General features: G+C 49.3%; 2 protein-coding genes across 6 annotated transcripts; one reads left to right on the plus strand and one right to left on the minus strand.

Annotated features, from left to right (window-relative positions):
* Positions 1-305: 305 nt before the first annotated feature.
* On the minus strand, positions 306-21,363 carry WDR4 (WD repeat domain 4). Of its 4 annotated transcripts, none has more exons than XM_001916644.5 (11): positions 21,181-21,363; positions 19,396-19,461; positions 18,043-18,186; positions 13,418-13,574; positions 12,671-12,783; positions 10,463-10,523; positions 7,185-7,283; positions 5,567-5,631; positions 4,469-4,652; positions 3,478-3,547; positions 306-1,370 (listed from the first exon to the last, which is right to left on the minus strand). In XM_001916644.5, the coding sequence occupies exons 1-11, from the start codon at positions 21,267-21,269 to the stop codon at positions 1,189-1,191; spliced, it is 1,230 nt and encodes a 409-aa protein (XP_001916679.2). In that variant the 5' UTR covers positions 21,270-21,363; the 3' UTR covers positions 306-1,188. The 4 variants fall into 4 exon arrangements, with proteins under 4 accessions (XP_001916679.2, XP_070108228.1, XP_005606224.2 ...); XM_070252127.1 differs by having other exon boundaries at positions 18,095-18,186; positions 21,181-21,358; XM_005606167.4 differs by having other exon boundaries at positions 18,095-18,186; positions 19,268-19,461; positions 21,181-21,330.
* A 12,475-nt stretch (positions 21,364-33,838) lies between these two features.
* NDUFV3 (NADH:ubiquinone oxidoreductase subunit V3) lies at positions 33,839-45,192 on the plus strand. 2 transcript variants are annotated; one of them, XM_005606169.4, is made up of 4 exons: positions 33,839-34,510; positions 35,875-35,995; positions 41,508-42,599; positions 44,953-45,192. In XM_005606169.4, the coding sequence occupies exons 1-4, from the start codon at positions 34,463-34,465 to the stop codon at positions 45,114-45,116; spliced, it is 1,425 nt and encodes a 474-aa protein (XP_005606226.1). In that variant the 5' UTR covers positions 33,839-34,462; the 3' UTR covers positions 45,117-45,192. The 2 variants fall into 2 exon arrangements, with proteins under 2 accessions (XP_005606226.1, XP_003364253.1); XM_003364205.5 differs by lacking the exon at positions 41,508-42,599 and having other exon boundaries at positions 34,332-34,510.
* Positions 45,193-53,225: the final 8,033 nt, after the last annotated feature.

The raw sequence follows: 53,225 nt of genomic DNA on the forward strand, positions 1-53,225 counted from the left end.
CACCCCCATTCCGTCCCGGGCTCGCCCCCTCTGCTCTTGAACTACTTTTGCCCAACCCAACCCCCAGCCTGGGGCGTGCGGGTATCCCTGCTGGGAGGCGAGCCTGAACAGTTCACAAACAGCACTGTTTTCAGATCAACGCTTACAGTGACACCAGGCACTTCGGGAAAAGCTGCAGCATTCCAGCTTTTGATACAGAAACCGATTTGTTTCCAAGGGCCCCCCAAAACGCCCACACCAAAAATTTCTTTTTCTTCAATTCAAAAAGTGAACATTTCAGTCACAGACAGTACACTCATCAAAAATGGTTTTGCTCAATATATTCTGAAACATGTTGCTGCTGAACATTTCTAGAAGCTGCAAAAAGCTCATCTTTATTGATAGGTGATTAGAACTCAGCTGACACCCCTGCTCTTTGCAGCGTGGGCACAAAGTTCAAATTGAAATAATAAATACACATGATGTCATCAATCGCTTCCCTGCAGAACTCGGTCTGCAGCCAGGGCCCCAGGGCCTCGCACACCCTGAAGCAAGTCCGCTTCCAGCACCAGCACGGTCCCACCGAGCTCACCACTCCCCTCACAGGGGCAGCCCACCACGTGGGGCGTGGGCACGTGCGCTGCAGCTCATGCTGATGGAGGACTGCCACTCGGGTTTCAAGAGCCCACGTGACGAGTGGCTGCCTGCTGGGAGCGCAGCATTCCACCCAGAAGGACGACACGACAGGAACAAAACGAAAATGTGGATCAGGCCGCCACAACAATGTTCGCTATCGGATTTCCCCTGGAGGAAATGCATCCAGCGTTGGGGGCATCTCGGGAAGAACAGAAAAGTCAAAACTGCCTCTCCTGCAGGGCGAGGCTCGTCCGACAGGGAGACAGAGCACCCCAGGTCCTCACCCCTCACCTGCAGCACCGCCAGGCGAGCGGACACACGGGACGGCTTCCCTGCAATCCAGACGGAGGAGCCTCTGCTCGGCGACAGAATGTTCTAGAGCCCAGGACGCCGGCCAGTATCTGGGACAGCCCCAGGGGCCCGCTGAGCTGGTCTGGACCTAACTGCTGCCAAGTGTGCATGGGGAAAGACGCCCCCTTTTCTTCCTAAAGAGCTGCGGCAGGGAGGGGCCGAGGACAATCCGCTTCTGCCAGTCCGAGGTGGAGAGAGCCGTCACACCACCAGGATGAGCGCTCAAGGGCCCGCCCCTGACTTCATCTTCTTGGTCTGTCCGTTGGGCCCAGGAGGAGGGTCCTTCCGGCGCTTCTTCTCCAGCTGCTGCTGCAGCCTCTCCTCCTTCTTCTTGAGGTAGGTGCTCATGTTGTCGAAGGTGGCCTTGTAGAGACTGCTGAAGCCGTCGGTCATGCCAGCAGAGCCTGAGCGGGAAGAAGAGAACGGGCCAGGTGGGACAGTGACTTGGGACTCTGCCTCTAGCGGGGAGATCAGGGGGGCTGACAAGGTCCTCCTGCAACAGGGATTAACCCAGTGACCACCCAGCATTCTCCGTGGACCTGTGGTGCCTTCTCCAAGACGGCCCCCACAATGCCCACCTGCTGGTAGCCATGGCCTGACTGGACCCAGGACTTACTTCCAACAGAACACACAAGTCAGGTCATCACAGGAGACCAGGGACAAAGGTTGTGGGCTGCATCCAGTTGGCACTTGTCCCCACGCTCACTCGTGAAACCGCCAGGCCATGAGCTGCCCTATGGAGAGGCCTGTGTGCAGGGCACTGAGGATGGCCTCCAGCCAACAGCCAGCAAGGAAGAGAGGCCCTCAGTCCACCGGCCCACAGGGAGCTGGATCTGCCAATGGCCCCTGGCAGGCCTGGAAGTGGATCCTGCCCCGTGGAACTCGGGACCACTGCGGTCCCCGCTGACACCCCGACTGCAGCCTGGGGGAAGCGCTGAGATAAGCAGCGTGTGTTGTTCTCACCTGCTAAGCGCAGGATAATGTTTCACAGCCACAGGTAACAGGTGCAGGCTGATACAAGTGTCAAGGCTTGAGGGGCACAATGGGCCTCAGACCAGCCCCACTGAGAGCGCCTCGCCCTAGTCCTCTCAAAACTCCACAGGCCCCGTGAGTAGTGTGCACGCCTGTGTCCTGCCCGCGTGACCTCCACCTGCCCTCGAGCTCGTGCCAGCTCTCCCCCGCTCTGTGCTTCTCAAGGTCCGCTCGCCTTCCTCCCCCGGGCTCTCTCCCTTCCTCCCCCGGGCTCTCTCCCTTCCGCCCCGGGGCTCTCTCCCTTCCTCCCCCGGGCTCTCTCCCTTCCTCCCCTGGGCTCTCTCCCCACACCTGTGCTATAAACAGGCTGTTTTATCTGCAGAATCTCTTAGGGAAACTAAGCACAACCTGCCGTGGCCTGCGTGAGGTGATGCTTAGCAGGACGAGCAGGCCCTGGGCCCCCGTGGCGAGGTGGCATGTGCCAGGCTGGGAGCGTCACCCCCTGTTCCCCGATAGAGTCCCGCCACAGTTCCACTTTGACGGTGCTGCTAAAGCACATCCAAACAGAGCTGGAGAGGACACAGACCTGTCACTGCCCCAGTCCTTCAATCCTACAAGGAAGGAGGGACGGACGAGAACTCTAGGACACAGAGACAACAAGTCACCCGAGCACGCTTTGTGTGAAACGATTACGTCACTGCTGGCGGAAACGGAAACTGAGTCTCCGTTTGACTCTCTGTAGAGCTCCGGGGAACCTGACTTCCACCTGGAAGGTAGTTCGGCTGTGCAAGATGTCTTCTGAGCAAGAATTTCTTTATTCCAATGAAGGCACCTGGATTCTAATGCCGCGAATTGCCACAAATGACCCTTCAGACACTGACGCTTCCAGTCTCTGCCCAAAAGCAGCGTGTCGGAAACAGACAGAAACTGCGTACCTGGGAGTCTGCCTTCTGCTCCCGACGTGAACGAGCAGGGTTGCGTTGTGTTTGTGCTCTAACAGGACTAACAGTGCTGCACTCGGTGCCACCATGGGTCCTTCAACTGACCGGGACCCCAGGTTCTGACAGGCTCCTGCCCTCCTCACTGAACATGGCGGCATGGGGTGGGTGAAATGGTTTCTGGCTCCCCCTCTGGCCTCAGCCTGGTGCTCCTATTAGGGCACTAAAGCCCTCCACCCGCCCTGGGCCGTGAGGATGCTCTGGCCGCCCCACGGACTGTGAGTCACTCCTGCTCCATCTGGGGCCACACCAGGTGCCGGCCCGGCCCTGCCCTAGGGACTTCCAAGGCCCAACTCTCTGCTCCAGCCCTGACCCCAGCTAACACCCAGCTCGGTGACCCCAACTCAGATGCACACCGAGCCTTCCTGCTGTGCGTGAGTTACCTCCACAGGGCCCTGGCCAGCCCCCAGCCTTGTGGATGGGGACAACCCTCCCACACACAGCCTATATTCTCACGGAGCAACAGGTTCCTACTATCCACCATGTTCTGTAATCTGCTTCAGAACCCCACCCTGCAAAGCAGCCACGCTTGCGTCCTCACCTTCCAGCATGGCCCAATTCCCGCGGAGATGAGCGGAGACTTTCTTTAACACAGCATTTTCAGGAACAGACTGAGAAGACACACAGAAGACCTTCGTGAGAAAGAGGAAGGGCTGAAAACCCCCGGTGCTGCCAGCACAGTAATGGGCAGAGCTGCTGATGGGGCGTGGGCTGCCGGGCCCAGGGAAAGACCCCCTCTCTGGACCTAATAAACGTCCCCACTAATCTTTATGCTAAGACCAGGCGGAGCTGGTGAGCCATTCTGGCTCCCCAAACCCGGCAGCAACCACACCCCACCACGATCAACACCGTGACGCCAGGGCTGCGGTGCTCCCCGTGCTGGCTCATGTCGTGTGACGCTATCGAAGGCGCCTGCCAGACCTGACAGGTGCCAGCTGGTGGCATTCTGTCCACCTCAACTTTTCAGATAAGAATACCTGAGTGGTCAGGGGCATCTTGAGGGCACTCAGTCGCATGAGCATCTGTAAAGGATGTGGAAGTCTAGAAAGGGCTGTGGGAGCCACATCAGTCCTGCGAGATGCAGGACGGGCCAGAGGAGCCAACTCAGAGAGAGTGTAACGTTCACCCATGACACCCAGCAAGGAGGCGCTTGCTTAGCCCACAGCCTGCATGCATTCCTCTGCACCTGCGGCCTCCTGAGTCCAGTGGGACCACTGTCCCAGGAGCAAGGCTGTGCTAAGCCTGCAAACCAGGCTTAAGGACACAACCAAGTGTCAGCTCCTCTGCTGAAAAGACGTGACAGGAACAGTCACAGGAAAAAAACACCAATGATGGTGATCCTGCAAAACCCACTGCAAGCATCACAACATGGGACAAGAAGGCTAGTCACCCCAGCTCCCTTCTCCCGTCACAAGCTCTATGGCCATTGCCCCCCCAAGGACACACCCTCCAGCACTGAGATGTGATCAAGCTGAAAGGGGTCACAGTTGCCCCCCCAGGCTTAGGGGACAGAGGGGCCCAGCACGCCTCACCTGCCACTGGCCGCCCACAGGCGCCCAGAGCACAAGGGGGTCTTCCCGGCAGTCTTGCAGGACCCACAGCCCCTGGCTCTCCTCAAAAGCAATGTCCCACACTCTGTGCTGGAAAGTCAGCTGCTGTCTGTACACCAACTGCCATCGGGGGGCATCCAGCTGGAAGATGTAGACCACAGGGATACTTCCCACGAAGAAAGAGAGGAAGAGTCTTACAACTCCCACAGGCCCGTGTCAGCGTCATCCAGCACAGACAGGGGCTCAGCACCCAGCCCAGCCTCCCCAAACAGAAGAGCCCTCGCCAACATCGTGGCCACAACCTCCGGAGAGATCTGAGCTGAAGCCCCAGCAGAGCCACCCCCAAAATCCCTGAGCCACAGAAACCGTGAGATGACGAATGTTTAAGTCACCAAGTTCTGGGGCAACTTGTTATGCAGCAAAGATAACCAACAAAGGACAAAAGGAAACCGTGGGGAGAAGATGCTGCACGTGCAGCGCAGCAGACACCAGGCCTGTGCTCAGGCAGGGCCCAGAGAGCACCTTCCCCTCCTCACCCTGCCTTCCATTTCTAAAGCAGGCTACGACGCCCTCCCGTGACTCCTCATACAGACAAAGGAGAAGCGCGGAAAGCACCGACGCCTTTCCTGGCACAAAGATGCTCAGGAGGACACGGCCAAAAGGCACGTGCTACCCAGATCCAATCAACACCCCCAGCCCACCTGGGGGGGATCCACCGTGACCAGCCCTCCCAGGGGGATCCACTGTGACCAGCCCTCCCAGGGGGATCCACCATGACCAGCCCTCGGGTCAGACTGATTGAAGCAGACTCTCCCAGTCAACCCTTAGGTGGGATTCTATCATGCGCAAAGACCAGTGAGAGGCCACTGCTCCCCACTCTACTGGTGGATGGAAAGAGCCAGTAAAAGGGTGCCAACACAATGCAAGGAGCCCACGCCCCTCACACAACAGCAGTCCTCCAGAAGTGAATTCCCTGCAGGGTGATGCTACACCAGTGACACCACCTAGCCCTCCCTAGCCGGGAGACAGACGGTGGGGCAACAGAACAATGCGGCCACCCCCTGCAGGTCTGCAGCTCACCCATCACCCAGGAGCGCCACGCAGTTCTCCCGGTGCCAATACACCATCCTGGCCGCAGCAAATCTCTGAAAGGGAAAGCGGCAGTTTAGCGGCCTATCAGGGACCCAACCCTGGATCCTTCTGTCCCCGCTGCACAGAGTCACTGCACAACTCTGACAGTTCCCTCATACGGTCAAGAACGAGAAAGAGGACACTGCGGGAATGCTCTGGAATGCAGCAAGGGGAGACAGAAAATGCTGACTGCCTATTTCACAAGTGATCGTGCACGCCTGCCTCCCTGGGGCCTTGGCCCGCCCTCTAGAGCCCGGGGAGCATTGCCAAAGCCAAGAGAGCTGGTCCAAGGCAAGGAGCGGGCACAGAGACTCGGGGACCATTAACGCCATACCTGCACCCGCATACCGCAGAGGAGAGGCTGATGTGGGGAGGAAGAGAGGGACGGTGGGCACTCGGCAAGGGTGCCCCTCACCTGCCGGGGCCCCGGGGCGGGAAGCGAGGGGCCCATGAGTCCAGGGCCCTGCTCGCAGCCACAGGTGCCAGCCCGTCGGAGCCCTGCCTGTTCCCTTCCTCTCTGCCCTGAGCTCTCCTCGCCCTGAGAAAGGGACTCACAGCAACCTCGCCACCCAGGGATCAGGATACATGAGGGCCCGGATATGAAGAAGTTTCCAGAACAGATCAGCCTTCGTTTGCCAGGCTTCCAAGGGTGGGCCCCGTGACTGCAGAAACCAAAGCAGGAGGCACCCACAATGGGTGGCTGAGCAGCTGGAGTTTGCTGACCCGGGTCTCCGGGGCCCTGGCCTGAAACAAGCCTGGCTGCAGAGCGGGCTCAGGGTGGACAAGAGAAACACAGAGCCAGCCCGGGGACAAGGCAGATGAGCCACTCACTCACACCAGGCCTCGTCAGACAGGCAAGAGAGCTGAGTTCCTGTGGGCTGGCAGGGTCACAAGAGCAAGTGCAAAGCTGCCCTGAGGACAGGCAGAGGGCACCCTGGCCACCAGAGACCAACCTACATGAGCAGAGCCCTCCCCCATGACCAGGCCCAGGGGGCCTCTGGGAAGCCGGCAGGGCCGTCCACGTGTGACCAGCCTGGACCCCGGCCGTGAAGGGCACAGCTCAGAAGCATCAGAGCTGGGGGCCCACGAGCAGGATCCGGAGCACCCCAAAAGGCAGCCCACACCTCTTCCCCTGAAAATCTCCTTGGCAAAGGAAGGCCCGGGGGACCTGCTCTGGGGACAGGCTGGCCTGTGTGTCGTCCTGGGGGGATCACGAGATTAACTCATGAGGGACAAGAGAGAATGCTGGGGGGTGCTCGGCCCGCTGCCCGGCTAATAAGCCCACGGTGAGGCAATTTGCTCAGCACCACCACTTTTCCCATGTCTGAGCGGAACTAGAGGCTTTTCTGTAAATGAGTTGTTCGAAGGCAAACACGGGGAGACGTAAATCATTTCCCTCCTATTGACTCGGTGCCTTTGGAATTTGAAATACATGATTCCTCACAGCTAGAAGCCTGCCTTGACAGCAAAGAAACATTTCCAATGTAAAACGACTTTTTCCACACCACCCCAGTGAGTGGAGAGGCGCCCGCCAGCCCCAACAAACCCGAGATAAACTTGGGGTTACCTTGTCACCCCAAGGCTCCGCCGGCTCCTGCGGGGTGTCCAGGTGACAGCAGTGCAGTTCTCGGCCGCTTCTGTACTCCCAGAGCCTCAGGGTGCGGTCCTGCACACGCCAAGGACAGGTCAGCACACACTCTCAGGGAACACGGCACCCCCATAGCGTCCGGGCTCCAGCAGGTCACGGGAAGGTAACAGCGACAGCCAGTGTGCCTTCAACTAACGCTCTTTGCTCTCAGTGACTGCTGCACAAAGAGCTCATGCAAATCATGAAGACAAACACAGGGGACCCACACAGCAAAATGGGCAGAGGACATAAGACAATCTAATTGTCAAGTGGCCGGAGGCCAAAGACGTCGGCTATGCTCAGGCTAAGTATGCACACGCTCACACACACGGATGCACACACAGGCACATCAATGATCATGCATTCACACAGGGAGAGCACAGGGGGCTCACGAGCATGTGCCGGCTGAACGGGTGAGAAGGGGCATCCACTGTAGGAAACTGATGAATGTACCAAGCTTTAGTACTCCAAAGATAAATATAAATGCAGAAGAAGGGGATTTAAATGAACAAACATTTGTACAGCACTCATCAGAAAGGAGGGAGAAGCCGGCCCCCAGGCCCAGTGGTTAAGTCGGGTGCGCTCCACTTCAGCAGCCTGGCTTCCACTCCCAGGTGCGCACCGACACCCCTCCTCTGTCACTGCCCATGCTGTGGTGGCTCACGTACAAAAAGAGGAAGATTGGCAGTAGATGTTAGCTCAGGACGAATCTTCCTCAGCCAAAAAAAAAAAGAGGGAAATAGAAGGAACTGCACACGTAAGGAGAACGACGAGACACTGAGTGACATGCAACCTAGTCCACTTGGGCCTCAGCCACAGGAGGACCCCTCCGTGCAGCGTGATTCCGTTACCAAAGCAGATAGACCCGCCCAGGCTGCACACAACTGAATGCTAAGTCTAAGGAGACAGCGTCCCTGTGCCACATGTGCAAAGTTTTCAGTGACCAAAAGAAGAAAAGTCACTTCCCCCAGACTGTGAAGAGCAGGTGTCTCTGGGTTAATCGCAGGACACGAGCACAAATATCTTTCTGCAAATATGACAGATAAACACGGAGACGAACACACAGGTGTGTCTACAGGTGTCCCCACTCACCCCAAAAGTCCCTCTAGAGTGGCGAGAAAAGCATGTTTTAAAACACAAGCCCTTGGGACAGAGATGAGAGACAAGAAGAATGGAAGACAATCACAAGAGGTCAATGAAGGCTGTGACGCTGGGATGGACGAGGGACGGACCGGCCGTGGGAGGCAAGCCCGGGACGCGCCTGTGCACCAGACTCAGGCCGGCCCAATGGGCCTGCAGCAGGGTGGCAGCGAGGGGGACCCATCAGAGCAATCAGACGCCCTGCCCCCGCCACCGACTTCCCAAAAGAAAAATGGGGAGAAAACCGAGCAAATTAAAAACCAAACAGGGAAAACACTGGAGCAACACCTTCAAAAATCTGTGGGAAAAATTACACCAAGATTTCTAACCACCGAGTGCTGGGGCATTTCCACAGGCAGTCTCGTAACACTTCCCCCTGCACCTTCAGAAAGCTGCTGGACGACGCCATCCCCAAAGGAAAGGAGTGAATCCAGAGACAGACAGACAGACAGGGAGGGGTGGAGGAGGGGCGGGCCTCAGGAGATAAGGAGCCACCAGCAAGGTGCCACCAGAGGGATGAAGGGCAAGAAATTGTTCTCCCCACGCAGAAGGAGCAGACAGCAGAACACTGCTCCTACCTCTGCTTCTCGAGCGCCCTGTTCTCTGGAAACACGGGCTGACGGGAAGAGGGCGCAGCTGAGGGAGTTCCAAGGACTTGCCTTGGAGGGGTGGTGGGAGGGATTCGATTCTTCATTATAAGTCCTACAGCAGTATCTGACTTTTTTTTTTTTTTTTTTAAAGATTTTATTTTTTTTCCTTTTTCTCCCCAAAGCCCCCTGGTACTTAGTTGTATATTCTTCGTTGTGGGTCCTTCTAGTTGTGGCATGTGGGACGCTGCCTCAGCGTGGTCTGATGAGCAGTGCCATGTCCGCACCCAGGATTCGAACCAACGAAACACTGGGCTGCCTGCAGCGGAGCGCGCGAACTTAACCACTCGGCCACGGGGCCAGCCCCAGTATCTGACTTTTTAAATACGTGCTTTTAATAAAAGTAACTGTCCTTTCCAATGTGCAGGGGGACCACGCCAACGACAATAGGACAAGGGCAGGGCACACAGAGACCGCCAGCACACCAGCCCTGCTTCACTTCTGTAAAAAGGACTGGAGACAGAGTGCTGGAGCTGACAAAGCTAAGCGGTGAGATCACAGGTGTTCATTTTACCTTTCTGTGTGCCTGAGTGTTTCCTTTTTTATTACAAAAAAGACTGGAAGGCTGACAGCAAAATTCACAAAACTGGCTGTGTCTGGGAACTCTGGCCACATTCATTTTCTTTTTATTTTCGTATGACCACACATGGTTTTGAAGAGCAGGACAAGAAAACAGGAAATTAACAACCGGTGAGAAAACAAGCGTGATGCAGGAAAGAACAGCAGTCAGACACCCACAGGACCCAGGGCCGAAATGTCGTCAGCATGTCGACAAGCCCTCCCCGGCAGCCACCCAGGCAGCCACGTCCGAAAAGAAGGGAAGAATCAAACGCCACCGGTAATTCAGACCTGCACTTTGGCAAAACTGCTGCTTAACGGTCCTTCCAGAGATCATTCCTCAGCAGAGACGTGCCTCTACTCACTCAGCTGTTAAGGCTTCAGGCCCAACTTCCGGGACAGAGGCTGCACCTGCTGATTGAGCATCCACCAAGGCCAGGGGCCTCGGCCCGTCTACACCTGTGCACAGGAGACTGGCCCTGGACAGCGTGACAGCCACGGTGACGGAACCCAGGTCCCTCCAGGACTCAAAGATCACGATGCTATTACAGATGTAACGGCAGCCCTCAGAATGGACTCCGTGCACACCCATTCTAGCTCAACATGCACACGGGTGCGCGCGTGCGCGCGCACACACACACAGCCCTGAATAAACAGCTGTAAGCGAGGAGTGAGCCACGGCCAGCTCTGAAATTCAGAAACAACAAGCACCATCTAGTGGACAGCCACCGACGAGAAGGAACACGCTGACTTCCGACCACAGCCAGGAACAGAAGACAAGCCCATCACGGGGGGACCCCGCCCCCAAGCATGGCTCGGCCCATCACTGCTGAGTGGAACCCAGGGACACACGTGCTGGCGCGAAGCACTTACCCCGGAGGAGGATAAAAGCAGCTCGGGCTGGTCAGGCACCACGAAGATGCGGCTCACGAACCTGCAGGGGAGAGCGGCAGAGCGTGAGCCGGGGCCCCAGATCGGCTGTGGCACCCGCATAGCACATCTGTCAGCTCAAGGAGGAGCCTTCTCCCCCCAGACCCGACCCCGGGCCCTGGCGGAACTGAGAAGAGAAACACGTGTGAGCCGACAGCAGTGAGAGCTGGCGGAGCGCCATGCCATTCTTGGGGCCTCAGGATGACAGGCTCCAGCAAGGGTGGCCCCCAGGTCCACAGGCTCCCCTGCCATGCCTGCTGGAAAGATCCACGAGTGTCTGTGCTGCTCTGGAGCTGCCCTGCACACAGCACTGCACCTGCTCCCACGAGACCCTCATCCACAGTCCCTGATGACGAGGACCCCTGGGAGGCTCCCAGGGTGAGACTCACAGGACAGAGCATGGATGGAGAAGGGCAGCAAGACTGACCAGCAGCCAGAACCAGGCCTCCTGTCCCCCACACCAAGGGCCTGAGCAGCCCGGCACCCCCAGCACCCATCTCCGCCGGGGGACAGGCTCCCCGTTCTGCTCCCAGCTCAATCACAAATGCAGCGCTCCCGGGGACCCTGCGAAGGGGGCTGGCGTGGCTCCCTTGCTCCACTATCCCCCCTGGCCTGGGCCCCGCCCTGGCCCAGCCGCCCCCGACCAGGGCTGCCTTCCACACAGGCGCCTGGGGTTCTAACTTCAGGTGCTTGAAAAGGAAAAAGGACACGCTGTGGGACCAATACAGCCTGCGTCCACCATGAGAGCATGGCACGTCCACTAGAGGGTGCAGTCCCCTCCTTGTCCCCACTGGAAAGGGGCGGAAACCACAGTTTCCATAGGACCTTAAACGAGATTCTTACAAATCAACCGTCACTCACTCACTGTGCTGTCTGCCGAGCCCCTAGAGGGCCAGACGTGGGAGTGCTGGAGGCAGCAACGAGCTAGTGCACCCAGGCCTCTGATTGGGGCCTGGGGGGAGGCAGACAACAGGACGAGCCACCACGTGAGCCATGGACGGCATTTTACGTTTGCTACAACCACGTTAACAAAAGTAAACAGATGCAGGTGAGATGCTACGTTTTGACTTAATATATCCAAAATATTATCATTTCTACCTGCAATCAATATAGCGAATTAATAATGAGCTGTTTCTACATTCTTTTTCACACAAAGCCTTCAAAATCAGGTGTTTTATGCTAACAGCACATCTCACTTCAGATCCATTGCCGTAGCTCGTGGCTCCTGTCCTGGGCAGCATGGCTAAGAAGAAAGGCACAGTGTGGAGGGGGCCGAGGGGGGGTGCTCCTCAAGAGAGGGTGGGAGGCCTTCCTGAGAAGGTAAGAGGTGTTGAGCAGAAAGCTGAGGAAGTGAAGGAGGGCGCAGAGCCGTTGGGAAGGGCATGCCCGTGAGCAGGAACAGCACGTGCAAAGGCCCTGAGACAGGAGTGTACCAGGCTGGGGTGGGGAGCCGCAGACCCCAGTGAGACACAGAACGGGGCGAGTGCTGGAGGGCATGCAGGTCATGAAAACTCTGGGTGCTGGATTACCAAGGACTGGGATAAAGTCAAAACGAGCTGCCAGGAGGTACCAACTGAGGGCTCACGGACCTCCAGAAAGGTCAATTCTTACACTCCTTTCCAAACCAAGGGGACAGGAGCAACCTCAGAACCGAAATAATCCCTCTGACGTCGTCCACTGCCCCTGACAACACCGTCTACAGCATCCGGCCGAGGAAGCCAGGTGCTTCTCCGTGGAGCACTGGCCACCAGCCCTCCACCCAAGGACGGCGGCACGGTCCTCAGGAATGCCTCCCGTCTGCGATCTCAAAACGCACTCCTGAGAGCGCACTCACCAGGACACGGATACAGTGAGGAGGCCACTCACTTCTCGGACAGTTCAAAGCACTCAAGCTCGTTCCTGTCCCCAGTACCTGCTTAGTGATGCCAACGACGGCCAGGTACCAGTGGGTGTCTACACCAAGAGTTTTCCAGAAGCAAGCCCTGAGCTGCTGTGGACCCATGGTGAGGACAGGAGAGCAGAAGCACCGGCCAGGCGTTACACAGGCTCCCTCAGGGAGCACAACACACGCCGTGCTCAGGACCACGGCCGAACCGTCAAGGCCAACAGGAAAGCTCTCCTGGGACCTGGGGTGGGGGGGGCGGTGCTCACTCCGTGTGCCCCAGGCAGAAGGCCTCGATGCTGTGCGGCGCCGCGGCCCAGCTGACCCGGATCTTCTCGTCCCGGTCGGCGGTGAGGATGAAGAGGTCGTCGGGACTCACGGCCTGTGTGCAAGGGGTGAGAAACAACAGATCAGACGTCCTCCGCCCACCCCTACAGGCCCCGTCTCCAGGCCCCGTTCCTCGGCTCTACACCAGGCTGTACCCACTCCACCTCCAGCACCCTAGGTCACCTTCTTCTTTCACGTGTCCCCGTGTCCAGCCAGTCACCAAGTCCTGGTGGTCTTCTCTTCCCCTGTTGTTCTCATGGGGACCCACCCCAGCTCCACTGCTCCCTGGCTGCAGCCTGGCCCTCACTGGGCCTCTGGGTGCCTCTTGGGGGGGCAGTCCCTGGCTCGGGGGTTGGGAGGACCGCAAGGTAATGCCCGTAAAGCACGGAAGATGAGCTCATGCCCCTCCGCCTTGTCACCCCAACCTGGGCTGTCCCTCACTTCTGGAACCATGGGCCACCTCCCGACCCACCCATCTTCTTTCACCCTGCTGTCAGCTTCACCCTTCTAAATTCCATTCCTACGGCTCTCCTGCCCACAAATCTGCAGAGCGCTATGCCTGCCACAGGGGAACCCAGACCCCCAACTCAGCGCGCAGACCCAGCCTCGGCCCCCTTGCCAGACCCTCCCACCTCGGCCCCACCTGCGCCTGACCACAGCAGCGTCCATTAGGCACATCGCCCACATACCACATCCAGCAACATCGACAGGTGTCCGAGTTCCAGCTTGCCGCATCCGTGTGGCTCTAGCACCGAAAAGGAATAAACGTCCCCAGACTTATCTGCCACCAGAACCTTCTCCTCGGAGGCTGTGAAAGTCAGGGCTGTGCACCTCCTCACCACCATCCTGGAAGGCCAGAGATGCCGACAGTCGGCTCACACAGGTCAGCCCAGGAGCCTCCCACAAACCCACAAGCCATGCATCCTGCCAGCATGCGTCAGCTCCTTGCCGTGTGCCTCCTTTTTTAGTTACCAAAGACGGTGCCAACGAAACAAATCAATTAAGAGAACAGAAACAAAGCCAATGCCTTAAACAAATTTTGCTTTTATAATACTTTCTTTACAAACATCTGCTTCTAATGCCAGAACCTGGGTGGTGGGTATCTAGGTATTCAACATGAAACCCACTTTACTGGATGTTTGAAAACCGTCATCACGAAATGTTGGGGGAAGCTGCTCCTGGACCCCAGCACCCCTGTGGTGCATTCGGCATGACGCAATGGTCAGTCTCACAAAACACCAAACGTGCTCTGGGGCGCCGTCAAACCTGAAGGCACACTACACCACGGGGGGCCCTGCCGCCCCTGCAGCTTCCCATCCAGGACCCCCGAGCCCACACTCCAACCCCGTGGCTCTCGTGACAACCCACTGCTTGTTCTGCTGCGCTGGACCAGGAATCCCAGTGTGCTGCTCACTCACGACATCCCTGAAATGGGGGCTGTCACCAATACCCTGAGGGCTGGGGCGGAACACAACACGGGGCCACAGTGATAACAGCACTCGTCATCGTTGGGGCAACTCTGGAGGCACAGCCGCCAGGGAGTCTGAGTTCCAGCCCAGTCTGTATTAAAATCAGCACGCTCACTAATTCAAACCTTTGATCCGGATTCATGGGATGTGTCATGTTTGTGAGCTGGTTCAGTAACAGTGACAGCATAAGAAACTGTTACAGCCCACACCCCGTTTGTACTGTCACAGGCCCCACAGCCACACCTACCCACCCAGGGGACGGGGCTGCCACTGTTTCCTTCTGTTGTTTTTCATTTCTACTGGGATCTCTTCCAAGTAGCAAAACCCACCCCCCACAAGGCAAGGCATCTGTATTTTTATCCTATATTAGACAGAAGCTGTGCCACTGCCTTACACACAGACGTTACATTGTCTAGGTTTACAACCTCTCCACAGAAGAGCGGCTGTCCCTGTTCTCCTTTGTCACCCAGGGGGTGGAAATGGACCCACCTCCCCGGCAAAGAGCTAATGTCCCTGCAGACGTTGCCCGGCTCACTGCAGCTGGAACTCCAGATGTTAGCTTAAAATGGAAACCGAAGCTTCAAGGAATTATGTTCCCAACACAAGGACCAAACAGGACCCCGGCACTTCTCAGGAGTGGAGGGACAAAGGGATAGAAAAACCAAGGGAGGAGGCCTCGGGCTGTGTCCCAGGCGTCTGCCACCAGGCCCCCGGCAGCGCTAAACCTCCTCCGCTCATTGGTGCCAGTGGAGCTGCAGGAGGGAGGCGTAATGTGATAAATACAGAGAAAACAATGACAAAAGAAAGATAATGAGGCTCCAGGGCCAGATTAATCAAAATTCTGAGAGTAGCTGTAATTTAAACCAACGGCCCACGCTGAGCCAGCAGCACAGCCGCCCGTCCTAAAGGGCTAATGAAGCAGCTGCCAGGAGCTCGGCCACGGCGTCAGCTCTGGAGGAACAGCCACGGTCAGTCCTCCAGGACTGAGGGGCCCAGATTCCAATGGGCTCGCCCACCCCGGGGGGGAACGAGCACCCCCCACGGTGCCGGCCCTCGCACCAGGCTGGGCACAGAAATGTCTCCACTCCGTATACTGTCCCTTTAGTCTTGTGCCAGCTGGGGGCTTTCAGCTCCTCAGGCGAAATTCGTCCTGGCCATGATTCCAGGATGCGGCTCAGCTGTACGGAGCAGGTTTGGGGTTAGGGTCCTAGACAGTCAGGTCGCAGATGGGGGGACAGGTCATCGGACAGGACAGTCGGTGGGCGGGCCTTGCTGCCCCAGTGGAAGTAGCCTCGGGGGCAGAGGCAGCCACCCCATCAACTCCAGCCCCAGAAGAGTCTCGGGTCTCCGCACCTTCCCCCTCCGCCAGATTCGCTGGGTTTGCGGCCTCGCACTCGTCTCCTCAGGCCCCCCAGGGCCAGCGCGGCCCTCTCCTCTGTGCCAGTGACAAATGAAGCGGCCACTGGAGAGCACTGAGCTGTGAGCGAGTCCCACGGTGGCGTGGGGCCTCAGTCGGTCAAATGTGGATCAACGGCCAGGCCTGGAAACCCCTGACAATGAACTGACCATTAGATGTGTCATGGATGGGCATTTTCCTCAGGAGGGGGTCCATCAGACCCAGAAGGGGCCTGTGCGCCAAAAGTAAAGAGCCGCCAGGTTGGCGGAACGCTCCGTCCGCCCTCAGCGTAACGTCCGCCGGACAGCACAGGGCGACACCACCTGCTGCACATCCTCCCGGTCACCTCTGTTCGCGGCACAAGCTCTCCTCCTCCTTCCCCACTCTCACAAAACCTTCTCCACCAGAAAAATCTCCGAATGCCCATTAGCGAGAAAGGGGAAAGATTTCATTCGACACAACTCTAAAAAGTTCACAAAGCCAAAATTCTAAAGGCATAAAAAACAGCACTGAAGAATTCGTCCAGGGCACTGGGTGCGGGGGGCGTCAGTAACTACACATCTGGCTAGGACCAGGGGCCTCCAAAAGCTCAACACAGAGAACGACGAGGTGCTGAGTTCAGGGCCAGCTACAGGGAAAGGCCACGTGAGAAATGCCACCCCTAGACCTGAGACACCGTCTGGCCCCACCCCTTTATTCGATGGCTGACAGGCGAGGGCGGGAATAATATGGGGGGCAGGCACACCTGTGGAGCTGGGCACACGTGTGGGGCAGGCACACCTGTGGGGCGGGCACACGTGTGGGGCAGGCACACCTGTGGGGCGGGCACACGGGGTCCGTATGACTCCCAGGCCTGCAGTGTTTGCAGCATAAGACGTGCCTCCTATGAGCAACACTGTGGACACTCTGGACTTTGTCATCTGCTCCCTTAATTTCATCCAATCACATTATTTGTCTTCTATGCCACCCAGTGCAAATGTTTCCTACACAAAGTTACTTTGTTGATATCAATTTAAAAACCAACAAACACACAATTAAAGGGAAAAGTGCCAGATACCAACGACTGTGCGCCCACCCTCTGAGGGTTACTGGGAATCACCAACATACTACCTTGAAGACAGGACAAGAGCACAGCACCTGCCCAGCCCCACAACATAGAGCACCGTGTGGACACCCATCCTGCGCCTTGCACTCAAGAGGCCCCGCCCTAAATTCTCTTACTGAAAAGCCGGGCAGCACACCGACCCGCGTGAGAGTCGGGGACACTCTAGCTTCCTCCCTTATCAGACCCCGCACAGGGCCGTGTTCCCTTCTAGAACAATCAGAGCCCCCAGGAGTCCTGGGCACTTGCCCTTCCATCGAGCGCAAGCTCCACTGTTAGGACCCAGGAGTGCAGGCAGGCCGTGTGGACGCCCTGTTCCCAAGTTCAAAGTGAAGTGCTACCTGTGAGCAGGGCACCTGTATGGATGTAACGTGACCTTTCACTCCTTTGTCCAGGTTCTAGCAACTTGCGAACTTCCACCTCTAAAGCGAGGGCAAGCTCTCTGCCGACTCACAAGGCCACCAGCTGGGCCCAGCGCGTGCACCCACACCTTCAACAGAAAATGGTCCCTGTCCCAGCGGGGGGGCCCCAGGGGTCAGAAGCCCCAACAGTACACACACCCACTGTGTACAGGCATGTGTCTGACTGACGAGGTACATGCTGAGAAAGGCGTCGTCAGGCGATTTCGCCATCGTGCAATCACAGAGTGCACTTACACAAACCTAGCGGTACAGCCCACTACACATCTTGGCTACAGGCACTAATCTTTCGGGAGCACCATCCTATCTGCAGTCTGTTGTTGACTGAAACATGGTTATGCGCTGCATGACTGTAGCAAAGGATATCTAGGCCCCGTGACATCTATGTTCTGGCCGAGCTGCTGACGTCTTTCCCCACCAACACTGAGCTCCCACCTGTCCTTCAGATACGTAGAAATAAGTGCACTAATTTAAAAACCTACTGAATTAAAACTGTGGCAGAGATGCCCTAACTGAAACAAAAGCCCTGACACTCAGGGTGCATGCTGACATGCTTTATTTCTGCTGCTGCAAGGCTGGAGGAACACTGTTTGGAAAGCAGGGTGGCACAGTGCCAGGGGCACTGACTCCAGAGCCAGAGGGACCAGGTTCAAGGGGTGGCTCTGCCCTTCTGAGCTGACTGCCTGGGGTCAGCTTCCAGACTTCTGGCCAGTGGGGTGGGCGAGAACGATGCCCCTGCTCCCATCACGGGGTTGTTACAAGGATTCAATCAGTTAACACGAGTACAGTGCCAAAAAACAGTGCCTGGCCCAGAAGTGGTGCTACGGGTTAGTTACTTATTCCTACTGTCACTGTCACTATCGTTAGTGGCATGCAAGTGTAAGCTGTGAGTTTGACATCATAATTATTCAACGTTAGCATTTCATACCTGACACTCAGACATTGCCATGGTTTTGTACGGAAAAGAATCAGACGCTTACTGTCATCTGTTAAAGCAAAATAGCTGCCAGACGTGGAGAAGGTGGAGGCCAGGATCGTGTCACTCCCCTGATCCACGGGTGGTCCGTCCTCCCTGGGAGAGAGGAGGAAAGCGGTTAGGCCTTTCCTGAGTACATGCGGCTGCGTTCCTCCGCCAGCCTTGTTAGTTTACACTGCGAGCAGGGGTAGAAAATGTTGTGAGGCTCGTGTAGCCAGAATATAAGACATATTAAGGGGACATGGGGAGGTTCAAAACAGCTCTTTTTTTTTTTTTTTTTGAGGAAGATTAGCCCTGAGCTAACATCTATTGCCAATCCTCCTCTTTTTGCTCAGGAAGACTGGCCCTGAGCTAACATTCATGCCTATCTTCCTCTACTTTATATGTGGGACGCCTACCACAGCATGGCGTGCCAAGTGGTACCATGTCCGCACCTGGGATCCGAACCAGCAAACCCGGGCCGTGAAAGCTGAACGTGTGCACTTAACGGCTGCATCACCAGGCCACCCCCAAAACAGCTCTAATTTTTTTTTTTTTAAAGATTTTATTTTTTCCTTTTTCTCCCCAAAGCCCCCCCGGTACATAGTTGTGTATTCTTCGTTGTGGGTTCTTCTAGTTGTGGCATGTGGGACGCTGCCTCAGCATGGTCTGATGAGCAGTGCCATGTCCGCGCCCAGGATTCGAACTAACGAAACACTGGGCCGCCTGCTGCGGAGTGCGCGAACTTAACCACTCGGCCACGGGGCCAGCCCCAAAACAGCTCTAATTTTTAAGGAGTGAAACCTAATTAAACAGAAAATCTCTCAGCATACTTGCCAGAATGCAAAGAGCTGAGCTGGAAAGACCCTGAGAGATCACAGGGCCCCTTCCCTCATGGACATGAACTAATCCAAGACTGGAGGTGGGGATTAAATCACTAAGTAAACTGGGCCACGAGACCAACTCTACTAAAGAAAGCCACCACACAAAATTATCACTCTGCCATTCTTACCTTTCAAGTAGCTAAAGTTAATTTCATACACTTGCCTTCAACGCATTTAAAATTGCACTGTCATTTTAAGATGCCAATAAAATAATTACTGACAAAAACTAAATTTGTGAAATTATTTTGGAAAGTCCTAATATTCTTAACGCATAATTTGAAAGTTAGTTACACATTTCTTTCCTGAGGTGGTACCTGGTTTATCCACGCAGCATGGTAACAGAAATGAATTCAGCAAGAAACGGCAATTTACTTCTTAGGCTATCTGGTCCCATTATTCAAACCATGAATCAGGCCCCGAAGAGGTTTCCCCATCATCTCACCCTTTATTTTCTGGTGACTTCTTTTCGGCAGTACTGCAATCATATGTGAAGAGGCTGTCATCATCACTAAAGAAAAATAACAGATTTTAAAAGGAGGACTTTGTTAATAAAAATTCTCATTTTTTTTTCCTGGAACAAAAAATATTCACATATTCATTAAATTAAGGGTCTTAGCCACAACAGGAAATTGTCTAGGTACGCTATTTCAGGGAACAGTCAAGCAGCTTTATTTGCCTAATCTCCTATTTAGATTTGCCATACACGACTGGCATGGTTCTGTCCAAAAAAATCAGTTAAGTAAAATAAATGAGGACAAAAACTCAACAGGAAGTAATACACTATTCTTTCAGGCACTAGAAAATCAATGCAAGATGGTTATGATAGAAGAAATTGTGCTCTGATATTGTTGAGTTTTCAGGGAGTTTTTTGCACCCGAATTTAAAACTATTTCTTTAGAAAAATGTCTCACCTCCCCAAAAGAGTTCCCATCGCTGCCAAGCACTTAGCAATAATAGAAGCCACCCATCTTCCCTACCAGACCCTAAGCTCTCCTCGGTTTATCCCGCCCCGCCTCCAGCGCCTGGCACAGGCAATGCATCTTGTACAAACATACAGACTTTAAAGTGACTGCCCCCAAACTCTCCTCACATGGAACACTGTAGCGTAGAAACAGTAGTAGTCCTCCAAGTCAGAAACATTGCCGGCCACTGGATTTCCTCAAAATGCATAGACTGAATAAGCAGATCAAGTGTAATATACCCATGTCACCTTGTGGCATGTTAGATACTATGAGTCTCTGAAACAAAATAATCTGAGCAACACAACAGGTTTGTGAGCAAATTTTCTGTGAAATCTAAATTTAACATCGAATTGGATTTCTGAAACCAAAGGGTGAACAAAGAGCAGAGTGCATTGACATTTGATAGCCACATCATCTGTTTCAAGTACGAGAGAACCAAAACTACCCTAGGAAAGGAACCAAGGGGCCGAAACTGACCACTACTACTATCCATGAGGGTCCTGGGTCAAGACTATTCGATCAACAAACATTTACTGATTTAAAAATCCCGGGCGTTGTGTAAGCACTGTGGAACGATAAGGAAGGAGCATGAAATTAGGGAAAGCAAAAGTAGAACCGAGCAAAGGGCCACTATGAAGGTGTGCACTGCGGGCTCTTGGGTGCGGCCTTGAGTAAGGAGGTGTGGAATAAGACCCCCGAATCCTGAAGCTTAAGCAGGGCGGGGTCGACGGATGGGGATGAGGATGAGGAAGCAGGCACCACTGCAAGGAGAGGGAGTGTCCCACGGCTCAGTCTGTCCGAACGCGTTCCCTGAGAGTAAACCCCTCTCACCAGGGAAGCCGGGGCCGCCTTCCTCCTTACGCCCCAGAGCGAGTCTGGCCGGCGTCCCGGGGACCTCGCACTGACCTAAGCCTGGCCTGCGTCGCCCCACGTGACCCGGCCCCGCCTGGCCCCCGCAGAGTCCCTAAGTGTCCGGTGCTGCCCGGTCAGATCGCCGCAGACCGGCCACCGAAGGAGCAGGGCACTGGGCAGGCAGCAAGGGGCGCGTCGGGGGCAGGTCTTGGGAGAAGGGAGCGGAGCGCAACGTTTCACGGCGCGGGCACGCCGTCCGGCCGGGGCGGCGGCAGAGGGCCTGCAGGCAGTACCGGGGCTCCCCTGAGATCACCCCAGAGCGGGCGCAGCCCCGGTGGCGCGGGGAATCGAGGTCTCCAAGCCCGGACGCGCGCCCGCTGCCTGGGCTCCCGCTCTAAGCCCAGACCCCTCACCTGCTCGAAGTGGAGGTGGCCAGGAACCGACTGCCGCCCCGGACCACCACCACCTGCCCGCAGAGCGACAGCCCCACGGAACTCGCCATATGCCTTCCTGCTGAGCTGCCACCCACGTGCGCCCGCCAGGCGCCTCTTCCTGCAGGCACCAGACAGTGACGTCACGCGCAGGCGCTGCGAGGTGACGTAGCACCTGCCCGTAGCCATCCAAGCGGGGCCCTGGGCATGCGCAGAAGGTGCTCTCTGCTTTCCACCTTCAGACTTCTGTGCCTATGGGTGGTTCATGATGATCCCTGACTAAGTTCGTCTGGGTGATATATATGCCACACGTGATAACACTTGTTTGCTTAGTGTTCTTTTCCTTCCAACTGGGTAGGGCCAGTTCTGGATCTTTGTCCGCTGTAGCTTGGTATTGTAGGGGAGGAAGACATTTCCTCTTCCCAAATGTGGGTTCATCTGGCCGGAGAACGAATTAAATTCACATGAGACAGAATAGCAAGAGAAAATTAAACAAAGCTTTATGAGGAACCATGGCCCGGGGTCTTTCTTCCCGAAGGAAGAAAGGACACCGAAGAATTGGGGTGTACAGAGTGGTTATAAACCCCCAAACAGGATATTTCACCTATGATTGAAATGTCCCTCCCACAATAGTCACAAGATTGCCCTGTCAGCACAGCGCTTGATGGACACAGCAGGTAGTGGTCTGCTGTCTCAGAGGGCGCAGCAGGAGGCAAGTCTATCGTCTGGAGCTGGGTGGTCACAGGTGAGCGCAGCAATCAGTTCCCAGCCTAAGGAAAGATGCTTAATCCTTAAAGAAATGCCAATGTTGGGAGGGGGAGGGAAGTCAGTTACAGGAGGTTACCAGACAAGCACAATAAAATGCAGATTTAAGTCCTTGCCTTTGGCATTGATTAAGAGTTTCTAGAGAGAAGGTCATCTCCTTTCTTCTTCCTGGTACAGAGAGGGAGACACCTTTTACAGATAGAGATTTACCTTACAAATGTAAATGTGTCCTAACAAAGGGCAAGTTCCATTCCTCAGATCCTCCTTCCCTGTCCCAGTTTATCCAAAGCAATCAGCCTCAAATAATCCTGATGCCAAAGAGACATATCTTGGGGTGGCCAATTCCAGTCCCCCACAGTATGGTACCTATGAGGTCCTTAGCAAATATCCCTTGAAGAAATGGGTGAGTTTTGGAGAAAAGAAAGTCTGTTCAATAAATGGTGCTGGGAAAACTGGACAGCCACGTGCAAAAGAATGAAAGTAGACCGCTATCTTACACCACACACAAAAATTAACTCAAAATGGATCAAAGACTTGAATCTAAGACCTGAAACTATAAAACTCATAGAAGAAAATATAGGTAATACACTCTTTGACATTAGTCTTAGCAGGATCTTTTCCAATACCATGTCTACTCAGGCAAGGAAAACAAAAGAAAGAATAAACAAACAGCACTTCATCGGACTAAGAGCTTCTGCAAGGCAAAGGAAACCAGGAACGAAACGAAAAGACACCTCACCTGATGAGGATTTTTAGGCTGCTTAATTTTAAAATGGTTTATGATGAGGATTTTAGGCTGGTTACTTTTAAAACTGCAGATGAGAAGCAGGCTCCGAGGACTGGAATTTTGCTTGCCCTTTTGAGACATTTGCGTTTGTGAAGGAAGGGGGGATGACCTTGTAGGGACCTGAAATTGGCCACCCCAGGATATGTCTCTTTGGCATCAGGATTGTTTTGGGCTGATTGCTTTTGATGGGCTGGGACAGGGAAGGAAGCTCTGGGGAATGGAATTTGCCCTTGTTGGGACACATTTACATTTGTAAGGTAAATCTCTACCTGTAAAACGTGCTTCCCTCTCTGTACCAGGAAGAAGAGGAGAGATGACCTTGTCCCTAGAAACTCTTAATGGGGAAGGCAAGAACTTAAGTTGGTTGCTGTCTGGCAATCTCATGTAACTGGTTTAGGGTGGTGGCGTCTAACCTTTCTAACCTTTACTTAATCCGATTTGATTCTTGTCTAAAAGTCATGGGATCACCGAATGACCAGACCCCACCTGCACTGATACCATTTTAACTTTTTTTCATGTTCTTTCCTTTGTCTTGTAAAGAGATGAATCATATACCTATACCTTAAATTTAGCCCTAACCCTCAACTCGGGGCAGCAGCAGGAGCTCTGACTGCCCGTGGGTCCTGTCCCCACACACCAGCTCTGCCTGCCCATGGGTCCTGTCCCCATGCCAGCGGGGGCAGCAGAAGCGGCAGCAGCAGAAGCTCTGACTGCCCATGGGTCCTGTCCCCATGCTACACTATTCTCTAAATAAAAGAGCACTACTGCCAGATCTTGAGAGTCTAAGAAATCTTTCTTTCAACTCCTCGGCTCACCGACCCTGCATCACCACCAACTGAGAGAAAATATTTGCAAATCACGTATCAGACAAGGGGTTAATTTCCAAAATATATAAAGAACTCATACAACTCAACAACAAAAAAATGAACAACCTGATCCAAAAATAGGCAGAGGATATAAACAGACATTCTTCCAAAGAAGACATACAGATGGACAACAGGCACATGAAAAGATGTTCAACATCACTAATCCTCAGAGAAATGCAAATCAAAAGTACACTAAGATACCACCTTACACCTGTCATAATAGTTATAATTAGCAAGATGGGAAATAATAAGTGTTGGTGAGGATATGGAGAAAAAGGAACCCTCGTACTCTGCTGGTGGGAATGCATACTGGTGCAACCACTATAGAAAACAGTACGGAGATTTTTTAAAACATTAAAAATAGAACTACCATATGATCCAGCTATCCCACTACTGGGTATTTATCCAAAGAACATGAAATCAACAATTCAAAGAGATTTATGCACCCCTGTGTCCATTGTAGCATTATTCACAATAGCCAAGATGTGGAAGCAACCCAAGTGCCTGACTGATGGTAGGTTAAAGATGTGGTGTATATATACAATGCAATACTACTCAGCCAGAAAAAGAAGACAAAGTCGTGCCATTTGTGACAACATGGATGGACCTTGAGGATATTATGCTAAGCAAAATAAGCCAGACAAAGACAAATACCATATGATTTCACTCTTACGTGGAAGATAAACACATAAAGAGAACAGATTAGTATTTACCAGTAGGGGAGGGGGGAAGGGGTAAAGGGGCACATGCGTATGGTGAGGAATAAAAACTAGACCATTGGTGGTGAGCACGATGCAGTCTATACAGAAACTGAAATATAATCATGTACACCTGAGATTTATATAATGTTAGAAATCAATATGACCTCAATAAAATAATGTTTTTTAAAAAAAGAAGTAGGTGGGTCTGAGTTGACATCGAGGTCCAGGATGTGTGTCGGTGTGCGTGCCTGAGGTGGGCTCAAAGCTGAGGTCACTGGAAGTAAACTCTACACTTAGATAAGCTAAAAGCCCCTGAAGGGCTGTTTTTTAACCCAAGATAAGGCTCCTTTTCAATGTTCTTTTGCTCCAGGAGTGGCATCACCAATCACCAGCTGCACAAGATTATTTCTTAGGACTTGCGCCCCCATATTGCACACTATTCATCTAATTACTTAACTCCTCTTCTGGATGCTCCCCCTCGCCGTCTCTATGGCCTCTGGCTCAATCCAAACCACAACAATCCCACTGCTTGCTGATCTCCACATCTGCCCTTGTTCCCTGAAGATCCACTTTACACACTAAAGCCAGGGAGATCTTTTCAGAACACAAATCCAATCATTTCATCCCCCTACTTAAAACCAACAGGGGGCTTCTCATTGCTCTCATGACAAAGACCAAATCCCAATGGTGCACTACGAAGCTGCATGTGGTCTGCCTCCCACATACTCTGAAACCTCATTCCCTACCAGGCCTGCTTCATCCTCTGTCTAGCCATGACTGCCCTTCCCCTTCATTGGCACAATGCTCTTACTAACCACAGGGCCTTAGCACATGCTATTCTTTCTGCCTGAAATTTTCTCCCCACCACCCCATCTCTTTACTGTGCCTAGTTAATTCCAATCACCCAATGCATCCCAGTGGAGTCATCACTTAATCAGGGAAGCCTTCCCTGCCTGTCCATTCTTTGCATTCATAGCACCATGGTTATTTGTTTAATGTCTGCCTCCAGACCACAAATGCTAGGAGGGCAAGGACTGACACCTAATTTTGCAGGTCACTATTACCCTAGCCTGCAGCACAATTCCTGGATGAAGTCAGTGCTCAATCAATATTTTCTGAGTAAACAGATGGAACAAAGAATTGACTGTCTTAAAGGAGCCGCCATTTCTACACGAGAGTGAAGTAATAATGACAGGCAGCAGCATAGGAAACTAGGAGAATGCTGACCCAAACCCCACCTCCTCTATGCATTAAGGATGAATTTACACTCAAACTTAAAAGAGGCTGCTGCTGGCAAAGCAGAATGCTTGAGGGAAAGGCAAGCATTCCTTAAAGGCAGTGAGGTAAAGGGGCTTTCGTGGAGGCAGAAGATGGAAGAGAGTTTGTGTATCACAGAGCAAAGGACCCAGAGAGTTGGGAGAGAAGAGTGGAAGAAGGGGCAGAAGCATTGCAGGGGAGTATCAATGGAGGGGTTGACGCTGGGCAGTAACCACAGCGGAAGCGGGAAACCAGTTTCTGAAAACGAGACTGCTATAAACATCATTTCTATTCAATTAACCTAGCTGGCACAGTGAAAGTCCATACTCATGGTCTGGGATGTTTTTCCGACATGCCAGTGGATTTACACAGTTTTTATTCTGGGCAGGAGAGCCATACCAAGCCCACGGAGATTCCAGAGAGCGGCCAGTCATCACCAGGCTCATGAGCAGATTCAACTTCCTTTACGATTGTTGTTTACAGCCTATAAAATGTTATATAACACACATTCTAACAGATACAATTAAATATAATATGCATATTTAAACTGACCTTGAAGTTTCATTGCCTTTATGTTATAGGTGACAACCCTGAAAAATAATTACATTTTTTTAAAAACTCTGTACAGACTAATAAAGACTTAAGAGGAATCATGCATTATATTACAAGAGCTGTTAATGCATGTCTACAAAGATATTGTCTAAGCCACTTTTATCATCATTACTGTTACATATAAGTAAACTGTAAATTTCAGCATTAATATGATGCCTGATATTTTACTAATTTTTTTAGCATATTACCCAAAACCCAGAACTCAAATTTCAGTTCTGTATAATTTGGCTGTTTTTTTTTTTTTTTTTTAATTTCTTAATGTGGCAAGTTAAATTACAACCAGGGTTTCACTTCTCTGAAATTTAGAAAACAATGAGGGCATATTAATCCTTTACAGCTTAGATAAAATGGAGAGCCATTTGGCTTTGTAACATCTCTCTTGTTAATTCCCTCAAAGGAGTTAGCTGTGTTAGTAACTGTATCCGTTATCCATTGCCATAGTAATGCATAACAAACACAAAATTTTGTGGCCTAAAATAATAAGCATTTACTTAGCTCACGATTCTGTGGGTTGACCATTTGGGCTGCTCTCGGTTGGGTGGTTCTTCTGGTGCTGGCTGGCCTTTGCTCCCATGTCTGTGGCCTGCCGCCTGGTTGGAAGAGAAGTAGCTGGTTTGGATGGTCTGGGATGGCTCCTCTCTACTCCATCTGGCCTCTCATCTTGCAAGAGGCTGCTAGGGCTTATCTACGTGACAGACATGACCAAGAGAAAGCCCACAAGACCTCTTGAGGTCCAGGTGTGGAACTAACGCATCGTCACTTCACACACATTCTATTTGCCAAAGCAAATCGTGAGAGCAAGAAGATCCAAGGGGAGTGGGGGAGTAAACCCCTTCCTGAGGAGAGGAGCTGCAACGCCACATTACAAAGAGCCCGAATAAAGGGAGGGGTGGAGAACTGGGGCCACTTTTGCAGTCAAATCTACCACAGCCCATCCTTTGGCCCCAAGTATTCATGTCTCTCCACCAGATAAACACCACTGCTCCCAAGATCTCATCCAATCATCCCAAAAGTCTCATCCAATCTCAGCATCAGGCTCAAGGCCAGGGTCTCATGAGCTACACTAGATTGCATGTGGCTCCTCAGGTGCAGCTCCTCTTGACCCAGAGACCTACAAACCAAAACGAGGAGTTGTCTGCCCCACACACACAACATACAAATGGTGAAGGAGGCAAGGAGAGCCACGGGAAATGCTCCCATTTGACAAGGGGAAGAATGGGAGGCGCACGGCAATCGCCAGCCCGTAGCAATTTTGAAACCCACTGGGAAAATGTTTTCAGGGCTCACAGGAGTAGGAAGTGTTCTTTGATTAGGTGAGTTCCATTTGCTGGGAGCGTCTCCCCAGGCCATATTCCAGCATGACTCTTGCCTCTGCCGTCTGGGATATCCTTCCTCTTCCAGCACCTTCTTGGTCATTTTGAAAATGTTCCCTTTGAGCAACTCTCTTAACCTACTTCCTGCTTAGAGCAAGTTAGGGGACCAGAGGCCTTTCTGCACTTTAAGCTGTCCAGTCCCCTTAGGTCAGCAGGCTGTGCTTCGTGCAATACAACTCCCATAAAAACTTTGAGGGGATGTCAGCATCATGGCTGAATAAGTTATCATCATCACGTCCCCCTACTCATCCACCCAACAACAACAATTCAGCATCCGTCCACGGACAAAAGTGCCTCTGTGAGAGCTGTGGCATCCAGCACCGTACGCCAAGACACCCAGGCAGAGTCTCACCTACCCATGTGTCTGGTAACAGGTCCCAGCTGTGGACCCTGCAAGTGGCTTGTGAACCAGCTCCAGCCCCTCTTGGCCATGGTCCAGAAACCCCTAGAAAACACTGTCTTAGACAATCACCCACGGACACACAGCTTTTGTGGAAGTTTAGGATTCCAGCGGAGAAGTTCCAGCACATCATTGGACCCCAAAATTGCAAGTTTGGATGCTTTGGAGAGGGTAAGAGGAACAGTTTGACTTTACCTGCATCACTCTTTCCTCAAGGAGGCACAGCTCAGAGCCAAGAGAGACATTCTCAGCCCACGATTTCTCCCACGGGGAAAATGAGAGCATGTGAGTGAGCGCCAAGCTTACCCAGCTGTGTGGGGCATTGCCAAAGAGGCTCATTTTTCTCACCCCAACCACAGTACTGAATAGTGAGCTGCATGAATGGGGGGCGGGAAGAGACTGGGAGAGCAGTGGAGTCTTGGAAGAACTCTTGGAAGGCATTAAAGAGATGCAGATCCTTATAACTGCATCACAGATTCCATCAAGATGTCTGCCAATGAGCCACTGGGGATGCCCTGCCTGTGGATCTCAACTGGCCCACAGGCACCCCCTGTGCTCCACATGCCTCAGCCACACACACCCACCCTGTGGCTGTCTTCTTGTGCACATTCCCAATGGTGGTGAAAGCAAGCTTTGGCTGACAGCTACTTAGCAGGCACAGAAAGCTGGCCCAAATCTGCAAGCCAGGGAGAGACAAAAAACTTGAGCTTTAGCACCACATTTGGGAGAACAAAAGAGAGGCTGTCAGCACCCAGCGTGGTGCATTGCAGGATCAAGAGAAGGCGTACAAGTTTAAGACTTCTACCATGAGAAGGAGAAAGGAGAGTGGAGCAGGTTTATCCATAGAAGGTCTGGGATAGCCTCAGAATCCCTAGCAGGGTTGATGGAAGTTATTTCTCTCCTGAAGGCAGTTAGTAAAGATGAAGGAGGTGACTGCTACTTCACCTGCAAAGACAGCAACACAAGACTTCAAGGAACATGAAAAAATCAAGGATCACCACCAAAGGATCACAACAATCTTTTAGTAATGAATCCCCAAGACATGGAGATCTGTGACTTACCTGACAAAGAATTCAAAATAGCTGTTTTAAGGAAGCTCAAAGAGCTACAAGAAAACAAAGAAAGACAGTTCAATCAAATTAGGAAAACAATACATGAACAAAATCAATTTAACAAAGAGAGATCATAAAAAAAGAAGCAAACAAAAATTCTGGGGGTGAAGACTACAGTGAATGAAATGAAAATTGCAATAGAGAGCATCAACAACAGAATGGACCCAGCAGGAGAAAGAATCTGTGAGTTAGAAGAAGGGAAGTTTGAAATATTGCAGTCAGAGAACAAAGAGAGAAGAATGAAAAAGAGTGAAGAAAGCCTATGTGGTCTATGGAATACCAGGAGAAGAAAAATTTGTGAATTATTGGAGGTCCAGGAGGAGAAGACAGGGAGAAGGAGGCAGAAAGCTTATTTAAAGAAATAATGGCTGAGAACTTCCCCAATCACCGGAGAAATTCAGGCATCCAAGTGCATGGAGTTCATAGGTCATCAAACAAACTCAACTTAAAGAGATCCTCTCCAAGACACATTAAAATCAAACTATCAAAAATCAAAGACAACGAGAGAATCTTAAAAACAGCAAGAGAAAAGAAGCTTGTGACTTATAAGCTATCCCTAATATGCAATCAGCAGATTTCTCAGCAGATATCTTACGGGTCAGGACAGAGTGGGACAAAATATTCAAAGTGATGAAAGAAAAAAAATGCCAACCAAGAATGCCCTTCCAACAAAGTTGTCTTTCAGACACGAAGGAGAAATAAAGACTTTCCCAAACGAAGAAAAACTAAGGGAGTATATCCCCACTAGACCAGCCTTGCAAGAAATGCCAAAAGGAGTTCTTCCAGCTGAAATGAAAGGACACTGACTAGTAACATGAAAACATAGGAAAATATAGAACACAAGGGAAAAGGTAAGATTACAGTCAGATTCGGAATACTCTAGTGCTGTGATATGGTGGGGGGTTAATCACTTAACTCTAGCATAAAGGTTAAAGGACAAGAGTACTAAAAATATCTGTAGCTATAGCAATTTGTTAATAAATATACAATATAAAAAGAGGTAAATTGTGACATCAAAAACATAAAGGGGAGGGAGTAAAAGAGCACAGTTTTTGTATGCAATAGAAGTTAAGTTGTAATCAGCATAAAACAGACTCTTACATCTATATGAAGTGTTACGTAAGCCTCACGGTAACCACAAAGCAAAACCTACAGCAGATCCACAAAAGAGAAAGAGAAAGGAATCAGAAGATAGCAGTAAGGAGAACCGCCAGTTCACAAAGGAAGGGAGCAAGAGAGGAAGAAACCAGGGAACTACAAGACAGACAGAAAACAATAAGATGGCGTTAGTGGAAACAGAGTAGATGCTGGTTGCCTGGGACGGGGGGTGGAAGGCAGGGCTGGTGGAGATGAGTGAAACTGGTCAAAGGGTACCAACTTCCAGTTGTAAGATGAATAAGTTCCGGTGTAATGTCCAACATGGTGACCATAGTTAACAACACTTTATTGTATATTTGAAAGTTGCTAAGAGAATAGAGCTTAAAAGTTCTCACCACACACACACACACAAATTGTACCTACGTGAGGTGACAGACGTGTTAACTAACCTTATTGTGGTAACCGTTTCACAATATATACATATATCAAATCATTACATCATACACCTTACACTTACACAATGTTATACATCAATTATATCTTAATAAAACTGGAGGGAAAAGTTTCCTTAAAAAATAAATAAAATCTCTTGTAATCTCCCGTTTGATGTGGTTTTGACATACGTTATCAGTTGAATTGTGTTTCGCCCCAAAAAAGATAAGTTGAAATCCTAAACCTCAGTACCTCAGAATGTGACCTTATTTGGAGACAGGGTCTTTACAGAGGTACTTGAGTTAAGATGATGTCATTAGAGTGTGCTGTAATCCCATATGACAGGAGTCCTTATAAAAAGGGGACATGTAGACACAGAGACAGACACACACAGAAGGAAGACAACGTGAAGACACACAGGGAGAATGCCTTATAAAGACAGGCAGAGATTGGACTGACTCAGCTACAAACCAACGAACGCCAAGGATTGCCGGCCACCACCAGAAGCTAGGAAGTTGGTCCATCCAGAACGACTTAGAGCAAGGTTATATTTGCAAGATTCATGTATGTGAGATCTTGCTGGACAAACCAATTGGTCATTTCAGTGTGGAGAAAAATAGAATTTCTAGTAGTATTATTGGAATATACATCTTTTCCATCAAAAAGGGGGCAACTACCCAGGGGCTGGCCCCACGGCCAAGTGGTTAAAGTTCTGTGTGCTCCGCTTCAGCAGCCTGGGGTTTGTGGGTTCAGATCCCGGGGATGGACCTACTTCACTCATCAGCCATGCTGTGGAGGCATCCCACGTACAAAACAGAGGAAGATTGGCACAGACGTTAGCTCAGGCCTAATCTTCCTCAAGCAAAAAAAAAAAAAAAAAAAAGAGGAGGATTGGCTACGGATGTTAGCTCAGCATGAATCTTCCTCACCAAAAAAAAAAAAGTGGGCCTCTAAAACTATCATGTAGCTTTCGGGCACCAAATGAAACAAAACATTTGTGGTGTTTTTTACTCATCAAAATGTATTATGAACTATTTCATAATATATATTAAAAAATACACAAGTAAGACAGCAACCACTTGCATACCCACAACACACCTGAAGAAATAACCATTAATGACAGAGCTGAAGCCCAAGGCTCCCTTCCTCATGGCCCTCACCCAAGTCCCCCACCCCCTCCAGAGGGAGCCACTGTCCTGCTTTTTTGAGTGGCTTGTCCTTCTTGTTAATGAGCAGGAGACTATGTGTTCTGGAGACCAAAGCTTTATGGGTTAAATGATTTCCCAGTTTGTGGCTTTTTATAGTGCCTTTTGCTAAACAGAAATTTTAATGTCTATGTAGTTAAATAGCTTGGAATGTCCCAGGCCACAGGAAGTGTGTGTTTTACCCCCAAACTCAAGAGAGAATAGGCCTTGAGACATTTTTTCGACACCCAGTGTGCAGGCTGAGGTAGACACATTTCCTGTGGCCTTCCTTTGCCAGCAAGTGGCTTTGCCCAGGTCCCCCCGTCACTGAAGGGCAGCTCTGCTAGGGCATCCTCTGGTGCTCTCCAGCTCCCTTGCCAGTGCTCATGGTCCGAAGTTTTGTCTCCCATTCTCCTGACGTCAGTTCAACCAAGGCTTTGGCTCACTGAGATCAGCAAGTGCTCCCAGGGCAGACGTGGCTTCTTGTGGTTTTTTGCTTCTCTGTTTTTGGTCCCCAGGGACACGCACTTCCTGTGGTCCAGGACATTCCAAACTATGAAACAAATGACCACACTAGACCAAGGCAGGCAGCACTCAGCAGTGCCTGGCAGACCCAAAACCAAATCCACACATGAGGAATGCACCCTCAGCCCAAGCCTTAGGAATTCCCAGAGATAAGAGCCCAGAATAAGTGAGCTTCAAGTACAACACTACACAGCCCACACGAGAGAAGCAATCATGGACCAGAGTCAGCGGTGACAACAGAAGACAGAACTGGACCTGTGCACAGAACTGGTCACTTGAAATGATGCGTGCAGTATTCTACCCAGCATTGCCACATGTTGAGTAACCCAAGGGTTTTCCATGATATCTAGTGGCCAAATATTGCCAGAAAGAGGTGACTACATGCGTTTTAAAACACAGTTTTAGGTACATCTAACTTCACTTTAACTTTCCTTATTTCCTTATTTTCTTTTAACAAAAAAACCTTTTAAATTTACTTTTCCTGTCTGCTGAGCTACCTGCTTTTATTCTCTTTTACTAAAAAGAAAATTATCTTACTAACTTACTAAGGCAAACTCTGTATGATCACCCTAAACAATATTTTTAAACCACAGTATTACTGAAAGCTTTAAAAAAAAAAAATCTTAATTTAAAACACATAATTCGGGGCCAGCCCAGTGGCGCAGCGGTTAAGTTCGCACGTTCTCATTCTCAGTGGCTCTGGGTTCACCGGTTCGGATCCCGGGTGTGGACATGGCACCACTCGGCTAAGCCATACTGTGGTGGGCATCCCACGTATAAAGTAGAGGAAGATGCGTATGAATGTTACCTCAGGGCCAGTCTTCCTCAGCAAAAAGAGGAGGACTGGCAGTAGTTAGCTCAGGGCTAACCTCTCTTAAAACAAAACAAAACAAAACAACCCACATAATTCACTTTTATTAATTTACATGGGATAATGGAATAACACATTTCCTCTGGGGCTTAAAAAGAATGCATGCATTAGACAAGAATGCAGAGCTAGGGCATGGGTGCAGAGGGTGTGATATTTGAGTATTTTAATTTTCCTCTTTGGCCCAAACACTTTTGAGTTCAGGGTTTGGATCCAAGGGATGCTCCAGTTATCTTGTTATCTTAAAAAGAAATCTAATTCATCCCTACGAGACATAACAGGGAGTTTCTAGTAGTTTAGATAGAATTTTATGTGATTAATAAAGGCATATAGACAAACATAAGTTTTTGAGGCTTTCTCTAAAAATGCTGGGTCAGTACTTGCTAGAGCTCCGGGCAGAGGTGATGGGTGCCCGAAGAAGACCCGAGAAGAGAAGGAACGATCGGAGGAACAACTCCTGCTGTCAGCAAAGACTAGTATATGGTTTCCCAGCTGACTGATAACTAAGTACACCTGCTCCGCGGTTACGTCTAAGTTTGGGGGGAATCTTTGCACTGCCAGCTGTAAACAGGTAAAACAAAGGTTGGATTTCTGACCCGCCTAGCTCTGGTACTGCTGTTGTCATAGGCCAAAAGCGCGTCCACGGTCCCGCCTGAGGTCGCGCTGCAGGACGGGCAGTGAACAGTGGTGACCCCGCGGATCGCAGGCTGGGGCTTGACCTGACGCCCCACGGTGGCCATGGCGGGAGGTGGGCACGTGCGCCGACCGGACACAATGTGCCGAGGGGCTTCAAGCCCGCCGAACAGAGAACTCTGCGCTCGAATCTGAAGTCTGCCCACGCGGGGAGGGGACACAGGCAGACAATGCCTGGAGACACGCAGCCCAACGACCACTTTGACGTCCCTGCCGCCACACTGCCTGTCCCCCGCAGGGTCCGTATAGACCAACCCGCCTGTGATTGGCAGCGCCACCAGGGGGCGTGGTCTCGAAGTGGGCGTGGAGCCGGGGCGGCCGGGGTGCGCGCGCAGGCCCAGGGCTCTGCCCGCCCCTGCCCTGCCTGTGATTGGTGTATTTGGCCAAGGGGGCGGGGACGGGGGCGTGCCGTGGTGGTGACGCGCGCTCAGCTGCCGCTTCCCCGCCCCGCCTCTATCCCTGCCTGTGATTGGTGCCCTCGTCCCAGGGGGCAGGACCTCAGGGGGCGGTGCGCGCGCGGTGGTCACGTCAGTCCGGGCGCGACCTCCGCCGCGCCCGGCCCGTCGCCCGGCGCGCCCCCGAGTCACCGTCATGGCCGCCTCCCTTCTGCTGCGGCAAGGACGAGCCCGGGCGCTGAAGGTAAAGGGGGCCGGGCCGGCGGCCGGGAGCCCGTGTAGGGTTGGGGCGAGGGGCGCGGCCCTGACGGCCACCTCCGGCCGTTCTGGTGGGTGCTGACCCCGCGTAGGGCCGGGACAGGCTGGCCGGGCGAGCCCAGGGTCCTTGGGGCGGGAGGCGGCGAGCGGACCCCGGTCGGGCCCCAGCTGGTCCCGGACCTCCTGGGGAGCCTCCGGTGTGCGGTGCCGTCGTGCGCCGTCCGTGCCGTTGCGGACAGCGTCTTTCCTTCCTCCTTAACCAGGAGAGGATGTGAGGCGGCGTCCAGGTTCCTGCTTGACCCCGGTGCCTTATTTCGCAGCGCTGAAAAGGCAGCTTACAGTACCTCGTCTATGAAAAGAGAGAGAGAAGGGCTTTCTTTCTCCGTGTGTAAAAACTAAGGCTTCACTGTATTTAAAATTAAAAATGGCCCTTATTACAAAAGCACTAACTATTCATTGCAAAGCAGTTAAGAACGCCTGGGGGAAAATCTATTGTTAGAGCCCATTGTTTACTCCTTGAACTGTCTAGTTCCAAACGACTTTCTCAGCTTTCCTGTGTACATCTATGCACCTACTTGCAGTCATAAACGTGAAAAATAAATTTTCGCCTTCATATGTGTACTGTAGGCGCCTCCATTCTATGTCCAGCATCTAGAACAGGGCCCAGCACATAGTAGGCCGTAGTAAATGTATGCTGAGTAAATGAGCACATCTAGAGCAGGGCCCAGCACATAGTAGGCGGTAGTAAATATATGCTGAGTAAATGAACACATCTAGAGCAGAGCCCAGCACATAGTAGGCGGTAGTAAATATATGCTGAGTAAATGAACACATCTAGAGCAGGGCCCAGCGCTAGTAGGCCATAGTAAATAGATGCTGAGTGAGTTAACACTTTATAAAATGTTTGCCGTTTGTGATCCAATGTAAACACTGTTGAAGCAATTATTATTCATCTACATCATTTTTAATGGACAGATAGTATTTATTTTGCTTTACTTTCTAAGTCTAGGAGAACATTTTACAAAAAGAATCATAGTATTTTTTAGGTTAATAGGTAATTGGAGACTACAAAGTATACACAGGAGGAAGTCTGGTTGGAGAAGTAGTCAAATGTTAATAGTGATTCTCCTTGAATTCGAGAGTTTTTTTCTTCTTGCAGCTTTTTTGTATTTTCCAAAATTTCCATAATACGCGTATATTATGAAAATTGTAGTAAGCTCCAGAAATATGCCAAATGAATGCACAGCAAAGCATTCATTTTTAGTAATAATACATAGTATTCATATGAAGTAATAGCTATTATAAATGGCTTTGCTCTAAAATATCCGTGTTTGTTCATTCTTTTGTCAGACTATATTCCTAGAGGCACGAGTGTTTCGAGGACTTGCTTCTACCGTTTCTCTCTCTGCAGAATCAGGAAAGAGTGAAAAAGGACAGCCACCAAATCTCAAGAAGCAAAGTCCACCAAAAAGTAAGATTTTAGTGGTAGTCATAAGGGAACGAGAACACAAAACAAATAAGGCAGGCAGCTTTCCAAGGATGAAAAGAAGTCTTACTACCTACCTAATTTCTGGTTCTTCCTTTCCAGCAGTGTCCCAATTGTAATCAAACATAAGGTCTGTCACAGATTCCAGACCACACACGTCAGTAACATAGCAGTCCTTGGCTCAGCATTTGGCTCTGAACTGGTTCTGTCTGTCTTTTCTAAATGCCAAGCTCTAGCGTGTAGCACCATGGTGCAGAGTATGAAGACTCTGTGGCAGTTAGGTGGCCCTAATACAGTCCCATACTCCTGGGAGGGAGTCAGGAGCCCCACCTTGCTTTTCTGCCCCGACTGTGACTTTTTTCAGTGTCTTTGGTTCTTTCTCATCTGTGGTTTCCCAGGCTCCGCTGGGCTCCAGTCCAGGGTTTCGGGCGTCGTTTTATGACTGTGGAGAGGGAGTAAGAGCAGGCAGTGTTTTCCATTATGACTCACTTTGATGAAGCATGATGTCTGATGCCTTTCCAGCTCTTTCCACAGTCATTTTGACTTTTATCACCAGTTTTTACTTTATTTTTCCCTCTGAATACCAATTAGTATATCCTCATGGAAGGAAAATAGACAATGCAAGTATATTTTAAATACTTCTGGGAATTTTATGTGCTACTCCCAGCTCATTAATAATTTATTTTAATACAGGTCCCTTGCCTTTAGTCTTACTTGATGAAACCTTAGTTAACTCTAAAAAAAAATAAGTACAGTCTCTTTGCAAATCTCTAATCTTCATATGATAATTTGAGTTTGTCTTATTTTCTCCAAAACACCATTTCCTCAGTTTGGATGTTTGAAAGTGTTTAGATTGTTTTGTTTTTCCCCTCTGTGGTCCACACACAAACATCGGTAGGTTATAAATACTGGCATTTTGTTGAGAGTGCCAGTCTGCCACGGCCTTTCACACTCTCTTGGTCTCGGCTGAGGAAACACCTTCCTGGTGGCGTCTGCAGCCCCATCAACAGGAGGCCTGAATTCAGCAGGAGGATTATTTAATTCTGTCCTATACCTCCTCATTTTTAAGTCCAGTGTTCTTTTCTTTTCCTAATCCATAAATTTTTGAATAGTTATCCTAAACTTGAAGACTTTCTTTTTTTAACATAACCACAATAGCATTGTCACACCGAAAATGTGTTAACAAGAATGTCAGTTAAATTCTGTATTGTGCTTGGCATGTTTTTTACATTCTTTTAATGTTTACCGATGAATGATTAGTTGAATTTCATTACTTAATATTATCTTTGCCCTTGGTGAATTGTACTCTTATATCTGCAATATTATTTCGTGGGTTTATGAAATTGGATTAATGGATTTTAAAATACCATGGCAAAGCCAAAGATCCCCCCCACCCCCCACCCTTTAGAAACATGCTTCTGTGTGTGAGTGGAAACGGGTGCTTCATCTCGTGACAGTGTTGGGTGCAGTCATGAGACTGGAGCACTGAGCTGGGAGCTGGCCTTGGGCTCGTACAGCTTCTGCCTCTGGACGTGGTGGATGCCGCACGCCTCATCCTCGATTCCTGGGTGCCTGAGTGGGATCAGCGTGCCAGCCTCATTGGGTCGATGTGAGACATGATGATCAGGGTGGTAGATGTCTGTGCTGGGTGAATCAAGAGTGCTTTCAGGTGGGAGGGTGGCTTTCAGGACTACACCGTCTTTAATGCACATTCTGCTTGTATCTCGTGATTTAAAAATTGATAATCCCCATATGAAGAAAAAGAAGTGATGCTTCTAAATCCACGTGTGCAGGCCTCTTGTTTCCCCCGCAGTGTCAGTGCTTGGTGGGTGTAAGATTCAGAAATGTTCTCCGCCCGCCAGTGGCACGTGCCAGGTGAAGCCCCTGTCAGTTGTGGGTGGCTTTGGAAGCTCTAATGGAAGTTTCCTGCATGCAGACGGGGGCCCCTAAGCACTCACGCTTGGGGTCTCATCTCTAGTCAAAGTCTGCCCCCGAGGCAGGCCCCCGGGGTCACAGAACACGTTCTGCCTTATTCTGTCTGGGGCTCCAGCTTTTCGTAGCACTCGCGTCCTTCCTGAGGAGAGCCGTCCGCACAGCTGTCAGAATCCGGGGTCTCCTTGTAGCTGACCCCTCCTGCAGACCCCTTGGCTCTCCAGCTCTCGTGTTCCTTTGAGTCCAGTCACTAGGCTGAATTTTGCAACAGTCAGTAATAAATCATTGACTGAATAACTCCTGTGTCACTTTTTAAAGAATGTCAGGAAGCCAAAATTATCCATTTCAAATCCTTAATTCAGTTTGAAAAGTGAAGAATCTCTGGAAATAGGGATTTGGTGTATTTAATTGTAACCAGCATGCCAGGCACTGTTCTGAGCGCTCCACATATTATCTCAGCTGGTCCTCATAACCCCATGAGTAGATACTATCAGGACCCCATGTTATAGACGAGAAGAGGAGGTGAAAAGAGACGTGAACTGAGGCGGGTCACACAGTTGTCGGTGGTGGAGCCTGGATTTGAACCCAGGCAAGCAGTCGCCACTGGCTATTTTTAATCACTGTGCTGTCTCGCCTCTGAAAAATCTCAGTTCTTGTGTATTCATTTAAAAAAGAGAAACCAACTTTTTATAGTCAAACTCATGTAAAAAAATAGTTTTAATTACCATATAAAATGTGAATAACTGTTCTTTCATGTCGTGTTGAAGTGCATCTTTGTTTCTGAAATTACTTTTCTAACCCATTGACAAGATATGGAAGTATTTTAAGGTGGCTAATCCATTTCAAACACCCTAGTCATTTTTGTTTTTTATAGGAGGACCACCAAAAACTTGAGGGTCATGCCCTCACTTTTCAACCAAGCAGAAAAGAGATTCAGGAAATGTAAGTTCCATTTTGAGAGGAGCTAGAGAAGCCATAAGGAGAACTCTCTGTGCTGTCACTGGTGTTAGTGCAGAGGCCGGTACAGTCTCCGAGACATTGGCAACAGTCCCTAAAAGTCCCTGCATTGTGCTGAGTTGCATTCCACGGCCAGCCTTATTTAGGTAGCTTTGTGTTTTATTGTTTTTATCTTTCAAGGAAAGTCACTGCCAAACTAAAACGTTTTCAGAGTATGGGGGCGTCCTGCCTCTAGACAAACGTAAGAGATTCATGAACACACAGGTGAAGTCATACTTGTGTTCAGAGTGAGGGCCGTTGCTCCTCTGCATTGTGGTGCTGTCTTCCGGGTGACAGGCAGCGGTCTGCACTACTGAAGGCAGATTGGTGTGCAGAGTGGCACCTCGGTACAGCAGCGACTGGGGGTGACTGCCGATCATCGTGGCCAGCTTCCTTCTGAGTCATGAGGAAGACGCTGGGCCGGTGCTGCAGCAGGCCAGAAATGGGCTCTTGATAACGAGCAAAAAGCATTCCTATAGTGTCCGTTGGCCGTTGGCCTTTCCATGGAGTTCTCCCATGACTTAGCATGAAGAAAAGAAACTTAAAGCATTCTCATCTTGTATAATAGAAGTTTCCTTTTCAAACAAAATGTCTAAATTATATCATTGTTAATCCCATTTGAAATTTTCTTTCCATTTTCAGTAGGTGATAAATCAACCTATAATGTAGTTTTAATAACTTACACCTTAGAAAATCTCCATCACATACTTTGGGAGATTTAGGCATTACAGTTTTTCTATTCAAAGCAGCCTATCTAAGATAGGGCTTATTTTAAGTTAATTTTTCATACTTAGAAAATTAATGCTCAGCATACAGGTGGATTAATGATACAGGTGAGCAGGCTAGCAGGGTTTGGAGGCCGGCATCTCTTATACATTGCCATTAGGAATGTCTGAGCTGTACCATCTAGAGAGACAGAGAGAGAGAGAGAGAAAAAGGGAGCGTTCAACTGCGTGTGCATGCCTTTGCCTTATTTTTGTGTTTGACACAATCTTGGAGCTCTTTGTGAGTCCCGAGAGTTCCCTGCCTCAGCACCTGCTCTGGACAGTCAGAATGTAGATTCTGGGCCAGCGTGTTGCCACGGAGTCACACATGCCGTGGAGGAGGTAGTGATGATGGAGGTGCAGGTGCTGGTTTCAAACAGTCACCCACTGCTTTAGATGTTCAGTCATTTTCTTTTACACTGACCGTTAACCTCTCTTTGCCCCATTTCTGATTTTTAGTTGTTCCTCAGTTTTTTTTGATCATTTTCTATTATTCTGTTCCTGAACTCAGAAAGCAATTAAAAACCTCTTTGGGGCTGGCCAGGTGGTGCAGCAGTTAAGTTCTCAAGTTCTCACGTTCTGCTTCAGTGGCACAGGGTTCGCCAGTTCGGATCCTGTGTGTGGACCCTCGTACGGCTTGTCAAGCCATTCCATGGCAGGTGTCGCACATATAAAGTAGAGGAAGATTGCCATGGATGTTAGCTCGGGACCAGTCTTCCTCAGCAAAAAGAGGATGATTGGCAGCAGATGTTAGCTCAGGGCTAATCTTCCTCAAAAACAAAACAAAACAAAAAACAGACAAAAACCTCTTTGGATACTGGTAAGCTAGGAAAGTTAGGACTATATTTTTTCCACTTTAGAGAAGTAGGATTGAGGTATTTTTAGTAGAAAATAGACTCCTAGACTTGAAAATAAAGACTAGATTTAGAGTATGCCCATCTGTGATTTTTTTAAAAATTTTGCTTTACATTTGAAAAGTAATTGTAATTTATAAAACTTGTATATTTTCCTTCTGATCTGTATGGTTAGAAAAGATTTACCACCTGAAAAAAATGGAATGAAATCAGCTCTAATCAGTGTATTATATGTGATTTCATTTTTCTCATAATTGATTCTATAAAATGTAAGACTTTTATATTAGCACTTATTTTTTACAGTTTAAAACCTGTTGTTTCCAGTGACATATATGATATCAAATTACTTTAGACTTCTTTAGTCTTGTAATACTTTCATTTTCCTTGGCTGAAGAAATCCCCAGATGACTTGTGGTTTTGAAGGACTTTCTCTCTCTTAGGGGCAGCTTCATTTGAACGACGTGAGACATGACCCCCTCCTCCGACCCCCTACTCTTAAACACACGTATGTGCATACCCAAACCCAAACCAGGCTCATCACTACTTTGTACAGAAAGTTCAAGTTCATACAGTATGGATAACTTTTTTAATATTTGAAAAGCATCAGGTTTTTAGAGCCTTAAGAAATTATACATTTGTAAAACTTCAATAATTATCATCAAAGAAGCTCTCATTGTGAAAAACGGAGGCGTTTGTTACTTCTGTTGGTAAAAATCCCCATTTTTTAAATTTTCAGCTACAAAGGGAAACATCTACGTTTCTTGCTGCTCTCTCTCCCCTGTGGCTTGGCCTTCACTGAAGTGGGCGTCCATGGAGTGTTTCTTAGGATAATTGTCTTGAAGATATTATAAATAACAGATTGATGTGTCATGAAATGTCTGTGACTTTGATGAATTTAGATTGTAACTAAATATTAAAATCTTAAATATTCCTCTTTATGCCGTTTCCTAGATGTAGTGGAACCAAAGGAGAGGGGCAGGCTACTAGCCACCCCAGCAGCAGCTGAACTGTCTCACAGCCTGTCTTCACCCCGTTCTTACCCGTCAGTTGCGAGTGAAGGTGGGATGGTAGCTAGCCCTAAGCCCGATGACCACAGGCTATTCACAGATGAAGGGGTTCCCAAGCGTTTGTCAAGAAAGACTTTGGTAGAGTTTCCTCAGAAAGTTCCATCTCCATTCAGAAAACAGGGTTCTGATCCAGAAGCTCTTCAGCAGAGCAGGAGAGGGACGGATGACTCATCTTCATCCTCGTCCAGCTCCTCTGATTCAGAGTCAGACGAGGAGGGTGACAGCTCAGGAGCTGATCCTCAGGTGACGAGCAAAGGCAAAGGCAGGTTCCCAAAACCAGAGGGCTCCCATTCCTTTGACAGCAGAGCCCCCAAAACTGCAATGTCAACAAAAGAGAAGGCCCGGTCACAGCAGCCACCTCCTGACCTCACCTCTCCAGAGAGGCCCCATCAGGCAAAGAAGAAAGGGACCACTGCAAAGCTGTTAGAGGACAGAAATGGTGCTGGACCAAAACCAGCAGTGCCCAAGTCACAAGTAGCTGGAGAGTTTATGAAGCAAAACGTGAAGGAGAAACAACTGCAGAAAGTATTCAGATCGAATGAAATAGAAAAAGAAAGGCAAAAGCCATTTGAAGTTAAAAAAATCTTATCTGACCATACAAAATCAGGATTATCCACACAACCGAATGGTGGCCCAGCGCCCACTCAACTGACAGAAGAAACCACAGCAGGAAGACAGCTGCGAGCAACCGCGCCTGAGGCCAGAGAAGGAGGTTTGGAAAAACAAGTACCAGACCCTGATGGGGAGAGGGCTTTTCCCCTGTTCAAAAAAGAAGATCTGGGGAAGCAGGTAATAGGAACAGTGAAGGCCAAAGAAGAGATTTTGGAAGATCAGGTACCAATAAAAAATTTGAAGCCAGTTCCTGTTCATAAGAAAGACGTTTTCGATGAAAAGACAGCAGTACTGAAGCTTGAGGAAAAGGGCGAAATCATCGAAGACTCGGCAACCCAACTGGGAGACCAGGACGACACACAGGGTATACTGTGGTTGAGAACTCCTTGTCCTTTGGGGGCGGTTAGAGTCTGAAGAACTGTGTGATAGAAAGAAGTCTCACAGTCAGATTCTCTAGTAGAAATAGGGCCTAAACACTGTCTCAGATGAGCAGAGGAGGGTGTCTGAAGTGTGAATCATACACACCTTATGTACAGAACCCCTAAAACATTTCAGATTTATTTCGAAATGAAAGAGTATGCCCTTGGCACTCTTGCCTGCTCTTTAACCAATATAATTTTGAAAACTGGCAGTTTAACATCATCACCCTTAACTTTTGAGAGTGTCCAAGTGTTCATGAACTTACAGAGCATTTCACTGAGTAAACGGCGTCCTAGTTGACTCCCATACTGAAGAGCGATAGTGACACTCAGTATTATGGTCTTTGGGTGGGCGAAACAGCTGGTTGCATCTAGCATCCTCAGGCCTAAGGGAGAACCCCGCATGTTAGGAATTAAAGCGGTAAGTGACACGAAGGCAGCCATGGACGGCATAAGTTGTCTTCTCGCTGGACAGTGCTTCCTTCTCTGATTTACCTGAAAAACACAATGAGCTGCTTTATTTTTCTATATTGAATTTATATGAAGGGTTTTTTTGCTCCCATACATTTTTAAAGGGAACTTGTTCTTCCTGTTACCGTTTTCTCGTGCATCGACCTTTACAAAATATAATGTGCTTTAGGTGGGTCATGGCAAAACGGTACAGGAGGTCTCCAGTTTTAGAATCTGTGGCTCTTTGGGACATCTTTAAAATGCATTGCTAACCAGCCCAGCTCCTTCCTGTTTGCTCTTTCTTCCTTTCAAAACCTCCTTGCCTAATTTACATTACCTGGTGATTATTGTCATCGGTTGCATTATGTTGACAGAATTTATGTGTTTTCTTCTGTCTCCATTTTCTCCCTCTTTCATTAATATGCAATGTGCCAGCGCTTGCCAGACTTCTCAAGACGTCAAGAATTGCATTTCCTGATGCTACTGTTTTAGTCATTCTGCTGTAAATTGGAGAGGAATGCCAGAACCTTCAGGATAAAAACACAGAGAATTTGGGGTTTTCAGATGTCAAGCCTTTTTGAGAAAAATTTGCTTCTAATTTTTCATGGATGTATTATTTTTCCAATATTCTCTCTGCCCTTTGGAGGCTAAAGACGCTGCCCAGGAGTGCAGCCCAGGAGTGCAGCCCCCGTTGCAGGGGCTGTGTCTGTGCAGGGTGGACGGGTGCCACTGCGTAGTCCTCACCGCAGCTGCCCGGCGCCGTGCCTTCCAGGTGGGGTGGTTTCAATAAGGTTTGCTAAGCCCACTTTCCCCTCAGTGACCGCCTTCCCTGTGTGGGCTATATTAATGCGTTCCGCTTTGAAGATGTCCCTACACCACATCGAGGGTACTCACCAGGATTGGAAAGATGTCAGCTCTTTAAATGAGACATCATTTTTGTTAATACAACTAAAAAGTTGAAAAACAAAGCTTTTGGTATGAATTCAAATAGTGGGAAAAATGTATTTAAGGTATTTATGTGCAGCCTGAGTAGAAGCTGAGAGAGCCCCGTGACACAAGTTTGGGGTCAGTAAGGACTTCACCCAAACCTTGGCCTTCATCCCACGCAAGCTTCATTTTTGCCGTCATTCTATGTTGCGCGTCGTGTTGCGGGAGAGCAGTATTTCTTTTGCTTCAAACACACACTTTTAGTTTCAAGATTACCCAATGTGTAGATGTATGGATTTTAATTCTTTTTTCCACTTAAATCTAAGTTAGTATTTTTTAGTTTATAAGTCTAAAGTATACCAACAACTTTTTCCAAAAAAAGTTAAAACAACAAAAACTACACATCTCATTTCCAGTTCCCCTTAACTGTGTTATTATTAAAACAGTTGGAGTTATCGAATTTTCTTGTATTTAGAGACTTAGAAAGCTCACTTAGTTTCTCCTTTAGAAAATTTTCTTTAAATAGCTTGTTTCTATTATAGACAGATTTCTAGTAGATCTAATTTTTTTCCTGCAGCTTTAAGTGACCTGGAAGTCCCTCCGTAATTGTTCTAGGCATTTGCAAAATTTTGAGAAGTCCAGGGCCTAGAAGTATACAAAGTAAGATGTTAAGACGCATTGTAGTAACTATTCTATTTCTTACATCTTTAAGGCTACATGTGTTAGGATAAATTTTCAGCTAATTCCTTTCTTTTGCTTATGAAAATCCTGTTGCTTTCCTGGGCTTTTCTTTTCTAATTAGACATTTAGTCATACAAGTAGGTTGATGAGGCATGCTTGGTGTGTAAGAGTCTGTGTGTGAGCCGGCTCGTTGTAAAGCGCCTTCCGCGGACATTCTCACGAGCTGTGTTGTTTCCTCAGAGCCTGCGCAGGCTGCCGTGCCCACCGAGCCATGCGACAATACCACCTACAAGAACCTCCAGCATCATGACTACAACACGTTCACCTTCTTAGACCTGAACCTGGAACTCTCAAAGTTCAGGATGCCTCAGCCCTCTTCAGGACGGGAGTCACCTCGACACTGAGAGCCCGGTTGAAAGATGGACCTGCCGTTGTCTCTGCTGCATTCTTGCCTGCAAAAATAAAGTCCGCTCAACAGTCCTGGGGCCTGGCGTGTGTCATTACACCTCTTAGACCTACAGGGGATTAGCACCACTGCTGCTTAGTACTTATTCAGGGGTATTTAGAAACCCCTCTGTGCAAGGACTTTCCCCCAATTATAAAGTCAGGGCTCCCTGGACACGGCCATCCACTTTGAGGACTGGCTCCCTGCAGCGTGGCTCTGTGAGCCCCTGGTCAGTCCAGCGCTAACCTGCCTTTCCAGCCAGGGTTGATGAATGTGATGGTGCCTTCTCATTTCATGCATCTCGGTCTTGGTAAAGCAGAAGTAGGAGTTTTACGAATTTTGACTACTGCACTGCAGAGATTAGGATATTCTAGCATTTTATCATGAGAGAAGGAACAGAGTCTTTGCCCACTTGCACTGGGTATTTGATGGAGCCTTGGGGGAGTTTGCAGTGGGGCATCAGGGAGAGGTGGGCGTGGTGTCTGGTCCGGTAGCAGCTTTGCTCACGTGGCTGAACGCTGATTTAGCTCCGATGGCTTCTGGGTTGGCCAGTAACCTTCCCTCACCTGTGACGACCTTACTCACACGGCTGAGGGTGTGAGCCGCACAGGCAGGCTCCATCTGAGTCCACGCATCAGGCATCCTGATGGGATGAAATCAATGATCTGCTCTGAGAAAGGAACAAAACTGGGTGAGATTATTGCCGACTCCGAGAGCTGAGGTGAAAGACCACATCCATTCGCGAGGGCGGCGTGTCCCAGCCTGAGGTGGTGTCCATCTGTGCGCAGACGTGCCGTGCTCGCCTTTGCTTCGTTCTCACGGTTCCCTTCTCGTCCAGCGCCCAGACTCCAGGGCTTTGCTTCATCCTGTCTGAGTTCTGGTCCTTGGCCTCCAGTCAGCTTACGGCAGACAGTACAGTGTACCTAAGTGATGATTCATTTCTATAATCCTACATTTCTTCAAGTTAATCCAGGAAGAATACCAAAATTGAAAACTAGTGTTGTGATCATCTGCCTCAGATTTTGTTACCACCCAAGAGGCTTAGCAACTCAGCAAGATTCTTCTAGCCACATTTTTTAATTAAAGTACTGAAACCACATTGCCAAAAAGAAAGAAAATGGAAAATAGTAAGATTACCTAAAATCCACTGTGCTAACCCAGCCATTATGATCATTTCACATTTCCCCAGTGGTGGTGGTTTTGGTTAGATGGAGTCATGTAGTGTACACACAGCTTTCTATCCTGCTGTTTTCATTTTATAGCCTGTTTCTCAAACCCGCCCACAGAACGCCTGTGATGTGTAGGGGAATAGAATATGACGCCGCAGACCACATTTCCCTGGACTGTTAATGCCACAGAGAGTTGAAATTCTTTCTCTATGAAAAGGAGTATGGGAGCCAGCCCGGTGGTGCAGTGGTTAAGTGCGCACGTTCCACTTCTCAGCGGCCCGGGGTTCACTGGTTTGGATCCTGGGTGTGGACATAGCACTGCTTGGCAAGCCGTGCTGTGGTAGGCATCCCACATATAAAGTAGGGGAAGATGGGCACAGATGTTAGCTCAGGGCCAGTCTTCCTCAGCAAAAAGAGAAGGACTGGTGGCAGATGTTAGCTCAGGGCTAATCTTCCTAAAAAAAAAGTATGAATATATTTTAATTTGCATGTTTTTGCCTTGGCACTGGTCCTGCTGGGCCGACTTTCAGTCTCCCTGGGTGTTCAGTTCCCTCTCCTCTGCCCACTGAAAAGGCTTGAAAGGCAGCAGTCAGCCGGGGAGGAGTGGGTCTGCATTTAGACCCGTCTTGCTAATGACTCCTCACTATTCCGTCTGGTGGCAACATGATGGTTCCGCACCAAGCACAGCCGTTTGGATCTGTGTTATTTCCCATGTTCTCTTTAAACAGTGCTGCCAGCGACATCTGTGGGAATAAACTCATTTGTATTTTGTCTTGTGTCCTTAAGGTGGATTTCCAGAAACTGAGCTGATGAATCCCATGGGATGCGTGAACATTTCTATTGCTTGCTTTTCCACGAGATTTTTAAACCAGTTTACTAGGTTTGCTTTAAATCAGGTAATTACTCTATCTCCTTTTATACTTTTCCTGTCACCTGAACTCTGGCATCTTTCTAGACATTTGTTCTCTTACACCTGTTACGAATAAGTGCCCTTGGACTGGAGGCGATTGTATGTAAATCCCAAGTCCAGTCCTTGCTTATTGTGGTTCTTGCCCTAATGTTTACTGGCAGCTGGTTAATAACTCAACATCAGCAGATTATCTTGTGGCTTCCAAGCACGTGCTGTGTGTTTTAATAGTTTGTGTTCTCCTGCCTGTCACTCAACTAGCGTTCAAAACCCAAGGAACTGCTCATCAGCTCACTCCTGGCCCCTGACGCCATCTGACAGCAGCCTTGCAGGTGGGAAGCAATCAAAGGCTTATAAAAGGAGTCCACCAACACTACAGTATTTACCACACCCCACAGGGATGGTGTGTGAGAAATAAACTATACAAAATTGATTCATTCTGTTAAAGCAGAGAGTGGCACATGTTGTCTGTAAAGGGCCAGAGAGTAAATATTTAGGCTTTGCTACATACAGTCAATGTTGCACACTTTTTTTTGTTTTTTAACAATGCTTTAGAAGTGTTAAAACCAGGGCTGGCCTGGTAGCATAGTGGTTACGTTTGCGTGCTCTGCTGCAGCAGCCCAGCGTTCACAGGTTCGGATCCCAAGCGTGGACTTACATACACACTGCTCGTGAAGCCATGCTGTGGCAGCATCCCACATACAAAATAGGGGAAGATTGGCAACAGATGTTAGCTCAGGGCCAATCTTCCTCAGCAAATGAATGAATGAATGAATAAATAAATAAAATGCTATAACCATTCTCAGTGTGTGGGCCTTCCACAAAGAGGCAGAGAGCAAGGTTTGTCTGAGGGGCCACAGTTTGTCAACCCCAGTATTAAAAGCGTCGACATAGATTGTTTAATTTAATAAAAGGACTGGCCAGAGAGAAGACTGGCCAAGTGGTGTGTTTTAGGTGCTCAGCACCCCGTGTCTACTGCCTTCTCTCCCTGAGCCTCCTCTTTTCCCTCCTCTTAGAGACTTTATTCTAGAAGGGATCCGAAACGAACACTAGGATATAAAAAATTAACAGCTACAGTAGTGCTCCTTCTAGAGTACTTCCACTCTTACAGGCCTGGAATAGACATTCTAAATGCTTACTCCATGTTAGGCCTAGGCCAGGGCCAGGGGTTCAAACACAGTAAAGATGCTGGGTCTCTCCTGAGTTGCTAGCCTGGGACAGGAGGCACGGGCAGAGCATTGCCAGACAAGGTGCTGAGTCTGATGACAGGAGTGGAAGGCGAGAGAGGTGAACTGTTTGGGAAGAGATGAAGGTGAGTGCGCATCAGGGGAGGCTCTGTGGGACATGAAGCCCAGCCTGAATGTTGGGAGGGGACTAGGAATTCACCAGGTGCAGGTGGAATTGGCGGAGGGAGCCCGGGAGCGTGGTCTTCAAGGCACCAGGATGGGTACATGCAAAGGCCTGGACGCTGAAACAGCAGCTGGTTTTCAAGAAACAGTCAGTCGTTGGGCATTGCCAGGGGCTGCAGCTTGAGAGAGAAGACACTTAGGCTGAGTAAGTGGTGGCGGCTGAGCTGAGAAGCTGGGGCTCTGTGTTAGTCGCCTCCGGCTGCCGTCACAAAATAGCACAGGCTGCATGGCTTAGGCAACAGAAATGTGCCATCTCCCAGTTCTGGAGGCTGGAAGTCCAAGATCAGAGTGCCAGCCGATTTGGTTCTTGGCCAGAGCTGTCTTCCTGGCTTGCAGACGCCGCCTTCTCCCAATACCATCGCACTGGGGGCTGGGGCCTCACTATATGAATTTGGGGGAACACAAACATCCAGTTCACAGCAGGCTCTACCTGTAGGAGAGGAATTTAGCTGTCCTGTTTTATTAAAAAACCCCACCATGGTAATTTGTTTGAAATACTCTGACAGAAAAATGAGGGAAGGGGCTGGTGGCGCTGAGGATAAAAGAGGGCAAATGGTAATTTTGAGTCTGAGTGATGGGCACACTGAAGTTCATGGTTCGGTTCTCACTAACTTTTGGGTGCATGGGAACTTTCATAATAAAAAGAGTTTTTAAAATCCTGCTAGTAAGGTGGAGAATAAAATTGGAAAGGAAGAAGCGAGGCAGAGAGAGGAACCGGGTCAGTGCGTTCCCCCAGGCAGAGCGGTGCTGTGCTGCACTGGAGTGTGGTGCCCCTGCTGGTGGCCAGGGGACGTGGGGATTCTGACGGACACAGCCAGACGGCCGTCCTGAAAAGTCAGTCCGGTTTATAATCTTTCCACCAGTTTACGAACGCACCTATCCCCTCACACCCTGCCCAGCAGTAGCTGTCATTGGCCTCTGATATTTGCTAATCTGATAACTTTTATCCCACAGAGTGTGGGTGAAAATATGTTTTCCATGCTTAGAGGCATAAAAAGCAAGTTGCTTTGATAATAACCATTGTCTCTGTTTCTCATTCTATTATTTGAAACAATCCTTCATTTTGAGCATATTTTCCTGTGTGTATCTAAATACACTTTCTGTTTCTGTTCCATTTGTTGGGCAGCTAACCTTCAGAGAGATCATTTTTGCCTGCCCTCCACTGGTACCGTCTTCTAACTGTTTTCTTCAGAAAATTTACCACCTAGGGGCCCTTCCCAGGAGGGAACTAGACGGTGAACTCCAGCCCCCTAAGAGATGAAGAGATGAATCAGCATGAAAGCTCCAGAACCGAGGAGCTGTGGTAGGAGGAGGGCTTGACCACAGAACCCTTTGCACATAGAAGCAGGGGATGGCTGCGAGACAGATGGGACTCTTACAAACCCCGACAAAGTAAAACTCACACAAACCGGAGAATCGGCAGGGCGGGAGAAGGGAGCTGGGAGGCTGCCTGAGAGCAGCTCAGCTCATCTTTCAGAGCCGGTCAGTGCATCTAAAATAGAAACTGGGGCTCAGTTTCTCCGAGCGCTTCCTGCTTCTCACACTCCATTTCCTGATTTTAGTGGGATTTTTAAGAACCAGTATCTCTTGAAAAAAACATTTATCTGAAGTTTAGCAATCCCTTCCTTTTTACTTCAATTTCTTTTTATTGGTTAAATTTAATAATTTAGTATTAAATTTCATGGTTTTTAGTTTTTAAAGTGTCACATGAGTTCTTTTCTGTCTGACAGATTTGTGGACAGAAAAGACTTAAAAATTAATATTAAAAAATTTTTCACTTGATTTTAAAATTTAAACAAATTTTTTTAAAAATTAAAGATTTAAAAAAAATTCGATCTTATTAAAAACCAAATTTTTCTTGAAACTTTTATTTATAGATTTTTTTAATCTGTTTTTAAATAAAGTCCAGGGGCTGGCCCTGTGGCCGAGTGGTTCAGTTCGCGCGCTCCGCTGCAGGCGGCCCAGTGTTTCGTTGGTTCAAATCCTGGGCGCGGACATGGCACTGCTCATCAAACCACGCTGAGGCAGCGTCCCACATGCCACAACTAGAAGGATCCACAACGAAGAATATACAACCATGTACCGGGGGGGGGGGGGGGGGGTCATTGGGGAGAAAAAGGAAAAAAATAAAATCTTAAAAAAAAATAAAGTCCAATTTTAACAAACACTTCTTAACTTAAAAAGTAAAATTTTATCAGACATACATTTTTTAGTGAGATGTATTGGAACTATTTTTTTCAATTAGTTCCTATGTCCATGAATGAATATTACCTAAGGCTAGAATGAGTTCAATGAAAATTAACAGCAATAAAAAAAGAGAAGATAGACCACTGTCAGGGATGGATTCAGGTTTTGTGGGGCCTGAAGCTTACAGAATTTGGAGACCTTTTTTTCTTGATGAGGAGACTGGCCCTGAGCTAACATCTGTTGCCAATCTTCCTCTTTTTTTCTCCCCTGCAAGCCCCAGTACGTAGTTGTATATCCTAGGCATAGGTCCTTCTGGTTCGTCTGTGTGAGATACTGCCACAGCATGGCTTGATGAGCAGCGTGTAGGTCTGCGCCCAGGACCTGAACCAGCGAACCCCAGGCCGCTGAAGCACAGCATGTGAACTTAACCACTATGCCCCTGGGCTGGCCCTTGGAGAACTCTTTTTGATAAAAATAATGCAGAATTATGAGTTCAAAATTAGATATGAAAGTGAATATTTAGAATGAGAAAAATAGCTTACAAATTTTAAAAGCTGGCAGATACTGTAAACATCACAATCCAGAAAAATAACGTATTTTTATTAACCACTTGCCATACTTCTATATGTGTCAGGCAGTTAACTAAAAATAAATTTTGGCTGCATACTTTTTTGAAGATTTTATTTTTCCTTTTTTTCCCCAAAGCCCCCCGGTACATAGTTGTATATTTTTAGTTGTGGGTCCTTCTAGTTGTGGCATGTGGGATGCCCCCTCAGCATGGCTTGATAAGCAGTGCCATGTCCGTGCCCAGGATCCGAACTGGCGAAACCCTGGGCTGCCGAAGCAGAGCATGCAAACTTAACCACTCAGCCATGGGGCCGGCCTCTGGCTACATACTTTTTGATTGCTTCTTCACATGACAATCTCATATATTTTGCTAAAATATAAAGATAATTCAGTCTTTCCTCTTGCATGGTAGATTAAAAGTTATTTTTTGATAGTTTGGATGCATAAAAAAATGTGACCTCACACACAGATGTCCTTGCTGTTTGTGGTACTGCTTCAAACACAGGAATTCTGGTCGATTTTATTTCACATGATTCCATCAAAAAAGAAAAGTAATAGCTATGTTTAATTGCATATTCTGCATGAAAGAGTACATTCCTCACAGGAGAGAAATTCTGTTTGTCTGGGTACAAATGGGAACCAAATCTCCTGATATAATTTTTCATGATTGAATTTCCCACCGACTAGCATCTGGCTCCACGCGTTTCAAAACTTGCTTCTCCTCCTCCTCCACCTCCTTCTGGTGCCAAGCATCGCGGAACATGGTCATACCTCATGTTCATGGTCACGTCATATGTTTGCAGCCATCTCACACATTCATAGCTCATATTCATACCAGATGTTTGTGGTCATGTCACATGTTCACAATCATATCACAGGTTTATGGCTATGTCACATGTTCATAGTCATGCCACATGTTCCTGGTCATGTCACATGTTCATACCACAATATCCCCTCTGGTCAACACCTTCACAGCAGCGTACCTGGGGGGTCAGCTCAATGGGAAGCAGGAATATGCCCGTAAACCATTCCCACACGAGACAGCTATCAGCAGCTTAGCCACACAAGGAAGTCAGTGCAAACCCAGCACAGCCCATTAAGCCCAAACTAAGTGTATCCTACACCTGAGCCAGGTCCTAGCATGTCCCCAGCCCCTCCAACAGCGAACAGGATGGAAATGTGACAGAGGGAGCTGGGGTGGAAAGAGGCTGTGGTCATAAGTGATTGTGGTCAAAATCTTACTCTTGCAAATTTGATGCCACGTGACCATGTGAAGCCTTGGCTGGGCCCTTACCCAGCCCCCTGGGGGAGGAGCCTGAAGCTTTTCTCCTTGGTTCCATGGGAAACCCACTTCTGGGACAGTGGTAAGTGTGGGGCTTGCACACGTGCCTTAGTGATGGCCAAGTGTGTCTTTACACTAAAAACTACAGCACTTCCCCGTGAAGTGAATCTAAATCCAAGCTTTTAGAGTTAGGAAGGAAGGAGTGACATGGTTGACAATTGACAGCAGGCAAGACTGCCCCACGTAAAACAATGAGTGTGGTTATAGTATCCAATTTTTCTGTGCAAAAATCAATGACTATGTTTTCCCCACAAATCTGGAGAATACATAAAACATTCCGTTATCTCTGATATCTGTTTCTTTTACTTGAGGATGTCACCTTGATCTGTTGGGAGTAAGTGTGGACTTCTCCCCTGTCTCCTTGAAATCATGTAAAACATGCAGCCAAGACCTGGTAGTGAGGGCACTAGCCATGTGTCCTCATGACAAAAAGTGCCTTTTGCAAATACTGAGTCTTCAAGTTCTACAGTAGATGGACAGCTGGGTG

The sequence above is a fragment of the Equus caballus genome, chromosome 26 (assembly GCF_041296265.1).
Source record: "Equus caballus isolate H_3958 breed thoroughbred chromosome 26, TB-T2T, whole genome shotgun sequence".
NCBI lineage: Eukaryota > Metazoa > Chordata > Mammalia > Perissodactyla > Equidae > Equus > Equus caballus.

Bases quoted from the DNA above. Each gene is read 5' to 3' on its own strand.
- NDUFV3 (XM_005606169.4), top strand. From the start codon at position 34,463: ATGGCCGCCTCCCTTCTGCTGCGGCAAGGACGAGCCCGGGCGCTGAAG. The intron at 35,996-41,507 runs GTAAGATTTTAG...GCCGTTTCCTAG, and splicing joins GAAGCAAAGTCCACCAAAAA to ATGTAGTGGAACCAAAGGAG. The intron at 42,600-44,952 runs GTATACTGTGGT...TTGTTTCCTCAG, and splicing joins AGACCAGGACGACACACAGG to AGCCTGCGCAGGCTGCCGTG.
- WDR4 (XM_001916644.5), bottom strand. From the start codon at position 21,269: ATGGCGAGTTCCGTGGGGCTGTCGCTCTGCGGGCAGGTGGTGGTGGTC. The intron at 18,187-19,395 runs GTGAGATGATGG...CCTCTCTCCCAG, and splicing joins AAGTCACCAGAAAATAAAGG to GGAGGACGGACCACCCGTGG. The intron at 7,284-10,462 runs GTAAGTGCTTCG...TGGCGTGTGCAG, and splicing joins TGCTTTTATCCTCCTCCGGG to GACCGCACCCTGAGGCTCTG.